Source organism: Phalangium opilio, unplaced genomic scaffold (assembly GCF_054372755.1).
Source record: "Phalangium opilio isolate 3A_F unplaced genomic scaffold, DU_Popi_V2 ptg000352l_1, whole genome shotgun sequence".
In the NCBI taxonomy this organism is placed as follows: Eukaryota; Metazoa; Arthropoda; class Arachnida; order Opiliones; family Phalangiidae; genus Phalangium; species Phalangium opilio.
The window spans coordinates 4,813,310-4,874,257 of record NW_028324228.1 but is presented as its reverse complement, the minus strand read 5'-3'; the positions used below and the strand labels follow the sequence as shown (position 1 = coordinate 4,874,257).

The 60,948-nt window shown below is 38.9% G+C and overlaps 3 protein-coding genes, 2 long non-coding RNA genes and 2 other non-coding genes across 12 annotated transcripts; 5 read left to right on the top strand and 2 right to left on the bottom strand.

Moving 5' to 3' along the window:
* Positions 1–3,393: 3,393 nt before the first annotated feature.
* Positions 3,394–11,908, top strand: LOC149607102 (uncharacterized). Its single transcript, XR_016377066.1, has 2 exons — positions 3,394–8,989; positions 9,054–11,908. It is a non-coding gene; the product is annotated as an uncharacterized LOC149607102 (long non-coding RNA).
* Positions 11,909–16,589: 4,681 nt separating this feature from the next.
* On the top strand, positions 16,590–22,680 carry LOC149607099 (uncharacterized). 6 transcript variants are annotated; one of them, XM_089860461.1, is made up of 9 exons: positions 16,590–18,731; positions 19,768–20,701; positions 20,775–20,939; positions 21,008–21,166; positions 21,306–21,517; positions 21,581–21,923; positions 21,982–22,196; positions 22,276–22,333; positions 22,427–22,680. In XM_089860461.1, exons 2-5 carry the CDS (start codon positions 20,576–20,578, stop codon positions 21,360–21,362), a joined length of 507 nt encoding a protein of 168 aa, XP_089716587.1. In that variant the 5' UTR covers positions 16,590–18,731; positions 19,768–20,575; the 3' UTR covers positions 21,363–21,517; positions 21,581–21,923; positions 21,982–22,196; positions 22,276–22,333; positions 22,427–22,680. The 6 variants fall into 6 exon arrangements, with proteins under 6 accessions (XP_089716587.1, XP_089716585.1, XP_089716586.1 ...); XM_089860459.1 differs by having other exon boundaries at positions 22,276–22,680; XM_089860460.1 differs by having other exon boundaries at positions 21,982–22,333.
* Positions 18,961–19,261, bottom strand: LOC149607101 (signal recognition particle RNA). The gene has a single exon (XR_016377199.1).
* On the top strand, positions 19,620–19,907 carry LOC149607100 (signal recognition particle RNA). Its single transcript, XR_016377209.1, has one exon.
* A 6,000-nt stretch (positions 22,681–28,680) lies between the features above and the next one.
* Positions 28,681–29,174, top strand: LOC149607098 (uncharacterized). The gene is made up of 3 exons (XR_016377063.1): positions 28,681–28,802; positions 28,908–28,993; positions 29,058–29,174. It is a non-coding gene; the product is annotated as an uncharacterized LOC149607098 (long non-coding RNA).
* A 7,898-nt stretch (positions 29,175–37,072) lies between these two features.
* On the top strand, positions 37,073–39,350 carry LOC149607097 (uncharacterized). The gene is made up of 4 exons (XM_089860434.1): positions 37,073–37,300; positions 37,388–37,552; positions 37,621–38,540; positions 38,600–39,350. The coding sequence occupies exons 1-3, from the start codon at positions 37,295–37,297 to the stop codon at positions 37,909–37,911; spliced, it is 462 nt and encodes a 153-aa protein (XP_089716560.1). The 5' UTR covers positions 37,073–37,294; the 3' UTR covers positions 37,912–38,540; positions 38,600–39,350.
* A 20,455-nt stretch (positions 39,351–59,805) lies between these two features.
* LOC149607096 (uncharacterized) lies at positions 59,806–60,834 on the bottom strand. The gene has a single exon (XM_089860502.1). It carries the CDS (start codon positions 60,796–60,798, stop codon positions 59,806–59,808), a length of 993 nt encoding a protein of 330 aa, XP_089716628.1. The 5' UTR covers positions 60,799–60,834.
* Positions 60,835–60,948: the final 114 nt, after the last annotated feature.

Below are 60,948 nucleotides of genomic sequence, written 5' to 3'. Positions count from 1 at the left end.
CCATGCCTCATCTCTGGAAAATGTCTGGTTCTTGATTTAATTACTTAATTAAATTATCACAAAGGGGGAGATAAACTTGATTATCTCGGCCCCCTAACATACGATTTTCATGAAAATATTCCTAAATATTCTACTCAATAACACGAATCGAATGAGCCATGCCTCATCTCTGGAAAATGTCTGATTCTTGATTTAATTACTTAATTAAATTACCACAAAGGGGGAGAAAAACCCGATTATCTCGGCCCCCTAACATGGAATCCTATTGAAAATTTCAACAAATATTCCCTTTATTACAAAGAATCAAATGAGCCCGGTCTCGATGTTGGAAAATGTCTGGTTCTTGATTTAATTTTTCAATTAAATTACCACAAAGGGGGAGAAAAACTTGATTATCTCGGCCCCCTAACATACAATTTTCATGAAAATATTCCTAAATATTCTACTCAATAACACAAATCGAATGAGCCATGCCTCATCTCTGGAAAATGTCTGGTTCTTGATTTAATTACTTAATTAAATTATCACAAAGGGGGAGATAAACTTGATTATCTCGGCCCCCTAACATACGATTTTCATGAAAATATTCCTAAATATTCTACTCAATAACACGAATCGAATGAGCCATGCCTCATCTCTGGAAAATGTCGAGATAATCAAGTTTTTCTCCCCCTTTGTGGTAATTTAATTGAAAAATTAAATCAAGAACCAGACATTTTCCAACATCGAGACCGGGCTCATTTGATTCTTTGTAATAAAGGGAATATTTGTTGAAATTTTCAATAGGATTCCATGTTAGGGGGCCGAGATAATCGGGTTTCTCTCCCCCTTTGTGATAATTTAATTAAGTAATTAAATCAAGAACCAGACATTTTCCAGAGATGAGGCATGGCTCATTCGATTCGTGTTATTGAGTAGAATATTTAGGAATATTTTCATGAAAATTGTATGTTAGGGGGCCGAGATAATCGGGTTTTTCTCCCCCTTTGTGATAATTTAATTAAGTAATTAAATCCTGAACCAGACATTTTCCAACAACGAGACTGGGCTCATTTGATTCTTTGTAATAAAGGGAATATTTGGTGAAATTTGCAATAGAATTCCATGTTAGGGGGCCGAGATAATCGGGTTTTTACCCCCTTTGTGATAATTTAATTAAGTAATTAAATCCTGAACCAGACATTTTCCAGAGATGAGGCATGGCTCATTCGATTCGTGTTATTGAGTAGAATATTTAAGAATATTTTCATGAAAATTGTATGTTAGGGGGCCGAGATAATCAAGTTTTTCTCCCCCTTTGTGGTAATTTAATTGAAAAATTAAATCAAGAACCAGACATTTTCCAACATCGAGACCGGGCTCATTTGATTCTTTGTAATAAAGGGAATATTTGGTGAAATTTTCAATAGGATTCCATGTTAGGGGGCCGAGATAATCGGGTTTTTCTCCCCCTTTGTGATAATTTAATTAAGTAATTAAATCAAGAACCAGACATTTTCCAACAACGAGACCAAGCTCATTTGATTCTTTGTAATAAAGGGAATATTTGGTGAAATTTGCAATAGAATTCCATGTTAGGGGGCCGAGATAATCGGGTTTTTACCCCCTTTGTGATAATTTAATTAAGTAATTAAATCATGAACCAGACATTTTCCAGAGATGAGGCATGGCTCATTCGATTCGTGTTATTGAGTAGAATATTTAAGAATATTTTCATGAAAATTGTATGTTAGGGGGCCGAGATAATCGGGTTTTTCTCCCCCTTTGTGATAATTTAATTAAGTAATTAAATCCTGAACCAGACGTTTTCCAGAGATGAGGCAGAGCTCATTCGATTCGTGTTATTGAGTAGAATATTTAAGAATATTTTCATGAAAATTGTATGTTAGGGGGCCGAGATAATCAAGTTTTTCTCCCCCTTTGTGGTAATTTAATTGAAAAATTAAATCTAGAACCAGACATTTTCCAACATCGAGACCGGGCTCATTTGATTCTTTGTAATAAAGGGAATATTTGTTGAAATTTTCAATAGGATTCCATGTTAGGGGGCCGAGATAATCGGGTTTCTCTCCCCCTTTGTGATAATTTAATTAAGTAATTAAATCAAGAACCAGACATTTTCCAACAACGAGACCAAGCTCATTTGATTCTTTGTAATAAATGGAATATTTGGTGAAATTTGCAATAGAATTCCATGTTAGGGGGCCGAGATAATCGGGTTTTTACCCCTTTGTGATAATTTAATTAAGTAATTAAATCAAGAACCAGACATTTTCCAACAACGAGACCGGGCTCATTTGATTCTTTGTAATAAAGGGAATATTTGTTGAAATTTTCAATAGGATTCCATGTTAGGGGGCCGAGATAATCGGGTTTTTCTCCCCCTTTATGATAATTTAATTAAGTAATTAAATCCTGAACCAGACATTTTCCAGAGATGAGGCATGGCTCATTCGATTCGTGTTATTGAGTAGAATATTTAGGAATATTTTCATGAAAATTGTATGTTAGGGGGCCGAGATAAACAAGTTTTTCTCCCCCTTTGTCATAATTTAAATGAGAAATTAAATCGTGAACCAGGCATTTTCCAGAGATGAGGCATGGCTCATTTGTTTCATTATGTTGAGTAGAATATTGAGGGTTACTTTCAAAAAAATTGCATGTTAGGGGGCCGAGGTAATCAGGTTTTTCTCCTTTTGTAGGGATGATATTGGAGAATTTTTTTTTTTAGTTTCATAGGTCTGAAGCATTTTTTCCGTCGTGAGTACGGCAGTATTTTCGACTAAGATTTTTTTTATTCTGTTGATTCTGCTGATTCTGTTGGGATTCTGTTCTGCTAAATTGACGGCGGTTGGTTATGGCCCAGTTTATTTATTCCAGGCAAGGGCATCTCTGAGTGCTGACCAATTGTCCAGTTTAAAAAAATCCTTACTTCCCACCCTGGTTTTGGCATCGTGGTTCGTGAACATTATCACGCAACTATCACATACCATAGCCCACTCGATCCGCGCTCCCGGACGCTGCGCTGCTCGCGCTTTAGCGCAGGCAGCTTGCGTCGTGACGCGCGTGATCGAGTGGGCTATGCACTTACGTAACGTCGTTACGTAATCGAATGATTATCTTCTGCTTCATAATCAGGGCCGGAAATAAGAAAAAAATCTTATAGGACATGTGTCCAGTGACCCCCCATTTGACTGGAAAATTTATTGGACATTGTACACTGGAGTGTGCAAAAATAGTGTCGCATCTTCATAGTCAAGCTATCAAAACTTCGGAAAATTTATTGGTCAAAATGTCCAGTGACCCTCTTAGATTTTTAAAAAGTTATGGGACATTTTAAAATTTTATTGGACAATGTCCAGTGTCCTGTGCTTATTTCCGGCCCTGTTCATAATTGAGAGAACTCGACTCGAGCAGGGCCGGAAATAAGAAAAAACTTCTTATAGGATATTTGTTTAGTCTCACCCCCTTTGGCTGGAAAATTTATAGGACATTGTATACTGGAGTGTGCAAAAATGGTGTCGCATCTTCATGGTCAAGCTATCAAAACTTCGGAAAATTTATTGGTAAAAATGTCCAGTGACCCCTTAGTTTTATAAAAAAAATATGGGACATTTTTCAAATTTTATTGGACAGTGTCCAGTGTCCTGTGCTTACTTCTGGCCCTGGATTAGAGCTTGAAGGAGAGAGGGGTGGACTTGAAACCTCCATTCCTATTGTTGCCTTTGAAATAAAGCGGTTGAACAGGGCAAATGACCAGTTTAAAAACTAGCTGCTCCATTTTAAAATATAAATCGGAGAGGGGTTAGTGGTCCCATGGAAAATTCAAGGATTATTTTTAAAAATTCCGAGTCATTGAGAGTCAAATTGTTAGTCTTTTTGACTCTGTGGTCTGTGTGGCCTTGGAGAAAAAATGGTAGCATAAACTGTAAATTAGCAAAGATCGGGTTGCGGAACTAATTCCAGTAGACCGGTTATTGGCTCACATTGATGCGAATGTTTGTAGTCAACCGCGAATGGGAGGACACCACCTTTCCAGTAACCGGTTGTGCTTTATACGTATTACGGGAAATGGCCAAGAGCAAGGTCATACCACTTCGGTGGTGGCGACTACTCGGCGCTCGGAACATTATATTTTTCGTTGCCCACCTGGACCACACGGCTCCAGCTTAGTCTACGAACATGTCGTCTATTCTTTTTGGTCCTTATTTTATTTGTTGTTGTTTGGTTCTGATACTCTGAACATCCGACCCCGAATAAAACCTGCGGTTGCCAAAACACGAGTTTTTCGGCTTCTTAAAACTGGTGACGGCTATATGCTCGAAGCGCCGGACATGCCAGTCACGATTCCCCTCATTCAGGCTCATTCGTTACAAGAGGGGGGATGAAACGGGGAGCCCGTTACGGAAAACCACGGCAAGGCGGCGCTCCACAGCAGACACGTGAACCCGTAGCGGACTCGGATTGGTCACTTATCAGAGATCCGAACTTATATTTTTAAATGGAGCCCGGGAATCAGAGAAGTTGGTTGGAAGCAGTTGTCATTTACCGGGAGCAGAAGCAGTTATAACCCAGGATTTAATAAAGTTATTGTACTAACAACTAACAGGATTAATGCTTCGAATAATAAGTTAGTGTATTTGCTTTTAATAACGCAATCGGGTTATGAAGTAGTCGCGATAACAGCCTCACCATCTCGAGAACGAGTAAACGACCCTTAAATTCCTTTAAGGTGCTGCTCGACGCGTTAATTATTAATTATTTATAGTTTTTTACATTACCCTCGAGATATATCCCTCCCTCCCCCGGATGCCATGCCAAAAGTCTACAGTTAAAAAAAAATAAGAAAACCCTATCTGATGATGAACGAAATCTGCCACTAATCCCCGGGGCGGTGTCTGAGTTTGCCGCCCCTGAAAATCTCACGTTTAAATTAGTATAGCATCGGGTGTGTAGCAATGCTGGAACTAACTAAAAGTCTATATTAAAGCAAAAATTTAAAGCTCTGATAAATTTTGCCGAAAAAGGGTTGTGGGTATTAATTATTATAAAAAAGTTACAAAAAGCACACTTATCGGGTAAAATGATTATAATAATCTTACGTAAAGTAGAATTTTTTTTAAACCCATTCAAATCGATTTTAAATAAAGTACATCTTTTAGAGCCACGAAATATCAGAATTTCTTTAAGTTTTATTTTTAATTATGATAATCCGTAAAATTTTAACGTTTAAGATGAGATGCTTGGATGTTTTTGATAAAAATTGAGCTCTTGGGAATGCTAACAATCAAATTAATTAATAACGCTTATTTCAATCAAATACTTAAAATACAGCAGAATAAGCTTATTATAGTTACGAAATATTTATAAAAAAGCAAATGTAAAATCAAATTTGAATTTCATATCACAGTTTTAGGGACCATTTCAGTATAAATTTATATATAACAGGATTCAATCGAAGAAGAGGTCTCATAAACGTGCTCTTATTGTTAAATAAATAATCGTGAAAGCTCCATTTAGTAAACAAATTAGAAAGTGAAATGTTAATAAAAATTGTACGTAAAATGATTTTTGAATTTCATACCACAGCTTTAGGAACTAATTCAGTGTATACAAGTATAATTATACTAAAAAATATACTGCAGTCTAAAACCTTTGCAAAACAAACAAGTAAAACAATTGTCAAACCTTAATTCAGTCTTCATAAAAGTATATTTCATATGGGTCAATATACGACTGATTGACAACGGGTCCCACCATGGGTCGGCTGATCTTCGTGAAATTTTAGTAGGACTGTTGACGAGCTCGAGCCAGCTCGGGCTCGTGACGAGCGAGCCGAGCCGCCACTTTTGCGGCTCGATTAATTAACGAGCGAGCTTTTTTATGGTCGAGCCGAGCCGAGCCGACAGGTATCGAGCCACTACAACTAGCGAGCCGGCTCGCGAGCTTAGTCACTGATATAGTGCTTTCTTTTTAGCCTTTATTCTCTCCACCAATAGTGTTCCGTTGAATTTTTACATGAAATAATGCATGGGAAAAATCTCTCGTCTCTAACCTTGAGCATATTTTACCGAGCGGGTGTTACTGAACCACTACATTCCTAAACATGGGATGGTATTTATAGTCGTTCTCAAGTTTGACGTTGGTAGTAGCAATTTTTTTAAACATGTATATATTAATCGAGCCGCCGTTTTTTTGACACGAGCCGAGCCGAGCTTTTAAAAGCTCGCTCAGCTCGGCTCGTGAACAGTCCTAAATTTTTGGCACACTAAATTGTGGCCAAATAATGATCAATTGTAGATTTTGAGCGATAAATATCAAGTGGACAAGTGGTTCAGAAATTATTGCAATTTTAAAATACCCCCGTTTTCCGAGTCTGCGAAAATCCATTTTCGTACCATTAAACATAAAATCGAACCTTACTTTAATTTTTTTGAGAAAATTTCATAAATTTTATCAGTTATAGTGTATTTGAAGCGTGTAATTCGAATATGGTTTCAGCTGTATTCTATCTTTAACCGTTATCTTTAAATTACGAGTCATTTGGGAAAATTTCAATTTGGGGGGGGGGGGTCACTTTCGGGAGTCTATAACCCCCGAGGAACAACTTGGATTTTTTGATTGATAACATATTGGATTAGATGCTTAAATAAGCTTTTATGTATATATATATATAAATTGACCCTGCTATTTACTTTCTAAGACACTAAATTCACGTTTTTACATTTTCACCAAAAACTGACGTTTTGAGAAAAAAAAAACTAAATTAAATAGTTTTATGCCAACTCCCAAGAGGTTAAAATTTTTACTTGGGACAGATACCTTTTTTAAATAGGGTTTGAGCATAATACAAATAAATTATGGCCTATATTTTTATAAGCCTCTAGAAAGACATTTTTCACATGAGCAGTTTAAATGCATAAAATTCAGCTTATTGGTACAAAACATTCTTTCGACGGCCGTGATACATCGCAGTTAATTTTATCACAATTGATACATCTAAGAAAGTCTTCTTCGATGACTTGTTGTACCCGGGCCACATACCACTCTTTGTCAAACACCATCACATGGACTTTTTCAACGCGATATTGCAAAAAGTGACACTCCGCAGTTTAGCGAAAATCTAGTTGATGGAAACATAGATTGACCAGGTTCTTACAGTTTTTTAACCACATCGTAGTATACAATGTGGCTCTTAATCTGACCCGAGCCGTAGTAGTAGTTGTGGCCGAAGTTTTCGCTTTCGTTATCTTTATTTTTAACCATATCGTAGTATACGATAAGCTCTTAGTTTGACCCGAGCCGTCGTAAAAGTAGTAGTAGTAGTAGTGGCCGGGGTTGTCGCTTCGTTATCGTCAGATTTTAGCTTAAAAGGAACTTTATATTACCACAACCCACCCATAGGGGTAACTGGGCTCGGTTAGAGATTTAATTTTAAATAAAATGTTTTCAAGTCAGACCCGGGAATCGAACCCGGGTCGCTGGCGTAGAAGACAAACATTCTACCACTCAACCATAGAGACTTGATAGAAACTCTATGTGGGGTGGGGTACCTCTTAATCTGTGGGGTCGGATACTTTTGAATTTTTATCTGTGGGGTCGGATACTTATGAATTTGTATGTTTGGGGTTTTTATATTCATTTTCTTTTTATGTATGTGCTAATTAAATAGATAACGATTTTCCCCGTTTCCTACCGCGCTCCTCATGTGTTTCGTTCTCGGTCGGTAGCTATCGTCATCTATGTTATGTTTGACTGGAACGTTTTGGCGGTGAATTCAAATGTGGGTTTAGATAGAGCTAACATAGTGTTAAATGAGCGTTATGCGTTTGATCATTTTAGCATTGCTAAAGGTAATTGGAGGGGGTAATCACTAAAATGCGTAATCACTATAACTAAACTTTCTCTTTCAAAAGTTTCTGGGCATAAGTCCTTGTTAGAAATTTATAAGATGCGATAAGTGTGCATCGGCATAAGTCTATGTTGTAAACTCATCGAGGGGATTATCACTAAAAACTATCTGTTCTTCGATACGCCGGAATATTAGAATTACAGCATAAGTAAATTTATACGGTTATAATTTAATCACTGTTTAGAGTAGGGAATCGAGGGGCTATTCACTCTGATTTTATGAACGGTAAATCATTTAAGCATTGAAAAAGATAGCGCTATTCACTCATTAGGGTAAGGTATAGAGGGGTTATCCACTCATTAGGGTAGGGTATAGAGGGGCTATTCACTCGTACGATATGGCTACTATTACGAGCCCTTGGGCCGTCTTGTTTAGCTTAAAAGGAGCGCTACATTACCACAACCCTCCCATAAGGGTAACTGATCTCGGTTAGAGATTTACTTTTAATTAAACATTTTTCACATCCCAGTCGGGAATCGGACCCGGGTCACTCACGCATTTAGAAGACACTCTACCACCGAGCCATAGAGACTTTTTAGAACCACAGAGTTTTTATCGTTTAGTTTTATCTCTAAAGTGTCGGGAATGAGGTGGGGTGGGGTACCTCTTAATCTGTGGGTCAGATACTTTTGGATTTATATCTGTGGGGTCGGATACTTATATGTTTTGGGTTTTTATATTTATTTTCTTTTTAATATTCTTTTTATTTATGTGCTAATTAAATAGATAACGATGTGGCTACTATAAAGGCCCAGCCCTTGGGCCATCTTGTTTTTCTACTGTAATGAGGCTCCGTCTCTAAAGCAATTTAATAGTTGCAACTCTCGAAAAGTGGTTATTAATTCCGATAATTTTACGAAGCGGTGGACAGTGGCGGCTTCGTGATGCATTTAATTAGACACAATGCGGAAACTATATGGCTCGATGGCATACAATCAAGAAACTACTTTGAATTTTGCAATCGATCAAAAAAGTATAATAATAAAAGATGATGTTAAAACACATAGTTTCATTGGCAGAAACATTCTCTAAAGCTCAACTGTGGTTTGAACTGGAAGTCATCACAAGTTCATTCCAGTATAAGTCTCCAAACTCTGTATGTATCGTATCTCTGCTCATCAATTTACTTCGACAATTACAGTTTACCAACCAGAGGATCAAGTAGATTAAAATTCCGATAATCTTGCTTTTGAAGATATTGCCATCACAGACTATGTAGCGGTGGTATATGACAAAAAGTGGTATCTAGCCCTGGTACAACAAGCCATCGAAAAAGAGCTTGACTTTCTTAGATGTATGAAATGTGATAAAACTAACTGCGAAGCATCATGGCAGTCGAAGGAATGTTTTGTACCAATAAATTGAATTTCAAGCATTTTATCTGATCCTGTGCAAAAAAATCTCGTGCTATAGTCTTATAAAAATATACAATTCCTAAAATTTGTTTCTATTATGCTCAAACCCTATTTGTAAAAACGTATCTGACTATCTGTCATAAGTAAAATTTTAACCACTTGGAATAAAACTGATTGATTTCAGTTTTTTTTCAAAACCTCACTTTTGGTAAAAATGTAAAAACGTGAATTTAGTGTCTTAGGAAGTAAAAAGCAGTGTAAATTTATATATCAAAAGAAAGGTCATTTAAGCATCTATTCCAATATGTTATCAATTAAAACATAGAAGTTGTTCCTCGGGGACCCCCGAAAGTGACCAGCCAAAATTAAAATTTTCCCAAATGACTCGTAATTAAATGATAACGGTTAAAGATAGAATAAATCTGAAACCATATTCTGATTCTACTTTTCAAATACTCTATAAATGATAATTGTTATGAAACTATCTCAAAAAATGAAAATGAGGTTCGATTTACGAAAATGGATTTCCCCAGACAATTATTTTCAAATTGCAATAATTTCTCAACCAATAGATATTTATCGCTCAAAATCTATATACAATATTTCTTTATGTGGCCACAATTTGGTGTGCCTAAAATTTCATGATGATCGGCCGACCCATGGTGGGACCCGTTGTCTATCAGTCGAACATTGACCCATATACTGTATAAAACCTGCCGAAAATGAAATTTCAATAATCATATAATATAAGATTTCAATAATCATGAAAATTATTTGTGTAAAATAAGATTTCAGTATTTGTGTAAAATAAGATTTCAGTATTTGTGTAAAATATGATTTCAATATTCCTGTAATTGCTTAGAGGTGATATAATACTTTTGCCGATAATATTATTATTTTAATAAATTTAGTCGTACTCGGGGACATAACCGCAAACAGACTTCGCGTGGTTATCATTCGTAAAGTTCGGTTCGGTTAGATTTTGAATAATGAAGGATTGGTTTGCGATCATCGTTTTTCGAAATCAGGAGGTATTTTGGGGGCTTCAAAATCTGTTTCTTATTTATTTTTTTGTTCTAACAAAATTCCAGAACCTTTGTGGTTTAATAATAAATACCGCAGTAGTACATACACTGGGTTGAATTTATTTGGTTTTTGTATTCTGAAAATTAAATTCCGACATTGTCAAGAAATTTACACCGTCACTAGGAAGTGGGGAGGGAATAGTAGGCCACAGCCAAAAAAGTTTCCAGTTGGATCCGAGGGATTCTTTTAAATTTTGTTTCCATCCCAGGTCATACTTTGTAACTTTACTAACTTTACATTCATAGGACGTTTGATTTTTTAACACTTGAACCATATGAACGTAGAGCAAGACCGCGGAAAACACACCACCAAGGGTGCTTACTACTGATAAAAAGGACCAGACCATTGTTTTGGCATCCAAGTGGCCGAGGATCCAAAATATAAAAGGGCACAAGTACATGAAGGCCGCTTTAACCTCGAAATTGCCAATAAGTATCAATATCAACCGTGCGTTCAACATGGCAGCGTAGAGGCAACCGAAAGACATATGTATCAGAGCAGCGATAAAGAACCTCGTGTTGTTATATCCGATACAACATCCGGCGAAAACGCAGTGATGATCACGTTTCAGGATGCATGTTTGGCAAACGGGGCAATGGAACGAACGCGGCGGGGAGTTAGCTTCGCACGAACTGCAAAATCTCCAACCTGGTTTGAGTTTTGAGGGTAAAATAATTTTGACTGCGGAAGAATTATTTTGCATGATCATAAACAAGTTGCCGAGGATGCTGAAAACCACGTAGAGTCCACACATTGATTGAACGTGCCACCACCCAGAGTAATTGCAACCCAGTTTCGGCAAAACGACAAACATTTCAAAGATGTAGACTGAGATGATGCAAAATATTAAGAATAAGAAGGCGACACGGTCTTGAAAATTTCGTGGGAGTAGTTTAAACGTAAACATGATTGCTCTGAAAAGAAACAAAAAACCTTAACCGTTTACGAAAATGGGAATTGAAAACCCGATGAAAGATTTAATTTAAACAAAGAACAGTAATCAAATTAATAACTAATTATTACAAAAATGTCACTCGGAGTTGATCTAATTTCCTATTTGATGTGCAGTTTATGGTCAACGTTTAAATTAATATCCGAATTTGATGTGCCTGCTAGATAACTTATTTAACATTTTCAAGTTATAAATGTAAGGAAAACATGTATTTCCTAGAATAGCGTTTTGAGCTATTTTCAGCAATGTCAAAATCTTTTTATTTATTCTAAAGGGGAGGAAAATGGTTCTTTCTGTCATTAATAGCCTCGTATACTTACTGCATTTGGGTTGCATCTTGAAAAATGACCTTTAAATACGACCTAATAAAACAGAAAACAGCCTTGTTTTTGACATTATCATTAACCATGTACCCAGGTACGCGCGCCGAAACGCGAGACGACAGAATACCTTCTATCTTTGATTTTTCCCCCGACTACACTTTCTCGAATAGGGAGTTTTTAAAAAGGCTCATTGAAATAAGTAAAGGAAAATTAACCATCAGTAGACAACGCTTGAAAATTGTGTTTTGGGGAGGTTAACTGAATAAAGGGTTTACTATTCACCAGGGTTGTTGATTTTTTTGATTTTTTCAAAAAAATCAAAAAAAAAATCGATTTTTTTTTATTTAAATCGGATTTTTTTGATTTTAATTGATTTACTTGATTTTTTTTTCTATTTTTATTGAACTACTAGATAGTAAATTACCAACATGAAAACTTTTGAGTCAAAATTAACCAAAAGCAAAATAATCATGACATTTAAGCAGCTTTTGGATATTTTCTACACAGTTAATCTTATTGTTACTATTCAAATGCTTGTATAAAAAGACTAGCTTGACCGCTATTTCATTTCCTAGCCTTTCCAGCAAGACAAAATGGAGTTCTGGGAAAAACTTAAACTGAAATATACCAAAACCATGATTGTTTTTAATTATAGGTCTTTTCTAGTCAAGTTTCTTAAACTACTTCTTGGAATCTTAGAAAATTTTTTTTAAATAAAATATATTCTTGATTTTAATCAAATGATTTTTTTTTAAAAATCGCTTGATTTAAATCAAACTGATTTATATCAAACAACCCTGCTATTCACCAGAAGCAAATTCGCTTATGTTAATAATTAGAATTCATTTTTATGGTAGGGCATCACGATTGTCACATCGCGAGCTGTTTTTATCGAATCTCGCGTTAAATTTCATTCGTCATGGAGCGGGCCACGAGAATTTTGGTAACAAGAAGGTAGGGCGTTACGTGATTGGTCCGAGGTCCTTATTTCAAAATCATTCGGAGATATTTCCTAGATGTTTCACTACGCAGAATGGTCTTATAATTAGCAGAAGAATCGATAAAAATCACTTGATTTTCCACTTCACCCTCCCTTTAAGATAAGCCCTTATTTTACAAAAAAAAACGACGTTGCAGATAAGAATCATGCTGGCAGTCCAGTGGCGTCTCTAGGCCTTTTTGGGGGCCATAGCCTCCCAAATTTCAAAGTTAGCCCCCTTAAAAAAATCCCTAAACCCTACCAAAAACTTGCTCTTAGCCCCCTAAAATTCTGTAGAAATATAGTGTATAAAAATTATAATGATAAGTCCGTTAGGTTTCATCTTTGTAGAGTTGAATTTCAATATCAAACAGAAGTGGCGCCTAGAAGCAAACTAAAACTAAACTTAAGACGAGTGAAATTCTTTTATCCACAATAGATTAATTTCGGTTGAGAGAGGGAGTGAACTGTGTATCCCCTACGTTAGGGGCAACTTTGTACTAGAGAATACTATTTGCCCCCGGAAGGGAAGGGGAGGGGGGATATCACTAAGGTAAGAGATAGAGGGTTATGACGTTGCCGTATATGGGAAAGAAATTACTCTATTGTCACGAGTAGGAATTGACAAGGCGATAGTTTAATAGAACGGTAATGGTTTATTCAAGTGAGTTTAATAAATACAGAAATAATAATGTATAGTAAATTAAATAACGCGTAGAAAGTACGGAGATCGTGAGCGCGGGTAGATCGGAGATACGGGCCGAGTAAGGCTACTCTTTTCCGGGGAGGTTCTAGCTTTCTAGGGCAAGCTTTTTCAGCTTAATGCTTCCCAGTCGGCTAGGTCTTAGTAGGCTTGGCTTTTTCAGCCTAAATGTTTCCCACTAAGAGTCCCTTCGAAAAGACCCCTTTCTCGAGGCGAGCCGGTCCTTTTATACCCTGGCCCCGCTCTGGGCGAGTCGCGCTCTGGCTGTTGGTTTTTCTCTCTCTGTCTGTCTTCTCTTCGATACCCGTCCCGCTTTATGCGAGTCGCGCTCTGGCTGTTGGTTTTTCTCTGGCTGTCTGTCTTTCTCTTTGATACCCGTCCGCGGGGTTGGGGCTGACAGCTCCCTGTTAGAAAAAGAGCCGACTCGGCGACCGACTTCGTCGGGGAGAAAGGTGGCATGGTCGCGGTCGATGAAGTCCGTGATGAAATCAGGATCCGAAATATCACTTACGTTGTTGGGAGTCGGGGTACGCGGCGTGACGAGGGCGTCCGACGGTGAGAGGCGGTGAATTGCGTGGTCGAAGAAGTCCGGATCCGGGGCATCGCCTACGATGTATGGAGCTGGAGTGTAAGGCTTGGTAAGATCATCCGCTGGTGTTTGGCGCTGGAGTCGACGGTCGGCCCGGCGTTGTTTTTTCTCCATGCGTCGAATAACACGAGGGTTAAGAGGGGCGATAGTCTCCAGGTGTTGGACATGTTGTTGAAAACGGGCACGACGTAATTTAGCCGAGGGTTTCATTCTAAAAAAATTGGTCTCGAGGGTCGGGAAGTAGAGCACTGAAGTTAGATCTCGTCTTTAAAGAGATAAGAAACGAAATGATGTTGTTTATCGGTTTCTAAACTCCAGGGGAATATCTATCGGGGCTAGTACGAGCGCGGGTTGACCGTCGAAGGCCCCCCGGGGGGTCTGCAGCTGCAGGGGAGGGTTGAATAGAGGTATTAGCGTGACTTTCGCTCACAGTAGAACGAGTTTCTGGAGCATCATCGGGAAAATATGGCCAGATGGTCGGTTTTTCCTGGAACTGGACACGTCGTTCGGCCTTGAGAAAATCTTTCCGATGGGTGAAGGGTTTTAACCTTTCGACGGAGACTATATCGCTTCTACCCCCCGCAGAGGAGCGAATTTCAAAGTTATTCTCAGCTGTTTGGCGAATAATTTGGAAGGGGCCCGCGTATTGATGGAGAAGCTTCTCTGATAAACCCGGTACCCGGCGAGGTGTTTTAAGGTAGACGAGGTCGCCCTCCTGGTAGGTTGCTTCCCGGCGTCGAAGGTCAAAGCGGGCTTTATCTTTACTCTGGGCTATGGCGTGGCGTTCGGCTGCTAATGAACGAGCGCGTTCTGCATACAAAATGTTCTCGAAGCCGAACTGGGTTTTGACCGTTGACGACGGAAGCTGTAGCGCAGCATCCACGCGCAAGTCAGCTTCGTAGCCATGGAGCAAAAAGAAGGGAGAGTATCCGGTGGTAGCGTGAAGAGAGGTGTTGTACGCGAATACGAGGAAGGGCAAAAACCGATCCCAATCTTTATGATTGTTATTCACGTACTGGGACATCATATCCGCCAGGGTTTTATTAAATCTTTCCACGAGCCCATTCGTTCGAGGATGATACGCGGTGGTGCGTTTGTGATGAACGGTGTAGAGTTTGTTTATTTCATCCATGAGATGGTTTACGTTCTCAGTTCCCCTATCTGTGAGTAACTCTTTGGGAGCACCGTACTTTAGCATGACGTCTTGCGTCTAAGAGTCCCTTCGAAAAGACCCCTTTCTCGAGGCGAGCCGGTCCTTTTATACCCTGGCCCCGCTCTGGGCGAGTCGCGCTCTGGCTGTTGGTTTTTCTCTCTCTGTCTGTCTTCTCTTCGATACCCGTCCCGCTTTATGCGAGTCGCGCTCTGGCTGTTGGTTTTTCTCTGGCTGTCTGTCTTTCTCTTTGATACCCGTCCGCGGGGTTGGGGCTGACACTATTGTCTCTTAGTCAATAACTCGGTTCCGTACTCTTTAACAATAAAAGTTTGTATAATTTGAAAATACGAATAATTTCACATTGACACAAATTTTCGGATAGCTATAAAGGTTCGAATGAACCAATTATGCAAAATTTTGTTATTAATTTCCTTTAACAACTTTCAAATAGTTTGCCCAGATTAAGCCCCCCCCCCCAATTTCAAACCCTAGCCACGCTACTGTGGCAGTCATGCTAGTCGATAGCAACATCCTGCGTATCTCGATCGGTAAAAAGCTTTAATAGCGCAAAAATATTATTCGGAGTTGTATAGGAACTGAACCAACTTCTGTTACATGCAATCGATTTTTACATCAAGTTTCTATGGAGCCCAATTCACCCTTATCAAAAATACTTTACTATTTCCAGGGTTGGATTAGGGGACGTTAGGTATCCACCCCTGCTATTTAGTTATTGAAACCCTACTTTCTAAGATATACAAACATAATTACCAGATTACATCACAATGCTGATTGAATATGATAGTTATTATCAAGCCGGGTTTGAACAAAAATATATATTTCTCGTTGCTTTTGCACACTCATTTTCATTACGATTTGTAAGAGTCATTCCAGAAAAGCCGTTATCCAGAGAAAACATTATCGATTCGACACTACACTCCGTTTTATCCTACGTGTATTCGTATCGATTACCGGAAATGTGGCTCTAACACCATCTAGGGGTGACTACGTATTTAATATTATACTTTTGCCATAGTAAACAGTTGCTGAAAAGCGAGGAAACACCATGTTTCAAACTGCGATGGAGGTTTCGAAAACTGTTCACAAAGAAGTAGCACATATAAAATATTAATAATAAAAAAATAAAAACAATAAATTAGCGATTCTATCTGCGTAAAATATTTTATCGATCTCACTGAGATTTGAAAGTAATTTCATAGTTCGCTTATTTTGTAATCCACTTGATGTCTTTAGTGGTTGGTTTCGAAATATTGTATCAATACTTTTTATGGGGTCGCTATAGGAAAATGCAAGTAGAATGAAGTAATGAGAACAAGGCACAATAACAAACTGAAATAAAATACAACTGCAATAGTGTATAACGCCTTATTTAACAAGTCACAATTTTTTTTTTAATTTTACTTCCTTCTGTCTGAAAAAATGCTAATTCCTAAAACCCAGTGAAATTAATCGTCATAGCATGAACTTGTTACTGAGACTTAGTTTTTTCAATGGCTGCATTCTCCACTGTTTCCAAACTAACCAAAACCATCCCGACGCTTTGAGATACTTTAATTGCATATGGCGGTTTCTCAGTCCTGATCAAGAGTAATTAAATAGAATTAGATAGAATTATAAAACGTCTAAAGAAAAGTTCTTACTGGCATGATAGCCGTATTTATCCTAACATATAAAATATGTGTCACCATTTAACCACGCTAAATTAACTACATTCTTACACAGGCAAATCCGAACTAAACGCTTATACAGGCAACAAAATCCTTCCTGATTTTCCAAAAAAAATATTCCAATACTCGCGGTAGCGGAGTAGAAATTCCAGAACCTTAAGTGCGTAGTTAAGTATTGAACGAAGATGATGCTCGTTTCACTATCAGGTAGTAAAAACGCGCGAACAGTAAATACATTATCTTTGAAAAACGTTAGCGACTAACTTGCGATGTTTGTGCTGTTACTTTTATTTCCCAACTTAGAGTAATATTTTTGCTGAAGAACTTATTATGTTTACTCTAACTACTGAATTAGCAACGGTTAGCGAAGAGAGATTTTAGCGAAAGGCGTAGAGTCTTAAGCTTGAAAAGGTGCCCCGTGTTTTGGGTTCCTACTTCCGGTTGGTTAAAAATGTTTTAATAAACATTATTTTTTTTATTTCCTCTTTTCTCAAATACAATAAATATAGTAATTTTAACGTAATACAGTATACTTTGAGAAGATAACACACTACAACCAAGGGCCGGATTAAAGGGGGGGGCTGAAGAATATCCGCACCGGTAGGGTAACGAAATCCTTTGTTTAGTTCTTTTAGGGGAGAGCTGGTGTTAAGTTATAGTAACCGGACTGAAACAGTTACTATAACTGTTGGGATGATTAATAGCGGCCTTATATTAAGGAATTGCGAATAGATTTAAAACGTAACAAACTGTTTAATTAAATAGACAAATACAAGTTTCAAGGGGTTGGTTGGACTTGGAAATTTCTGCTACGGCAGAGAGAGGTCTATTTGGTGTACCTTTCGAGTCGCTGGTACGCGTTATCTGAATTTTTATTTGTTGGTTGTTTTCTCTTTTTGAAGCTCGCTCCTTGGGCTGGTGAAAGAGGCAATACATGACAAATAAATACAAAATACATAACAAATAAATACAAAAACACAAAATTATTTACAATCGCGTAATCAATTTTTTACACTCCTCCCGGTAATATATGACATAATGGAAGAGGTCAAATATTACCAAGAGTTTACGCGCTTCTACTAATCGTTAATTTATAAATTGCACAGGTGCTATATGGTGCGCCTGATGCAATTTCCGTTTGTGGTTTTGACGAGACATGATCTTATTTTACCGTCCCGCCCTATTATCACTTCTTTTATTAAACCAAGGTTCCACATATGCCTTGGCACTTTGTCTTCGTTGATTAATACCACGTCTCCGATTTTAAATACGGATTGATTTTTCGCGGTTTTCGCGTGGTGGGCGGAACACAGTTCCATTAGGTAATCCATCGTTTCCAGATTTTTTCAATTAAATGCTCGCGATACTTTAATCTTTTGGTTATCTCAAGGCGTGTTTTTGGAATTGTTTGGTTTTTACAAGTTATTGGAGGTAATGACAATTATCTACGCCCCGTTAGAAATTCGGATGGCGAGAGTGGTGTGGGCTCATTTATATCGTTGTAAGAATAGGTAATGGGTCGTGAATTGATTAAAGCCTCGGTTTCGGTTAGAATCGTTTCTAATTCGTGGTAGGTTAGGTAAGCTCTGCTTATGCATTTCTTCTTTCTTGAGACAGGTTTTGGTGGACCGGACTAGCCGTTCCCACCAGCCCCCGTACCAAGTGGCACGTTCAATAATAAATTTCCACTGAATAGTGTGACAAGTTACACAAGGAATACTGGAGAATATGCCTGAATGCAAAAAATTGTTTTAAAGCACAGTCCCACGATTAATCTTAAAATTTTGGCCTCAAATTACAATTTCTAATCTGCTTAGTAAACGCCTCAACGCAAATATTCGATGTGTCTACCAAGCACTAAACTCTTGACGCAGGAAGTCCAAATAAATGTCTCAAGTGATGTTCTCATCGAAGAAGAAGGGTCCGATAACTCAGTTTCCAAGAATGTCCACCCAAACATTTACATTCCATGATTTCCATCGCATTTGATGGTAATGATGTCGTAACCAGTGATAATTTTCTTGGGCGGATTCTACACGAGTCCGTGAGTCACAGGAATCCCAGCCTCATACCATCTATCGATTCTAGCTTCCAAAGGGCTGGATTACAGGAGAACGCCACAACTCTCAGCTGCAAACTCATCTCGAATAAAATAATTCAAATTTTGCAAGGATAACAACATTAAAGTTAAAATCACTATCTGAAGTGTAAAAACTGACATAAGAATCGTGTACGGTCGTATTGGTTGCGTTGTGACTCGAAAATCGCTCTCTGACGCTATCCCGTCACTGCCGAATGCGGGAACTTTCGCCTACTGCGTTACCGCCCTGAGCCGTTTTGTCCCTCCTTAGAACAACCTGGTGGTCCATGAACTACCTGAATACGATCCATTTTGACACCCAGCTTAACGCGGACGTCCAATCTACACGAGTCCTTGAGTCACAGGAATCCCAACCTCATACCATCCATCGATTCTAGTTTCCAAAGGGCTGGATTACAGGAGAACGCCACAACTCCCAGCTGAAAAGTTACCTCGAATAAAACAATTCAAACTTTGCAAGGATAACAACATTGAAGTTAAAATGACTATCTGAAGTGTAAAGACCGACATAAGAATCGTGTATTGTCGTATTGGTTGCGTTGTGACTCGAAGCTCGCTCTCAGACGTTATCCCGTCACTTCCGAATGCGGGAACTTTTGCCTGCTGCGTTACCGCCCTGAGCCGTTTTGTCCCTCCTTAGAACAACCTGGTGGTCACAACGCAACCAATACGACTGTACGCGATTCTTATGTCAGTTTTTACACTTCAGATAGTGATTATAACTTCAATGTTGTTATCCTTGCAAAGTTTGAATTGTTTTATTCGAGGTAACTTTGCAGCTGGGAGTTGTGGCGTTCTCCTGTAATCCAGGCCTTTGGAAGCTAGAATCGATGGATGGTATGAGGTTGGGATTCATTTGACTCAAGGACTCGTGTAGATCGGACGCCCGCGTTAAGCTAGGTGTGAATATGGTCGTCTTCAAGTAGCTCATGGACCACCAGGTTGTTCTAAGGAGGGACAAAACGGCTCAAGGCGGTAACGCAGCAGGCAAAAGTTCCCGCATTCGGCAGTGACGGGGTAACGACTGAGAGCGAGTCACAACGCAACCAACCGTACACGATTCTTATGTCAGTTTTTCACTTTAAAAAAAGGAAGAATTATGAAGCTAGATTCCTACTCGACGGAAAACACGACGGAAACCCGACAGAAAGGGGTTCGACTGAAAAATCTTTACGCCGAGCCCGACGGAATTTCCGTTCGGTCGGGCGTAAGTTGTGTTCTATTTTTTCGGTCATGTTCGGCGCTACGCCGGAGTCTCAGCCAATGAAATTATCCCACTGACAACGTCAAAAATTTCAAGAGCGCACGCACACGCGAGATCGATTGATAGCCGCCATTTTTTTGTGGTTGACCAAGGCTTATCGGAAACATACCACCAATAAAGAAAAATTAAACTTACGAAAGTAAAAAGAGATAAGATGTTAATAAGGAAGACTTTACTGAGGAGGTTGGAAAATATCCCTTATTTTACGATCTTAGCGACAAGGGGACAAAGATACCAATTCAGATTGTGAAATAGATGTTGTAGAAACAACTCAAATCTGTCACGTGACCCAAAAATATTTACCGCCAAACTGAAAATTCAGTCGTAGTGTGAACCATCTACCACCGGACGCCGGCCTAAGTTAAAATTTCTACCGTTGGCTGTGTGATTTCCGCCGGGTTTTTTCGGTCGAGTGGGAATCTAGCTTTATTGTAATCGTACCAAACCCTCAGACACCAACCAATATCTCTATGAACATTTACAAGATTATGTTAAGGTCATATTTTAGTTCATTTTTTCGATTAATTTTCAGGGTCAAGTGGCACGTTGCTTCCCCTCGTCTTTTCTATACTCAAACTACACACGATATTTTCAAAGTAAGTGATTAAAACGCATTGATTTATTACCAAATTACGAAGCATAAATATTTAATCCTTACGATTACTTTAGAGAGTTCATATCTTCACGTTTGACACGCTACGCTCATTTTTCGATAAAAGACTGGAATATTTCACTCCGTCTCCTCCCTATGGAACGAGCGACACGATTATCCTATCGGCGCCCCCGATGAGAATCACGTCCACTTCCTTTTCCTTCTTAAATATGGACACTCCAGTGAATTTCGCTCAATTAATATTCCATACACCACCCAATTCATTGAATTCCATTCTTGGTTTTATTAGGTGGTGATTATAATTGTGTCCACTGTGGTCACTCTCTCAACTTTGCTCATCGTTCACTCCATCGTAACCAATAAATACAAATCGGTGCCCACGAAGAAAGTTATCAAGAAACTGGCCCGAGAAACCCTTGGGAGAACGCGTCGCTCTTCTGCCTCGAACGTAAGCGATTAAGCGTACCCCTAACAGTTGATAACAATTCACCCTCGCGCGAGCCAGTTTCGCATGAGGGTTTCAATTACCAAAGATTGTCTTCAAAGCAAAAGATTTCTGGCGACTGTATAATTTTGTTCCCCCACAGCGATTCCCTCCATTTTGCCCCACATTACTTGTCGTCTGCTGGCTTCGTCGTGGATGATCGGAGTGACTTTCATTCTGTTTTACTTGGGTTGTTTCTTGAGGACGGAGTTCACAACGGAAAGCTACAATCGCATCGACACCCTCTCGGACTTGGTCAAATCGGGAATTGCACCTACAATGATGCCGGAAACATACGATCACCTGCAAGCTTTGGTGAATATCCATCTGTATGTTAAGTTTACCAATTCTTCTGACGTCATTGTTGCGTATCTATAGGCAGCCCACGACACGGCTGTTAAGAAATGGCTAAGCGCATTCGATAAAATGAAAATATTGGAAGAAACTGGAATTACTTTGCATGAAGATTTAGAACCCGTTAATTCAGGGAAAAAATGATGATAGTAACGGTCGAAATGTTGTTTGCCGTGCTACCATATTTAAGGATGAACCAGAACCTAGACACTTTCAAAGATCAACTTAAACATTTTGTAGGGGTCATCAAGAGCAAAGGCGGTCTTTACTTTTCGGAAGAAGACGTCGCGTTCGACTACGTACACACCATTTTCAACACCTCTTGGGTGAGAAGCAATCCCCAACTGCACGAGTCCGTCCAACTGAGGTTGGTATCAATTGTATGGTAAAATTATGAACGGGTTTTGAGTAATGTTCTATTGCAGCATGGCACCTATTTTCGAAACGAAAGTTTTCAAATTCCTGGACTTTGAGATCGATTACACGATTGAACAGCTCAAGTGGGAGAAACCGTTGAAAACCGTGACTGCTTTTGACCTGAGCAGCGTCTGCGTTCCTTTCTACTTTCTCTTCATGTTCTTGTCGGGAACAGTAGCCGTCGTCATAACCGAAATTATCTTCTATTATTTAACATGAACACGTAAAATTAAATGCGTCACCACACCAAATCTAAATTTCTCACTAATACACAAACTTTGAATTTATTTCGAAATGTATAGTTCACGAACGAAATCACTGCGTGTTGCGATCTGCTTAGTACTTTTGAACTTCTTGGCGGTAATTATCCACTTATGACACGAATGCGATTAAATAATTAACTCACTCTCGTGTGAATTTAAATAAAATTAAACTTGGAAAAAATGGTTTTAGTTTCATCAAGAAACTTGCCGATAGAATAGCTTTTCGTCATCTTTATGACGGTTTTAACTAGAGTCGAAAAAATACAGATGCGGGCGTAGTTTCCAATTGAAACTTGAAAATATACCGAAAATGAAATTGGATTTATTGTAAAAATTGGCGATAAAATGAATATTTTTTTAAATATAAAATAGTATTTTCTCCGAAAGTTGAAAGGCTTAATTGTAATTACGGCGTGAAAACGTTCAATAAAACCTGACCCATAATATGTCGCCTTAATATGAAGTAAATTAAAGAGCAAGTCTCATATAAACTGCACTTTTAAATCCAATTTACTGACGTAGGGGTTATTTTTCTCATTAAAGTTTAAAGGGGAGGTTTGCATTTCCCTCCCGCGGATTTCCGAGCCCTCTTCTAGCTACGAGGGGAGTGAATAGAAAGTATCCCCCTATGGCCACCTAGAACCAGGCTTCTCCCACAGAAAACTGAAACAAAGTTGGACGTGCAGATTCAGCGCCACAAAAGTGCAGCGTCGAAATTTGAAACGAATAGGCAGACTGGCTAGCATACCCTCCGGTGGCTCCCTTTAAACTACAACAAATTTCATTAAAATAGGTTAACATCTCACCAAAATTCTAATTTTTGAAATAATTTAAATAAATCACCCAAAAATCGATTGTGATATTCGAAATGGGCGGGGAATTATTTTCTTTCCCCTTCCGCATTATAATTACGTAAGAGTTTGGTTCACGCGCCAACTCACGCGAGGTGCGCGCTTCAATTCCTCAGAAATCTTGGCGCCACAAGATGTATTCGAAGAAAACTAACTTCACAACATCGGGAACATTTTGCTAATACGTATGATTATTATTATTATTGTTGATGAGGCGGGGCTCACGCCCTAGCACCGATGCCAAAGGCATATTGTGCAACCTCAAAATCAGGCCTTGAATAAGCCCGTAGCCGCAGCGTAGCGAAGAATTCGCTCCACCGTAAAAGAGGAGACCCGCGAGGGCTCCACAGTGTGTGAATCAAAATGTTCTAGTCTAAGCGAGGCGAAGAAGTCGCACTCGCAAAGTACGTGAGCGGATGTTTCTTCCTTCTCCTGGCACGACCTGCAGAGGGGGTCGTCAGCAAGACCCATCAGATGGAGGTGCCTATTTAGCCGACAGTGTCCGGTCAGAAGACCGGTGGCCAGCCTAATATCCCATCTGCTGAGCGAAATTAGGTCTCTAGCACGAGACCTGCAGGGACCATTGACTAACTGTTTTGTCTGTCTCTGGCCATCCATGTCATGCCAGAGCTGGTTATGATACAAACACGCTTCCGTTTTATTGATAGCAAATTTTCTCCTCAAAGTTTTGTAAGAAAGGCTTAAATGTATATTAACTAAAGCCAAAAACCTATTCATTTACCACAAACTCTATTACGAGAATAACTACCTTGTTGAATACCCGACCAAACGTAATATTTCAGAATTCAGTCTTAGATAGGGTAAAAAGTCCCCTACAAAACCTATTCCCTTCCACGCTTTAAAATTTAAAAGTACAACTCTTCTAGTCTGGATTTTATTTTAATTAAAAATATTGATTAGAAAAAACGCATTATTCATCATTTTCATTTCAGTTACCCTGGCAACAGAAACATTAGCGAGAGTGTTTGGTTAACAAGATTAGCTATTAAAACGATATTTTAGACTCATTATTGCAAACTTTGTACGGTACGAAACTTGACATACTTAGACGTAAAACGGTACTCGAAGGAGCGTAGTAAATTGTCTTGAAATTCAATAAAATTATTATAATCGGTAATTTTACTATCGATGAAAACAAAAATTAATTTGAAGCGAGATATTTTTGCAGCTGCAATAATTATTTATTAAACCTTTTTGTCTATTAAAAATGTATGGAAAAGGCGTCAGTTCAAAACGTATTTCGCAATCGATGGCATTTTTAAAACCTTGGAGATATCGAATTTTCTTCTCAAAGTTTTGTACGAATTACTCAAAGGTAGGGTGAAAGGTAAAAATGAAGTGTTTTTTGCTAATTATAAGGCCGATCTGCATAGGAAATATCTTCGAATGATTTTAAAATTCAAATTAGTCTGAGACTTCATTATAGATAATTGGAAATTAGCACCATCGACCAATCGCGTAACGCCCCTCCCTGCCTTCTTGTAAACAAAATTAAACTAGCGCCATGATTGTCACAACGCTCGCAAATTTTATAAAATAACGCTTCAAATCTCATTCGACATGGAGAGTGCCAAGTGAATTTTGTTAACGGAGGTGCTAATTTCAAATAGTCCATGAGTTTTGAAAATAATTTGAATTTTAAAATCATTCGGAGCTGGTATTTCCTCGACATTTCACTGCGCAGATTGATCTTATAATTAGTAGAAAAATCGATAAAAATCGATTCATTTTTTCCTTTTCGCCCTCCCTTTAAACCAACTTAATTTTCCACGAACTGTATTGCGAGAACAATTGCCTCGTGTTAAAACGACCTCGTTATGCAGAGTAATGGTATTTTAACGGTATGTAACGCGAGTCTGTTTCCATTCTGGACTTTATATATAAAATTTAAATTGTATTATACAGGGTGTTTCGGAGACGTCTGGCACAAATTAACAGGCGTGTTCTTCGTGTCAAAAGAAGTCAAAAATGTTCTATGAACTTTTGGGTGAAAGCCCCCGTTTCAGAGTTATGTACTCTCCAAAGTTGGCCTTAAAACAATGGAATTTTGCCGGTATGTGGAACTGGTATTATGCCTTTGGACAAATTGTTTTCTAATTTACCATAAGCTTATGTACGAAGAAATTAACAGCTAGTGGAGTGGTTTAAAGGGCCGCTAACATTATTCGTTCTCGTATTAGTAACGTTATTACAAAAATAGTAATCCCAAACAAATTTACTGCACCTTAAACGCCAGTTACTTGTTTAATTAGACTTTTTGTTTTATGTTCCTTCGGTTACAAAACATCAGCATTTACAAAAATTGTTCAAAATGACCTCTTTCAACGTTTAAGCAAACTTGCGCGCGTCTTTTAAACGACTCGCGAACACGTTCGAAGATTCCTGGCGTGTTGCGGTTGTTATCACACCCTTCAATTATTCTTTGTCTTAAGTCCTGGACATCTAGAACTTCACTACGGTACAGAAAGCTACTTTTCTTGGAAAGTCACCTTCGTTTAAAGCATGTACTTTTTGTAAATGGTATGGGTGGAACTGCTGTCCACGAAGGATTTTCCAAACGAGTACATGATTTACACCTAATTGGCGGCCAATGATCCTGGTGCTGGTTGTAGGATCTTCCTCAAAAATGGTTAGTACATTGTCTTCAATGTCCTCGGGTACAATCTGCGGGCGAACTTCAGGGCCTGACGGTTGTAGCTTACCGGTTTCTCTCAAACGTCTGTCAACAGCCGTAAACGTTTGCCGATTCGGAACTTGTCGTTCAGGAAAGTGCTCCTGGTACAAGCGCCGAGCTTCAACCCCATTACCTTGAGCCAATCCGTACATCAGATGCATATCTGATTACTTTGCATTCGTGAAGTAGACCATTATTTGTTTTAGAGTAGCTACCAAATTCGCATTTAAAAAGTAAAGCACATTAAATTCGATTTTCCTTTACTCAAGCTTAAGTAGTGAAATTAAAAAACAAATTACGCTGCGTTGGTTAAAACAATCAGAATGCTTTTTAAGAATCACTTTTCCACCCATACCATTTACAACAAGTTGGGAAAACCAAAATATTACCTCTCCGAGTCAAGAGGTCTACTACTAGAAACTTATTTACCTAGTAATGGAATTATTTCTCTTTTTTGAAGTAAAAATTTACGAAATATTGAAGCAGTATTCCAAGCATAGCGAATAATACAGTAAAGCAGACGACATTTTACATCCAATAAAGCTGTTTACCGTATATTCTGATAGCTACATTCACAACTGGTTTGCAGTGTAAACACTATCGTCTCGTCTCACCTCAACAATATTCTTAGTTTGCCAACATGAATGTTAACGTTAAATAACACCAAAGCTAAATTGTAGCTAGACGCACTAATAGTCAATGCGCACTATAAAGAGAATAAAAAGTCTGTAGCTACTACCCGTTTACCATTAGCCCTTTTACTATTCTAATTGCCACCATGATCTTTTCTTCTATTATAATATCTTAACCTGATTATTTAATAGTGTATTTAACTTTCGGCTCACTCTGATCCGTTGATGCCTCTTCATTTCAGACACGAAAATAAAGCCCAAAGTTTACTTCACCTTAGGCATCAATTATTTACTCTTTGTTTCACTAAGCCTATTACGGATGATACTTAATATACCCGCCGGAGTCTAGGTCTTAGTTTTCTTCATGAAATCACTAAACCAAGGATTATTCTATATACAGATGTAGTATAGCTTAAGTAATATATAAACAGCCATTTCAAATAACAATATTAAAAAAAATCTTTGGAATATCAAAATGAAACAGAGCTTTAAAGCTACAAAAGTACTAAATGCATCATAATTACGAAAAATACTTCCACATATTCACTTTATATTATGGAAAAAGGGAATATTAAGGTTCTGTATGATTTCTTAACACATCAACACAAGGCTAACTGCTAACGCGACGCACTAGTGTAACAATGGACGGACACACACAGACAAAAACATAGACTGCTTTTGAACTCTTTCCGTATTAATTTTGAGTTGAGAAACAAGATTATCTTTAATATTTAAATAAATATAATTATTTTTAATTATTTTAATCTTCAATAATTAACATTAATAATAGTTAAATCGTTTAAAATAAAGTTATACCTATTATCATCTCAAACTTTGCTAATATTGACGTTTAAAGTGAAGGGTACCCCTCTTGCCCGCTTTCTTCAAATTTTGGGGTATATATACGATTCGTTTCCATTATAATAGTAAGGAAAAAGCGCAATTGCGAAAATCTTTGGTGGGGATCCCACCTTAGGGAGGCTAGACGTTTCTCGTAACCCTAGCTGATCGCCGCGTATATCCTAAAACCAAACGATGATAATGGAGTAGAAGCCAATGAGACAGATTGGTGTCTATGTGGAATAGACGGAAGACCAGTAGATGGTGGTGTTTAGAAGCCAGAATGTACAGACTGGTGTCCAAGTGGGATGGACAAAGACCAGAAGATGGTGGTGATTAGAAGACAGTATGTACAGACTGGTGTCCATGTGGGATGGACGAAGATCAAAAGATGGTGGTGATTAGAAGCCAGTAAGTAGAGACTGGTGTCCGTGTGGGATGGACAAAGACCAGAAGATGATGGTGTGAGAACTCAAGCAGAGGAGCCATTTCCGTGACTGTGAAAGCAGTTCGGAAATGGCGAACACGTTTGCTCCGATTTGGAAACTGCGAACGCGGTCACGTGGGTGTAACAACAGACAGACAGACACACAGACAGACAGACACGATCGTTACAGAACCTCTCCGTGACATACGTCACTCGGAGAGGTAAAAAGTACAAGCTTTAAACGAAGGTGACTTTCCAAGAAGAGTAGCTTTCTGCCAGTGATTTTTGGCTGAAGTAATAGACTTGGACTTTCCACTTATTTTGCTGGTCTCTGACGAAGCCAATTTTTCGCGTGGCGGTGTAATTAATTTGCACAACCAGCACGAGTGGAGCCAAAGAAACCCAGACGCGACACGCGTAAGGGCACATCAGATGCAGTTTAGTTTGAACGTGTGGTGCGGAATTGTAGGCGATTGGTTAATTGGACCCTTTTTTATGCAACCAAGGTTAAATGGGGAGGCATACTTGAGCTTTTTGCAGGACAATTTACCAGATCTTCTAGACAAAGAATGTGGTTCATGCACGATGGGGCACCGCCACACTTTAGCCTTCACTTGCTGTACGTAGTGAAGTTCGAGATTTCCAGGACTTAAGACAAAGAATAATTGATGGGTGTGATAACATCCTCAACACGCTAGGAATCTTCGAACGTGTTCGCGAGTCGTTTAAAATAATGTTAGCGGCCCTTTAAACCACTTTACTAGCTGTTAATTTCTTCGTACATAAGCTTATGGTAAATTAGAAAACAATTTGTCCAAAGGCATAATACCAGTTCCACATATAGGCAAAATTCCATTGTTTTGAAGCCAACTTTGGAGAGTACATAACTCTGAAACGGCGGGTTTCACCCAAAAGTTCAAAGAACATTTTTGACTTCTTTTGACCCGAAGAACACGCCTGTTAATTTGTGCCAGACTTCTCCGAAACACCCTGTATAATTTATTATTCAACATTCTCATTTCAGTTACCGTGGCAACTGAAACATTAGCAAACAAAATAAACCTAGCAGTTAAAATTATACTTCAGTTTCGTTACGCAAACTCTGTCCTTTACGAGACTAGGTATATCTTACAAACCTGGACATCGGTACTCAAAGGAGATTACTAAATTGTCTTAAAATTATATTAAATTGTTGGACTGTTGTACTTTGTGTCTTCACCTTTCAGATTTAATACGTTATGACTTAAGTGGACCCCAAAATGGCGCTGAACAAAATGGAATTTCACGGAAATAATCGATATTTGAAATACGGGTATATAATTTGCATTTTCAAATCGGAAATTTTATTGATCCCTGATTTTAAAAAAATCTATCAGGAAACATTTACAGTCTTTGAAGATTTCGGATTGTAGATGCTAGAATATACCTGGGCTCCAAAATGGCGCTGAAAGAAATGGAATTTCTAGGAAATAATCGATATTTCAAATACAGGTATAGAATCGCACTTTCAAAATATGTTATTTATCCTTGATAAATTAATCAATAGGTTCGCCAATGAGACTGAAATTACCTACACGACAACTAAAGTGAGTTTATAATCACTCGTTCGCGTTATTGAAGCGAGGAATTAAGAGTGATTTTCTTGATGAGAATTGTATTTCAATTTCTTATCAGAAAAAATGGGACATAGAAAGCAAAGCAACCCAGTTCGAAATGATGGCGGATTATTTAAAACGATCCCTGAACATGAAGTAAATTCCATACTTTGTACTTTATTAAACGACTATTAATTGGGGGCGAGCGAGAAAGATTCGGTATGGTCCCATTTCTCCCAATTCTGTGTTTCCCAAAATACATTTTTATCCCAAACTTTCCGATTCCCAGTTCTCCCAATCTTATATTTCCCAATCGGAATTTTTATCCCGAACTATTCAATTCTCATTTCTCCCAATCGAATAGTTTCGTCTAAGATTTTATGCTGCAAATGGTTGCTTTCAAAACGTTAGGTTAGGTTAGGTCATTATCCTATTAATTAGCTGCCACCTTTTCCAAAACATTCTCCTACTAATTAGCTGCTACCTTTTCCAAAATATTCTCCTAATAGTTAGCTGCCACCTTTTCCAAAACAATGGTTCCAATAATTCTTCGCCACCTTTTCCAAAATATTCTCCTATTAATTAGTTGCCACCTTTTCCAAAATATTCTCCTATTAATTAGTTGCCACCTTTTCCAAAATATTCTCCTAATCATTAGTTGCCACCTTTTCCAAAATATTCTCCTATTAATTAGTTGCCACCTTTTCCAAAATATTCTCCTATTAATTAGTTGCCACCTTTTCTAAAATATTCTCCTATTAATTAGTTGCCACCTTTTCCAAAATATTCTCCTATTAATTAGTTGCCACCTTTTCCAAAATATTCTCCTATTAATTAGTTGCCACCTTTTCCAAAATATTCTCCTATTAATTAGTTGCCACCTTTTCCAAAATATTCTCCTATTAATTAGTTGCCACCTTTTCCAAAATATTCTCCAATTAATTAGTTGCCACCTTTTCCAAAATATTCTCCTATTAATTAGTTGCCACCTTTTCCAAAATATTCTCCTATTAATTAGTTGCCACCTTTTCCAAAATATTCTCCTATTAATTAGTTGCCACCTTTTCCAAAGTATTCTCCTATTAATTAGTTGCCGCCTTTTCCTAAATATTCTCCAATTAATTAGTTGCCGCCTTTTCCTAAATATTCTCCTATTAATTAGCTGCCGCCTTTTCCTAAATATTCTCCTATTAATTAGCTGCCACCTTTTCCAAAACATTCAACAACGCCTGAATTTAATATTTTTCGGTTCGTTTGATGTACCTTAATGCTTTTGGGGGGTTGCACATAAGTCAATTTGGCTTAGCAACCCTATCCCTCCAATAAATAAATAAATTCTCCTACTAATTAGCTGCCACCTTTTCCAAAATATTTTCCTAATAGTTAGCTGTCACCTTTTCCAAAACAATGGTTCCTTTAATTCGTTGCCACCTTTTCCAAAATATTCTCCTATTAATTAGTTGCCACCTTTTTCTAAATATTCTCATATTAATTAGCTGCCACCTTTTTCTAAATATTCTCCTATTAATTAGCTGCCACCTTTTCCAAAATATTCTCCTAATAGTTAGCTGCCACCTTTTCCTAAACATTCTCCTACTGAATATGTAAAACATATCATTGTTAATTTATCAAAACTGTCTTTGTACACAAAGTCGCGAAAAAGTAAGAGATAAGTGTAGAAAATTAATTGTTTGAAGTAACAGATATTCAAATTTTCATTTTTGAAGACGTGATTATAAAACATCAATTATTTGAAAAAATTTCTTATCTTAGTTTTTTTCACCAAAATTCCTTAAGTAAAATATTTTATCCTTAAACATGTGCATCATTTTAAAAATAGAAAACGTATGCATTTTATTTTCTTTTTAAAATTTAGAGTTAGTTTGAGTATTCGGGCCTATAAGGAGAATAAAATGGGCAGAAAATTGTTGATAGCAGACAAAATAAAACAAGCATGAAAACTTAACAAAACGTGTTCGTTTATTTTAAAGATTTCGAGGTTTCAAAAATTGACGTGTTGTATATCTCTCAAAGCTACAGATCCTTTTGACTCTAATAACTACATCACAGTCAAAGGGCGAATGTAATTTTCGGTTCGCAATATTTTCAATTTTGAAATATAAAAATAAATACTAGCTCTATTTTTCAGATATCCGAGTATTTGAACTTCCTCGAAGCAAATGTTTCTCGAAAATAAACAGTAGTATCAAGGTAGTTTCTCTGAAAATTTTGTGAAAAAAACTAAGATAAGAAATTTTTTCAAATAATTGATGTTTTATAATCACGTCTTCAAAAATGAAAATTTGAATATCTGTTACTTCAAACAATTAATTTTCTACACTTATCTCTTACTTTTTCGCGACTTTGTGTACAAAGACAGTTTTGATAAATATCTGTCACTTCAGTCTTAATATGAATTAAAACTGTTTAGAAACTAGTATTTTAAAACGTATACTGAAAAGCCATCATTTTAAATGGCGGCCAGATATTTAAAAACCTTTCTTTATAGAATGTCTGCGTGTAAAGTAATAAAAAATGTCCCGACGAGCTGATGGGCGACGCCGAGTGCCTTCGCTCCTAGGATGCTACAAAAATATTAGTCGACTCAGTAAAATGTACCCATACTTGATGGAAGTTCTTACTACACTCAAGCGATGCCGCGGGTAACAGCTAGTCTCCCATAATTTCCTGTAAATAAATTGTAAATTTCCTATTTTCCTATAACTATTACAAGGTTATTTGTGGTAACCCTGAGTGCACAAACATATTTCGTAGATAACATAGACTTATGAAAACACATGTCATATAATTGTGTACAAACAGATCCCGTAGACTTGTGCACAAACAGATCCGTTAGAATTGTGCACAAACAGATCCCTTAGAATTGTGCACAAACAGATACCTTAGAATTGAACACAAACTGATGTCATAGACTTGCGCACAAAATGATGTCATAGACTTGCGCACAAACAGATGTCATAAACTTGTGCAAAAAGAGATGTTATATACCTGTACACAAAAAGATTCCATGGACCTCTGCACAAAAACATTCCATACCCCTATGCTCAAAAATATGCTCAAGAATATCTCGTACACCAGTGCACAAAAATACTGCATATCCATTTGCACAAAAATATCCCGTATCCATTTGCAGAAAAATGTTCTTTAGACCTGTGCACAAACAAATGCAGTGGCCTTTGCAAAGACAGATTCCTTAGACCTCTGCACAAACCGATTCAGTAGGCTTGTGCACAAAAATATTCCGTAGACCTGTGCACAAAAATATTCCGTAGACCTGTGCACAAAAATATTCCGTAGACCTGTGCACAAAAATATTCCGTAGACCTGTGCACAAAAATATTCCGTAGACCTGTGCACAAACAGATACCGTAGACATGTGCACAAACAGATACCGTAGACATGTGCACAAACAGATACCGTAGACATGTGCACAAACAGATTCCGGATACTTGGACACAAACGGAAGTCACAGGGTTGTGCACAAACAGATGTCATAGACTTGCACAAAAAATACATCATAGACTTGCGCAATAAGAGATGTCAAGGATATGTGCACATCAGATTCCACGGACTAGTGCACAAACAGAAGTCTTAGACTTGTTTACAAACAGAAGTCATAGACCTGTTTCCATAAAGATTCCATACCCATTTGCACAAAACAATTTCATACCCATTTGCACGAAACGATTCCATACCCATATGCACAAAACGATTCCATAGACCTGTGCACAAAAATATTCCATAGACCTGGGCCCAAAGAGATTCCATCAAACTGTGCACAAAAGATTCCCTAGACCTGTGCTCAAAAAATTATGCCGTAGGCCTGTGCACAAACAGATGCCGTAGACCTGTAAGGAAACAGATTCCGTAAACCTGTGCACAAACAGATGCCGTAGGCCTGTGTACAAACAGATTCCGGAGATCTGTGCACAGATTCCGTAGCCATGTGCACAAACAAATTGCGTAGACTTGTGGAAGTCACAGGCTTGTGCACAACAGATGTCATAGACATGTTCAAACCAGATTCCATAGTTTTGTGCACAAACAGAAGTCATAGACATGTGCACAAAAACATTCTATAGACTTGTGCACATCAAGTTTCCATAGACCTGTGCACAAAAGATTTCATGAAGATGTGCACAAAATATTTCATGGAACTGTGCACAAAACATTATATATGCTTGTGCACATAAAGATTCCATAGACCTGCGCGCTAAAGATTCCATAGACCTGTGTACATAAAGATTTCATACCCATAGCACAAAACTATTCCATAACCATTTGCACAGAAATATTTCCTAGACCTGCGCACAAAACATTTCATAAAACTGTGCTGTGCACAAAAAGATTCCATTGACCTATGCACAAAATATTCTATTGGCTTTTGTATAAACATATGACATAGACCTGTGCACAAAAACATGCCTTGGACCTGTTCAGAAACATTCCATACCCCTATATGCTCAAAAATATTCCACACCCATTTGCACAAACATTTTCCGTAGACCCGTGCACAAACAGATGCCGTAGACTAGCGCATAAACAGATTCCATAGATTTGCGCACAAATATATTACGTAGACTCGTGCACAAATAGATTCCACAGACTTGTACACAACAGAAGTCACACGGTTTTGCACAATCCGATGTTATAGACTTGTGCACAAACAGATGTCATATGCTTGTGTAAAAAACTGATTTCATAGACTTCCTCAAAATGAGATGTCATCGACATTTGCACAAGATATTCCGTAGACTTGTGCACATAAAGATTCTTCAGACTTGTGCACAAACATATTTTGTAGACCTGTACACACAGATACCATGGACTTGTGCAAAAATAGATGTCAAATATTTGTGCAAAAACACATACCTGAGACTTTTGCACAAACTGATGCCATAGACTTGTGCACAATCATATGTCCTAGACCGGTGTACAAAACATTCTATAGATTTGTGCACAAACATGAGTCATATACCTGTACACAAAAATATTCCACGGACTTCTGCACAAAAACATTCCATATACCTGTACACAAAAAAATCCATGGACCTCTGCACAAAAACATTCCATATCCCTATGCTCAAAAATGTTCCTTACCCATTTGCACAAAAATATCACGTTCACCTGTGCACAAAACTATCACGTACACCTGTGCACAAAAATATTCGGTATCCATTTTCACAAAAATATTCCGTACACCTGTGCACAAAAATATTCCAAATCCATTTTCACCATAATATTCCATACACCTATACACAAAAATATTCCGTACACCTGTGCACAAAAATATTCCGTACTATTGTGCATAAAAATATTCCGTACACCAATGCATAAAAATATTTCGTACACTTGTGCACAAATAGAATCACAGGCTTGTGCACAAAGAAATGTCGGAGACTCGCGCAAAAAGAGATGTTATAGACATGTGCACATCAGATTCCATAGAGTTATGCACAAACATTTTCAATGCCCCTATGCTCAAACAGATTTCAAACCCTTATGCTCAAAAAGATTACATACCCATTTGCACAAAAATGATACGTAGACCCGTGCTCAAAAATATTCCGTAGACCTTTGCTCAGACAGAAGTCACTCGCGTGTGCACAAACAGATGTCATAGACTTGTGCACAAAGAGATGTTATAGACTTGTGCACAAAGAGATGTTATAGACTTGTTCACAAGCAGGTGTTATAGAATTGATCACAAGCAGGTGTTATAGAATTGATCACAAACAGGTGTTATAGACTTGTTCACAAACAGATGATTTAGACTTGTGCACAAACAGATGCTTTAGACTTGTGCACAAACAGATGTTTTAGTCTTGTGCACAAACAGATGTTTTAGTCTTGTGTACAAACAGATGTTTTAGTCTTGTGTACAAACAGATGTTTTAGACTTGTGCACAAACAGATGTTTTAGGCTTGTGTACAAACAGATGTTTTAGACTTGAGCATAAACAAATGTTATTGACTTGCGCAAAAAGAGATGTCATAGAAATGAGCAAATCAGATGTCATAGAAATGAGCAAATCAGATTCCATAGACCTGTGCACAAACAGAGGTCGTAGACCTGTGAACAAACAGAAGTCATAGACCTGTGCACAAACAGAAGTTGTAGACCTGTGCAAATAAAGATTTTTCACTTGGACAAATAAAGATTCTTCAGACTTTTGTGTGCACATAATGATTCTTCAGACTTGTGTGCACATAAAGATTCTTCAGACTTATGTGCACATAAAGATTCTTCAGACTTGTGTGCACATAAAGATTCTTCAGACTTGTGTGCACATATTGATTCTTCAGACTTGTGTGCAACTAAAGATTCTTCAGACTGTGTGCACATAATGATTCTTCAGACTTGTGTGCACATAAAGATTCTTCAGACTTGTGTGCACATAAAGATTGTTCAGACTAGTGTGCACATAAAGATTCTTCAAACTTGTGCAAATAAAGATTCTTCAAACTTGTGCACATAAATATACCATAGACCCATGAACAAAAAATTCCATAGACCTGTGCACAGAAGATTCTATACTCCTATACTCAAAAGGATTCCATGCAGATTTGCACAAAAACATTCCGTAGACCTGTGTAAAACAATATTCCATAGGCCTGTGTAAAACAATATTCCAGAGGCCTGTGTAAAACAATATTCCATAGGCCTGTGTAAAACAATATTCCAGAGGCCTGTGTAAAACAATATTCCATAGGCCTGTGCACGAAATGATTGCATAGGCCTCTGCACAAAGAGATTTTATACTCCTTTGCACAAAAATATTCTGTAGGTCTGCGCTTAAACAGATTCCGTAGACTTGTACACAAACAGATGTTATAGTTTAGACTCTTGTAAAAATTTAATTACCTATAATTGGTAATTATCTTTAATTGCTTATTTTGTTTAATAATCTTTAATTGCTTATTTTGTTTAATTAAGTTTAGTCCGTACTTCGCAACTAAATTAGTTGGACGCGCAATAGTTATAATGACAATTAAGTTAGCTAATTGCCCTACCAATTTGATTATCCGCAGTAAAACGACGTAAGTCCTAGAATGACTTTCTTTATTACTTAACCCAAGCAAAAAAGTCTTAAGTTCCACAGTTTAAAGGTAAACCACGTAATTCGGAGCAGGTACTTAAAACTATTAAAAACAATACTTAAACTTTGTTTTTCGTAATGAAACAAAAATTGGCGCCCACTTTAAAAATGGGGCTTTCATTTAAGACCGTTTTCAAATCTATCAAACGTATAGTTATTTTTGTAAGGGTAGTTACAAAATGGGTAAGTTTGGAAAATTTCCCATGTTATTTCTATGGAGATTCTCTAGTTTTTCGCCAAAATCTGTGATTAATTTTATGGAAATGAAAACCACCCTTAGCAACTTTATGCTTTATAAAATAAACTATTAGGTGGATCATCTTGAAATTTTTACCACATACTAAGGGCCCGGATTTTAGTTCAGTAGAAAAATTTCGAAACAATAAACTTAAAACGAAAAAAGTTAAAACCAATCCAAAAACCTTCCTTATACATTAAAGCCGTCATCAGGCCTTATCTAAGGGAGCTACCGCTCCCTTAGAATAAAACAAAAAAATTCTCTTTGAACTTATTAACATATGTTTTATGCTGATTTGGGACAAAAGAAATTGGGGGAAAAGACATAGTGTTGGGTCAAATGGGATTGGGAGAAATGGGAATTGGGAGAAACGGTTTGGGTTAAATGGGAGTAAATCAAAGATTCGCCTTAAGGCGCTCGTTTGACTTTGACATAATGGTTCTGAGAAAACTGAAAAACTCGAAGGGTGAACCCGTTAAGTTGAGATTATAGACAAAAATATATGAAGAATTCTTTAATTGTAATCTCAACTATCTCACAGAAACGAATATAATTCAGTTTATGAACACTCGTGAGGTTATGTTAAGGTCATTATTAAATTAATTTTGCCGATTCAATTATACAGGGTCAAGTGGGAAAAAGTTGCCATTTATGCAAATATGAGAGTAAGTAATTTTACGCCTAATATTAAAACGTTATGATTAAATATCGAAAAACTTAGTATAAATATTGAATCCTTATGATGGTTTTAGGAAAGTCATATCTTCACGTTCGACACGCCCCGCTCCTTTTTCGACAAACGAATCAAATATTTCACTCGGTCTTCTCCCTATGGAACGAGCGAAACGACTATCCTTTCGGGTGCTCCAAAGAGAGTCTTGTCCATTTCCTGGTCCTTCTTAAACATGGACACTCCAGTAGATTTCCGGCAATAAACATTCCATTCACCACACAATTCATTAATTTCCATTCTCGGTTCAATTAGGTGGTGATACTAATTGTGTTCACTTTGGTCCTTCTGTCACTTTTGCTCGTCCTTCATTCCGTCGTAACTAACAAATACAAATCGGTGCCCACCAAGAAAGTTGTCAAGAAAATGGCCCGAGAAATCCTGGAAAATGTCTGGGAAAACGCGTCGTTGTTATGCCTCGAATGTAAGCGATTAAGCGCACCCCTAACAGTTGAAAACAATTCACCCTCGCGCGAGGAAGTTTCGCATGAGGGTTTCAATTACCAAAGATTATGTCTTCAAAGCAAAAGATTGCTGGCGCTTTAATCAGAAATAAAGACTGGATAATTTTGTTCCCCCACAGCGATTACCTCCGTTTCGCCCCACTTTACTTGTCGTCTGCTGGCTGCGTCGTGGCTGATCGGAGTGACTTTCATTCTGTTCTACTTGGGTTGCTTCTTGCGGACGGAGTTCACGATAGAAAGTTACAATTACATCGACACTCTCTCGGATTTGATCAAATCGGGAATTCCAACAGGAATGACAGTGGAAACATACAAACGCCTCCGATTTTTGGTGAATATTCTTCTGTATGTTAAATTTCTCAATTCTTCTGACGTCATTGTTCCGTATCTACAGGCAGCCCAGGACCCCTCTGTTATGGAATGGCTAGGCGAACTAGATCGGAATAAATGTAACACCGATTTTCTAGATACCTCTAGAAAAGCTTTCATTCCCATTGTTTCCGGGCAGAAAGCTGCAATCACAAAGGTTGAATTTTTGAATTCTGGCTTCGAGCTCTTTATGAGATTCAAAAAAGGTAGAAAAATGTTATCCGCGTTGAAAGCGGGACTTTACTTTTCGGAAGAAGATGTCGAGTTCGACTACCTACACACCATGTTCAACACCTCTTGGGTGAGAAGCAGCCCGCAATTGCACGAGTCCCTCCAACTGAGGTTGGTAATGAATTTTATCATAAAATTATGAACGGCTTTTGACGAATGTTCTATTGCAGTATGGCGCCCTTATTCGAAACGCAAGTTTTCAAATATCTGGACTTTGAGCTCGATTACACGATTAAGCAGCTCAAGTGGGAGAAACCGCCGGAAAGCGTGACTGACTTGGACCTTAAGAGCGTCTGCGTTCCTTTCTACTTTCTCCTCATGTTGTTGTCGGGAACAGTAGCCGTCGTCATAACCGAAATTATCTTCTATTATTTAACATGAACTCGTAAAATGTAATACGTCACCACATCAGAGACCAGATCTAACACAAACTTTGAATTTACTTCGAAATGTATAGTTCACCAACGAAATCACCGCGTGTTGCGATCTACTCTTGAACTTATTGAGGGTAATTATGCACTTATGACACGAATACGATTAAATTTTTACTCACTCTCGTGTGAATTTAAAAAAAAAATTAATTAAACTTTTAAAATATATGGATCTATGGTTTTGTTTCATCAAAAAATTAGCTAATAGGATAGTTTGTCGTCATTTTTTGAAAATTTTAACTATTATTGAAAAAGTACAGTTGTGGTTTCCGTTTGAAAGTTGAAAAGAATTGCGAAAATTAAAATTTTATTTCTTGTAAATAAGCGATAAAATATATTTTTTTTTTCAAATCTAAAATGTTATCAACGATTAAAAAAATATAAATAGGTAGATGCTTAATTACGATTAAACACTTTCGAACGAGTAAAGTTAGTTAAAAATATTGTATTTTCAAAGATTAAATTGTAATAACGGCTTAAAAGCATTTGATAAAGCCCTGATCAATAATAATTAAATAAAAAAGGACTCACCACTATACTACCGAGGATGAATGAAACTTGGTTATCTCAGTTTTTACCTCTCCGTGTGACGTAGTCCAGGAGAGGTTCTGTAACGGCCGTGTCTGTCTGTGTGTCTGTCTGTCTGTGTGTGTGTGTGTCTGTCTGTCCGTTGTTACACCCACGTGACCGCGTTCGCAGTTTGCGTATCGGAGCAAACGTGTTCGCCATTTCCGAACTGCTTTCACAGTCACGGAAATGGCTCCTCTACTTGAGTTCTCACACCACCAATCTTCTGGTCTTTGTCCATACCACACGGACACTAGTCTGTTCTTACTGGCTGCTAATCACCACCATCTTCTGGTCTTCGTCCATTCCACGTGGACACCAGTCTGTACATACTGGCTTCTAATCACCACCATCTTCTGTTCTTTGCCAATCCCACATTGACACCCGTCTGCACTTACACTGCCTTCTAACACCACCATCCACTGGTCTTCCGTCTATTCCACATAGACACCAATCTGTATCATTGGCTTCTACTCCATTATCATCGTTTGGTTTTAGGATATACGCGGCGATCAGCTAGGGTTACGAGAAACGTCTAGCCTCCCTAAGGTAGGATCGCTACCAAAGGTTTTCGCATTTGCGGTTTTTCCTTACTATTATAATGGAAACGAATCGTATATATACCCCAAAATTTGAAGAAAGCGGGAAGAGGGGTACCCTTCACTTTAAACGTCAATATTAGCAAAGTTTGAGAAGATAATAAGTATAACTTTATTTTAAACGATTTAACTATTATTAATGTTAATTATTGAAGATTAAAATAATTAAAAATAATTATATTTATTTAAATATTAAAGATAAACCTCTCGTGCAAAGAGAGAGATTATCATTGCCTCCTATATCTACCAAGGCCCGTGCATGCGATATATTTCCTTCATTGCCTCCTATATCTATCAAGGCCCGTGCATTGTGATATATTTCATTCATTGCATAAACATAAGCGAGATTGTTTTGGGAAAAAAATACTGCTTCCACTAATGCGTTTATACTCCTTGTTACTGTTGTATAGAGTAATCATGATAAAAGCTTAAAAAATTACGAGAGGACAGACCTTTTTTATCCTCATTCAAAAATATTTTTTGGTGCTAAGACTGCTTTAAAAAATCCAAACGGTTAGGCATTGGTAAAAAAGACAAATGATATTTTTCAAATCTTATGAGATAACGCCCACCTAGTTGAAAATTGCCGTTTTTTATCCGCTAGAGCCATTCCTTATGAGAATTTCGATGCTAGTAGGTTGTCAATTAAACTACCGGTATATTATTGTTGTTGGAAATTGGATATTAAGTCAAATTAAGTGGTTGTAAAGAGCCAGCAGGTTTTTGCCACTTCTTTTTGTGAGTATTTGATTTTTATATGTAAAATGGAGGAAGATAATGTTGAGAGTAAGGATGAAATGCGGAAGCGCAAAGCGCGGGAAAGGATGAGGGCAAAAGGTCGACGTTTTCATTGGATACTTAAGGTTATATAATCTTCTCGACACGGAGAGGTAATATTTTGGTTTTCCCGACTTGTTAAAATTTAGAGTTAGTTTGAGTATTCGGGCCTATAAGGAGAATAAAATGGACAGAAAATCGTTGATAGCAGACAAAATAAAACAAGCATGAAAACTTAACAAAACGTGTTCGTTAATTTTAAAGTTTTCGAAGTTTCAAAAATTGACGTGATGTATATCTCTCAAAAGATCACGATCAAGCTACAGATCCTTTTGACTCTAATAACTACATCACAGTCAAAGTGCGAATGTAATTTTCAGTTCGCAATATTTTCAATTTTAAAGTATAAAAATAAATTCTTCTAGCCCTATTTTTCAGATATCCGAGTATTTGAACTTCCACGGGCTGAATGGTCTTTCGGGATCGATTTGTTGCCATCATTTTAAATGGCGGCCAGATATTAAAAAACCCTTCTTTATGGAATGTCTGCATGTAAATAATAAAAAATGTCCCGACGAGCTGATGGGCGACGCCGAGTGCCTTCGCTCCTAGGATGCTACAAAAATATTAGTCGAATCAGTAAAATGTACCCATACTTGTGTTAACTATCGCCTCTTACCACATGTACCCTTATTTGTATCTCGCGCCACCTCAAGGTTTCCCCTAGATATGTATAGACGGCGCCACCCCTTTTACTTTTTCGTAAAACCTAAGGAGCATTGTAACGTACTTTTGCTCCCTACTCTTTTTATCCAGCGTTGGTCGGGTATAGTCATGCCCTACCAACTCCGACAATGTATGTAAGCTGTATTACTTTTCACTCATTAAAACCTCTTGTTAATTAAACCCAAGTCTCGTAACTCAATCATATATCAACGTCAACAATTCAGAAGTGGGATATACTCAAAACTACGCCCTGATATAATGTTTTGAGTGAGTTACCAACGTTATGAGAGACTTGGAACGCTAAGCCTAAATTAACCCTAACGACCGCGTTGTCCATTGAACGTTCCCAAATGGTCAATGTTATTTCATGCTCAAACGAATACGAAATGAAATACGTTCCTAACGCTTATCTTTAAAAACAAAATCGAAAAGAAGACTGCAATTAACGAAATTAACGATGAAAAGAAGCAGATGCGTTGTAGCCGATGACTTAGAGGCGAATTACCAGAAGTACTAACGAGCTTGGAAGCACACAAAGGAAAGATTAATAAACCCCAACGTCCAGGGATATTTTATTACGAATCTAACGTTCCTTTACACGACGCAACCACGAAAGCTACAAGTACGGCATTGGAAAACGAGAATCAAGTTAAGGTTACCACCAACGAAGGAAAGATTACCGAAACCCAACGTTCCTGGGAATTCAAAGAATCTAACGTTCCTGTAAACAAAACAAACGCAAAGGCCAACGAAGAAGGAAAGATTACCGAAACCCAACGTTCCTGGGAATTCAAAGAATCTAACGTTCCTGTAAACAAAACAAACGCAAAGGCCAACGAAGAAGGAAAGATTACCGAAACCCAACGTTCCTGGGAATTCAACGAATCTAACGTTCCTGCAAACGAAACAAGCACAAAGGCCAACGGAGAAGGAAAGATTACGATAGTCCAACGTTCCCGGATAATCGAAAACGAATCTAACGTTCCTTTACACGAAGCACCCGCTGACACTACGATCGCAAGAGAACACCGTCCGAACTCCTTCAACGATTGCGAAGATTCCGACAACGACCCCTCTTACTACGGAAGCTTAACGGGATCTAACGAAGACAGAACTCGTCACACCAACTACGATATTTTAACCGACAACAGAACCTCCTCACGAATACTCGAGGCCTTGCATCTATACGAACAACAAGATACTACGATGGCCGAAGGAGAAGCACCAGTAGGTTTTATTTCAATGGATGATTTTGCCACATCACTACAGAGAGTAGTGGATTCTGCGGTGCAACGAGCGATCAGTGCAATGTCTGACGCGCACCTCGAACAACAGAACCAACTAATGGAAGCTCAGCAAAGACAATTGGAAACGATTATAACGAACAGGCAAGTACAGCCTCATCATGTCCAAGATGGGAGTAGACTGATCGCCGAGTTCGATCCAGTCGGTTCTCCTCATCAAACTGTCGACTCATGGATTAGGAAAGTCAACGATACAGGTACTGCCTACAACTGGAGTGACAACGTAAAGATTCATCACGCAATCCCCAAGCTTAAAGGAACAGCCAAAGTATGGTACGAGGGATTAGCCACGGTAAACTACACGTGGAATGAATGGACAGATCTTTTAAGGGAATGGTTCCCAACGGTTAAAGGTAGTCAAAGCCTCCACCGAGAAATGGAGCGACGAACAAAGCAGCCAAACGAAACTATTGAGGCATATTACCACGATAAGGTAGCCAAGGCACGACTTAGTGGGTTGCAGGACGATGCTATGATAGACTACCTCATAACAGGTCTTGACGATGAGAGACTTATTACGCCACTCAGTAACCGAGATTACGATACGCCACAGGAGTTGCTGAAATGCATCAAGACCATGGATGAAAGGTTAACACTTTTGCAAACCAGCACCAGGGGCAAGTCTGAACGATTCGAGCGAGATCGACGAGAACTCAGGTCACGTAATCACCTTCCGTCAAACTCGAATTACTCCCAATCAAACTCGACTCTTAAATCAACGAATGGTGACAACACTCACCAGGAATTCAAGAGAAAGGCAAGATATAACGAAAAAGGAGAACCTATATGTTTCAATTGCTCAGAATATGGACATATTGGTAAAGACTTACGAAACCCCAACGTAAGCTACGTTGCACAAAATGTCATCGATCTGGCCACGACGCCAAGGATTGTAACAGAAATGATTCTAAGACGGTAACCCACGTAGAGACTAAAACCGGCAACGAAGCCAACGAAAAATATTTCCACGACGCTCTCCTCAACGGAAAAGAAATATGTTCTTATCTTGACCTTGGAAGCAAATGCGTCGCGCTCAGAGTAAGTGATGCTCAACGCCTTGGAATCGAATACGAGTTACCAAAGAATGGATCAGTTATCGAGGGCTACGGATCCGCAGTTACGAAGATACTAGGAGTATGCGAGGCAACTTTAAAAATTGATCAAGCTACTGCACACGTAGAAATCCAAGTAGTCCCCGACGAAGCGCAGGCTATACCACTGTTGGTAGGACAGCCGTTTTCAGAGCAACCACACGTAGTAATCGTCCGCCGCAATAATACAATACGCATTTTTGAAGAAACGGAAACAATGACGGAAGAAGACGACTGTCTACGGAACTTCCACATACCAGACTTACCGAAACCGAGTCTGAAACTTTGGACAAAAGAAGCTACGGTAATAGCTCCAAAACACATAGGATTTGTCGATGTACACATTGGCGAACAGAGCATGCCAGAGACAGATTTATTCATCGAACTGCAGATGCGTCAGAATCCAAGTTACGAACATTGTATTCCACGAAGTATTACACGATTAAACGCGAAAGGACAAACAACGATCCCGATCATGAACATTTCGGACAAAGAACTCACCTTTATGAGCGGGCAGAGTATCGCTCGCGCAGATGTTTGCACGGAAAGCCAAACAAAAACGAATCCAGAGATCATGCACATGGAGGCACGCATCCTAAGCTCCGTTGCAGAAGAAGAGGTAAACATTGGCCCAACGGTGACCAATGACGAGAAGAAACTATTGATGGACCTCTTAAACGAGTACCGAGACATCCTCTCTAACGGGATAAACCATATTGGACGCACCGATCGAGCAACAATGAAAATAGAACTAGATAGCCCGAAACCGATTACGTTCCGCCCTTATCGACTATCCCACGTCGAAAGAGAAAAAGTAGCTGAAACGATTCAAGAACTACTGGAGGCAGGAATTATCTCCGAATCCGATTCCCCATATGCCAGCCCTATTCTAATCGTAAAGAAAAAGAATGGCGAAGAAAGACTATGTATCGATTACAGAGCCTTGAACCGGATAACGACACGTGACGCCTATCCACTTCTACGTATCGAAGACCAGATGGTGCGTTTACAAGGGCATAAACTATTTTCAAGTTTGGATTTAGCCTCCGGCTATTACCAGATTCCTCTCGAAGCAGCGTCAAAGGCGAAAACGGCCTTCGTGACCCCAGATGGTCACTACGAATTTGAAGTAATGCCGTTTGGCCTCACCAATGGACCCGCTGTGTTTCAACGGATGATAAACACAATACTAGGACGTCTCCGTTACACGATAGCTATGGCTTACATGGATGATGTACTTGTACCAGCGACTACGGTAACAGATAGCATCAGTCGATTAAGAAAAGTATTCGACGTGCTGCGCAATGCAAAACTAACGCTTAACCTCAAGAAATGCTACTTCCTTATGGACAAGATTGACTATTTAGGATCCGAAATCAGTAACGAGGGGGTCAAGCCAGGTTCTCGCAAAATCGAATGCGTAAAGGACTTTCCAACTCCGAAAAACGTACACGAAATTAGAAGATTCTTAGGATTGGCCGGCTACTTCCGGAAATTCATTGAGAATTTCGCTCTAATCGCCGCACCTTTACACCAACGTCTGAAGAAAGATGCTTCCTGGATCTGGGAAGCTGAACAAAAGAAAGCGTTCGATACTTCAAAAGAAAGATTAACGGAAAGGCCCATATTGGCCTTATATGATCCTAAAGCCGAAACGGAATTGCACACAGACGCCAGCCAAGTCGGGCTAGGGGCAGTGCTACTGCAGAAGGGACAGGATAACAAATTGCACCCTGTTTATTACGCAAGTCGAGGAACCACCCCAGATGAAGCGCGCTATCACTCTTACGAATTAGAAACGTTAGCCATCTGTTGGGCAACTGACAAGTTCCGGGTGTATCTTCTGGGAAGACAATTCACCATATAGTACAGGAAAAATAGGTTTTAACCCTGAACAAATTGAAACAAAGCTGAAAATTTCAGATCTTATAGATTTTTGGGCGCTCTTTAACGTGGTGTGGTCTCCCACACTCTCCCATTGGAGGAATTTCCGCCATATTGGAAAATGGCGGACAAAATCGAGAAAACGTTTAATAGCTCCGGTTCTACTTAACCGATGAACACGTAATTAGGCTTCAATTGTAGATCGCATTCAAACACATAATTCACCTCTTAAGATATTTTGTCCTACAACTAACCGGAAGTTCCCAATCTGAACCTGAAGATTAGCCTCATATAAAAAATGGGGATTTATAGCATTTATGGTTTCTATTTTCAGAATAAGTTTCAAAAATTAAACATATAGTTCCTATTACTGACAAATTTTGTTTTTACCTCTCCGAGTGACGTATGTCACGGAGAGGTTCTAATTTCGACGTGTCTGTGTGTCTGTCTGTCTGTCCGTTGTTACACCCACGTGACCGCGTTCGCAGTTTGCAAATCGGAGCAAACGTGTATTCAATTTCCAGACCGCATATACAGTCCCGGAAATTGTATTCCACTTACAGGCTATTACTCCATTGCCTGTCTAACAACTCTGTTCATTTGTCCACCCCACATGGACACCAGTCTGAACTTACTGGCTTCTAAACACCACCATCTTCTAGTCTTTCGCCCATTCCACATGGACACCAGTCTGTACTTACTGGCTTCTAACCACCACCACCTTCTCGTCTTTGTCCATTCCACCTGGCTTCTAACACCACCATCTTCTGGTCTTTGTTTTTGTCCATCCCACATGGACACCAGTTTGTACACCTGGCTTCTAACACCAGCATCTACTGGTCTTTGTTTTTGGCCATCCCACATGGACACCAGTCTGTACACCTGGCTTCTAACACCACCATCTTCTGGTATTTGTTTTTGTCCATCCCACATGGACACCAGTCTGTACACCTGGCTTCTAACACCACCATCTTCTGGTCTTTGTTTTTGTCCATCCCACATCGACACCAATCTGTACACCTGGCTTCTAACACCACCATCTTCTGGTCTTTGTTTTTGTCCATCCCACATGGACACCAGTCTGTACACCTGGCTTCTAACATCACCATCATGCTTAAGGTTAAGACATACGCGGCGATCGGCTAGGGTTACGAGAAACGTCTAGCCTTCCATTGGAGGGGTCTTCCTCCAAGGTTCACGCAATTGCGGTTGTTCTTGCTTTTAACTGTAGTTCGACACCCTTATATACTACCTATTTTAGTAAGGCGAAGCAACCGGCGTATTCTTAATTTCAAACGCCAATATTAGTCAAGTCTCTCAAGAATGTTTAATTGTTCTTTATCAAAACGATGTAACGCTCAATAAGGCGAACAACTAACGAAGAAAATATTAAATATTAATTATATTTATTTTAATATTTAAGATAATCTCTTTTCTCAATTCAAAATTAATACGGAAAGAGTTAAAAAGTAGTCTATTTATTTTGTCTGTGTGTGTCTGTCCGTTGTCACACTAGTGCGCCGAGTTAGCAGTTCGCGTTGTTTTGATGTGTTAAGAAATCCTACAGAACCTTAATATTCACTTTTTCCATAATATAAAGTGAATATGTGGAAATCTTTTTCGTAATTACGATGCATTTAGTACTTTTGTAGCTTTAAAGCTCTGTTTCATTTTGATATTCCAAGGATGTTTTTTAATATTATTATTTGAAATGGCTGTTTATATATTACTTAGCTATACTAATCTGTATATAGAACAATCCTTGGTTTAGTTACTTCAAGAAGAAAGCTAAGGCCTGGTTTCTATCGGGTAAATCAAGTTTGATCCGCAATAGGCTTAGTGAACCAAAGAGTAAATAATTGAGACCTGAGGTGGAGTAAACTTTGGGTTTTGATTATCGTGTCTGTAATGAAGGGACATTAACGGTTCAGAGTGATACGAAAGTTAAATACACGTTTAAATAATCAGATTTCGATTTTATAATAGAAGAAAGCATCATGGTAGCAATTAGATCAGTGAAAGGGCTAATCGTTATCGGGTTAGTGGTATGCATCAGAGAATAAAATTTAACATAGAACTTATATTATTTGTAAATAATGATTTGAAACCTAGGATTAGCGGATGATTATATATTTTGACAATGTAGAGAAAACTATTCAATGACTTAAACCTCGTTCGACAAAACAAAGCGAAAAAATGTTGCTCTAGTATTTCGATATTGAGTCGTATACTAGTCTTTTCCCCAACTCGGAGAGGTAATATTTTGGTTTTCCCAACTTGTTTTATCTGACAAGAGTTATAATGTATAGTACGGGAGAGGGTAAATCAGCCTTTTACCATCATAAAACTTAATGTTTTAATATATACCATTGTTCGCCCACACTTGTCAATACGGCTAAAGTTGAGTTAAAGCGTGTGAAACAAAGTTGACATAACCAAGTGTATACTTTAAATGAAGATTATGGAATTGAGCTTTTGAATTAGCTTCTCTTCCACCAACAAGTGCGGCAGCAAAGCAACATTCAAATAGAGTTTATCACCAAGTTCAAACGTGGCTTGGAAGCAGCCTAAATGCTAGAGAATGGGGTTGAGGACAGGTAGGATCTGAACTCAAACCAATCGTTACCACTCTACAACCTGCTCCAGCTGAGCTTCTGCATATGATCCCTCGTAAATGCAAGGAAGTCTGTGATTTGAAATGTGAATGCGGTAAAACTGGTCCAGTCTGTTCTTCAATTTGTAGACAATGCAATGGAGTATCTTGTTCAAATGAACATAGAGATTTTGAGGCTCAACCTCAAGGAGAGGACTATGATTAAACTTAAGCTTAACCAATATTGATAAATATACTAATATACAAGTTGGTAAACCAAAATAAACCTCTCCGATACGAGACGCAATTAATAATATCAGAAGTATATAATACTTCTCTTCGAGAGAAGTGTACCACAAAGCTGGGTAAGTGTAACATCACTCTTCCCAACATCGGAACATTTACAGCAAGGTTACTAAAACGAATCACATACGCGATAAATAGTTCCCTCATCATTACTCTATTAGCGTTTAATTATTTGGCAAGACGCACTTGTGCATTTTTGTCCCACGTCAAGACGAGGTTTGTGGGGTGATTGCTGGGGATTTAGTGCAAAACAATTATAGAATTCACCTTACGGTGCGATGCCCATTTGTAGTTTGATCAGTGGGAAAGCAAACTAAAAGGGTGAGCCTGGGAAGAATGACGTTACATAACTAAAGCATTAAGAAGACACAGAGTGTCATCCTTCTTCTATTATCCCCTTCTGATAATATTAAGAAAATAATTAAGAAAATATAATTGATATTAATTACTTTAGTCGTCAGTAGTTTAACGTAATTCTACTGAAGTCGTTTTAAGAAACTTAATTCCTAAAATAATTTTAAACATAGCTATTGTTGACTTTTGAATTCTAGCGTATGCCTCTTTAACAATTTTTGGAAATTTAGGGTATATATGGCGATTGATTCACAATAAATGATAAGAAATCCGCAATTGCATGAACCTTTGGTTGAAGCCCTGCAACTGGGAGGCTGGAGGTTTCTCGTAACCCTAGCCGATCGCCACGCACTTCTTGATCCTAACGTTGGGAGTAGAAGCAAAACGTTTGCTCCGAATTGCCAACTGCGGACGCGGTGACCGACACACAGACAGACAGACACCCCCCGCACACACGTCCAGTATAATACCATTCCGTGACGTCATCGTCACTTAAAGATGTAAAAATATAGTGGGAATAATATATTTTGGTTTAAAACCCTCTTTGCCTTTATTTCGCTTGAAACCGTTTCGAAATACTCAAATATTAGATTTGCCTTACCTTTCCGGCTGGATTGTGAACTTCCGGTTAGTTGTAGGACATCATATCTTAGGATGAATTATGTGTGCAATTGAAGCCTAATAAACTTGTTAATCGGGTTAGTAGAACCAGAGTTATTAAACTTTATCTCGATTTTGGAAATGTATTCTGAATATAGAAACCATAAAATGCTTTAAATTCCCATTTTTATATGAGGCTAATCTTCAGAGTCAGATTGTGAACTTCCGGTTAGTTGTAGGACAAAATATCTTAAGAGGTGAATTATGTGTTTGAATGCGATCTACAATTGAAGCCTAATTACGTGTTCATCGGTTAAGTAGAACCGGAGTTATTAAACGTTTTCTCGATTTTGTCCGCCATTTTCCAATATGGCGGAAATTCCTCCAATGGGAGAGTGTGGGAGACCACACCACGTTAAAGAGCGCCCAAAAATCTATAAAATCTGAAATTTTCAGCTTTGTTTCAATTTGTTCAGGGTTCCCTCTATTTTTGGGCTAAAATGACTGTACTAATAGTAACCGACTGTAACGCAGTCCGGTATACGTTCGCAAGGAAAAACATAGTACCACGAATAGGTCGATGGTGCTTGAAGCTCGAAGATCTCAACTACACGATCATCCACCGACCAGGTACCTCTATGTCTCACGTTGACGCTCTTAGTCGCGCCCCGTTTGGCGAACCCGAAGACGTTGAAATAGCAAATGGACTCCAGATTGCTCACATGGCCCTCACGACCGACGATTGGCTCGTGACAGCTCAGAAGCTAGATCCTAAAATCACAGCTCTTATGGAGCAAGTGAGGAAAACGAAGGGACTGACCAAGGACGACGTCCAAACGAAGAGAGATTTCACGGTAAAAGATGGGAGACTTTTTCGACAAACGGATTCCGAAAACCCAGAACGCAACCGTCTCTTATGGGTCGTACCAAACCAGGCCCGATGGCAGATCGTAAAACGTAATCATGACGATATAGGCCATTTTGGAGTAGATAAGACTTACGGTAGATTACAAGAAAGATTTTGGTTCCCGAGAATGAAGCGCTATACTCGACGATATATCTCCGCTTGCCTCGAATGCCTATTTCATAAAACGCCAGGAGGCAAGAAGCCAGGTTACCTCTACTCGATTGACAAGATTGGTAAACCAATGGACACTATTCACGTTGACCACTTAGGTCCATTCGTAACGAGTACCAAGGGAAACGTTCATTTAATCGTAATCGTGGACGCTTTCACCAAATTCATGATTCTGCGACCAGTTCGCAACACCGGAGCCGGACCAGCACGAAAAATTCTTGACGAGATAATAGGAATTTTTGACGCTCCACGACGAATCATAACTGATCAAGGTTCGTGCTATACGAGCAAACTCTTCGAAAACTTTTGCAAAGAAGCCAAAATCAGTCATGTAAAGAACGCTACCGCTACCCCCCGAGGCAACGGCCAGGTAGAACGATACAATAGAACAATCACACCAGCAATTGCAAGTCTATGCCAACGAGGAAGTTCACGACCCCGCCAGAAACCAAAGTAACTGAAAGACTATGATCTCAACTAATGTTAACTATGATCTCAATTTAACTTACGCTATTAGTCAGGAGTCTAATTTTAACGGATGGCCGAATGTTAACTATCGCCTCTTACCACATGTACCCTTATTTGTATCTCGCGCCACCTCAAGGTTTCCCCTAGATATGTATAGATGGCGCCACCCCTTTTACTTTTTCGTAAAACCTAAGGAGCATTGTAACGTACCTTTGCTCCCTACTCTTTTTATCCAGCGTTGGTCGGGTATAGTCATGCCCTACCAACTCCGACAATGTATGTAAGCTGTATTACTTTTCACTCATTAAAACCTCTTGTTAATTAAACCCAAGTCTCGAAACTCAATCATATATCAACGTCAACACTTGATGGAAGTTCTTACTACACTCAAGCGATGCCGCGGGTAACAGCTAGTCTCCTATAATTTCCTGTAAATCAATTGTAAATTTCCTATTTTCCTATAACTATTACAAGGCTTTGTTGTGGTCACCCTGTCTGTGCACAAACATATTTCGTAGAGCTGTATACATACAGATACCATAGACATGTGAAAACACATGTCATGTAATTGTGTACAAACAGATCCCGTAGACTTGTGCACAAAAAGATCCCGTAGACTTGTGCACAAACAGATCCCTTAGACCTGCGCGCTAAAGATTCCATAGACCTTGATACATGAAGATTTCATACCCATAGACAAATTCGGAAATTCCATACTCATAAACCAACTACTAGGGGCAAGTGCCAGCAGGATAAAAATTTAATGATAAATTATCCCAGCAGATGACGCTACCAACTAATAATAAAAATAATCTAATAAGTAATTAAAGTACAAAAACAAATATTGAGCCCCGCAACGGTCAAATATCAAATATATAAAAAAATAATCAAAAACTTCATTAAAATATGATATATGGCTATGAATAGATGGCGCTGCCTGTTATCAAAAGTTGTTTCCATCCATTTTGTCGTCTGCTACACCTGGTTTATGGCTGGAGCCTTGTGCTTGTTATTTAAATCAATTATTTAAGTCAACTTTTACGGTCCTCACTCTCCTCAGTTATGAATTTAAACGCGGCTGTTAATGGCGGTCTGATATTTCCAATCTCGGGATATCAAAAAAATATTGCGGATGTCCCCCTAATTACGAAACACGAAATTAAAGACTTTTACAAATCTAAGTCAAAAACGTATCAACACTATAATAGAAGTTACAAATTTCTAATAGAAGAGTATGTATTGTCAGATACGCTAATGAGCAAATCAGAATAGTAAGTAAAATTCCGCGTTGAGCGGTTAAAGGAACCGCGTCTTTAAAAAGCCAGATGTTGACAGACAGATGATTGTTTCGGGCCTCGGTCTCATTTTTAGTTCAATTTCTAATTGGTCAATTAAATTTCCCCCATCTTTTAATTTATTTCAGTATTTAAATTAAATTTAATAAATTGGAAATTTAATTAATTTCATAGTCAGCTTTTTTGAATTTATGTGAAATATAACCTTTAAAATTGTCAACTCGTAAGCCTTGGCACCCAATTTGAATTTTAATGGTCTTTAAGTTAAATACGGTTATCGCGCTATCTAGTTAGTCTGTGTCTAACGCTTTAAAACTTTCTGTGATGTTTTTTCAATAACTAAAAACCGCTATTCACTACAAACATTAGAAGATACTGTTAAGCCTCGGCTTGTTAGTGAATTTCGAAACTTTACATCAAGGAACTTTTTGCTCGGGCATATGTAGTGTTAAGCTTTTTTAAATGGACTCTAATATTGAAAATCGAAGTTTCAACAACAATTCTCTCTACTAACGATTTCAAAACGCAATAATGAAAGGAAAAAAATGGGTTCAAAGGATTCAGTGGATCCCGGTGACACTTGTCCTCTAAGATTTCTTGATTTCACCCCTATCGATCATACAAGATCTTGTCCGAAATACACATCAATCCTTCAACGTTCTGAGAGCAACGTTGTTAGTCAGGATGACTTGGATGCCCTTCAATTAGAACTGGAAACCCTCTTGGTATCTGCCACAAAAAGAGGCCGCGAACTTGAGCAGGAAATGAACGTACTTGTATCAAGGCAAGAGAAGAATGTAAAACCAACAGGAGAGATCGGAACGACCCTGTCTACGTCGCTACCCATATCTGTTAACGCTATTACCGATCAGATAGCCAGTCAGCCTTCTCAAAACTCCGACGATGCCTCTGACGACTCCTTATCTGCCTCACCTCCTTTAAGTCTACCCTCAAGTTCTGCAAATGGTGACCCCTTTCTCACACACTCATTAAGCCAGCCTTCTACTAAATCTGAGCTCTCTAGTCTGAAGCCTCGTTCTCAGCTAAAACGTAAAGTTACTACTGCCAAACGCAGAGTCGCTGCCCCCAAGTGCTCTCGCCGTACCCTTAGTGTGCCTTCGAGTTCCTCTTGTCCTATTTGTATCCAGGCTGTTGAAGAGGATCATCTTGCTCTCCTCTGCGAGCTTTGCGGTTTCTGGTGTCATATCTCCTGCGTCAACGTTAATGAGGCTCTTTATACGGAACATATCAACACAGGCTCCGATAGCTTCGTGTTTTTCTGCACAGGATGCCGTTCCATGGGGGTTCCTATGATGGCCGCCCTCACAAAACTTTCAACTAACGTTGACTCTCTCACAGCTAAAGTCTCCGCCATCTCATCTAGTTCGTCCATGCCATCCAATGATCTCGCTCAGCTTCGTGAACAACTTGCGTCAAGCACTAACGAACTTAGTTCCCTTCAGTCAAGTTTCACGGCCCACTCAGACACCGTCAAAGCACTCTCCTCCGAACTTGCCGCTCTTTCAACCCAGAAATTGGATCTTGCTAACTTTCAGGACATGCTCTTGGATCACGATGCTACGCTATTTTCGCGGTCCTCGCTTAATGACTTAAAATCGGAAGTTTTACTGATTAAAGAAACCCTAGCCTCTCATACAGCCTCAATTTCTAAGCTCCAAGAAAAAGCTCTTGACAACCCTGTTAATCTTGATCAATCTACGCACCCGCTCCAGCTCAACGCAGCGCAGGTTAACACCCATGTCACACAACTCCGAGATAAACAAATTGCGCTTCATGAACGGAAATTTAATGCGTTACTATTCAATGTTCATGACGATGATGATCTGGACCGCGATATTCAATTTATTTATCGCCTAGCCCAGTCAATGGACTTCTCTTACACTGACTGTCGTAGGCTTCAAATATCGCGTCTCGGTCGATTCGACCTTGAAGCTAATCATCCCAGGCCTCTAAAAGTCAAATTTACCAGCGTGAGTCATCGCCGTCTCTTCGTCCGTATCGCTGGGGAATATTGTCTTGACCCTACCGACTCCTTCAATATACGTGTTGTTCCAGACCGTTCGGAGGAGCAACGCTCGGACCTACGGCGTAAACTTGCGGCCCGTCGATCACAGCAAACCTTTGTTAACTCTGCCGCCAACCCGCCTCGCCCTACAAGTCCCTCTCCCTCTCCCCCCTTAGTTACTACAGAAGTCGAATATTCCGCTGTACAACCCTGTGCCACTACCAATGAAACAATCCCCAAAATGGCGGCTGTCGATCTTACCCCAAACACTGTTTCAAATCCCACTGCCGGTCCTATCCCCCCTTTCCTTCACCAGCGCCCTTCTCTTCTTCCTTTTCCAAGTCAACCGTTCAACCCGCTCCCGCCTTATTGTCCTCCAGTTAATCCACTCCCTCGTTTTTCCCCTCCTTCAGTTATTCCAAACAACCCCTTTTTGCTCCCTACCCCACACATCCCTCCTACTTGCATGACTCCTTACTATCAGTTAGATAATCCCTCTATACCTCCTCGTCCACTCCCAAAAAACCTTCTAAATCCTCCCTCCTCCATTGTCCCCACTCCTCCTCCAACCCTAGTACAGAAACCTCCATGTCCTTCTTCAACCTCGTCCTCTCTGACAGTAATTTACTTCAATGCCCAATCCCTCACCGGTAAATTACATGAACTTCGACTACTCGCGCCAACCTGGAACGCGGACTGTATTTGTGTTGTGGAAACTTGGGCCAATCCCAAAATTGATGATGCTATGCTAACCATTAGTGACTATGCGCTATGCCGTAAGGACAGACTTGGTCGTTCAGGAGGCGGTATTATAATTTATGTTAAACACAACCTAATTTTTCACGAAGAAACATTACCCAATCAATTCCCTGAGTCTATCTGGCTAAAAATTAACCCGGTTAATACTCCCTCTTGGGTCACTCTCGGTTGCTTCTATCGACCGCCAAATTCCTCGCGTGAGGTCAGCACCCTTATCTTTGCAAATATCTCTCTGCAAACTAAAAAATCTCAGGAAACTCTCATTGTGGGTGACTTCAATTTCCCCCATGTTAACTGGAACTCTTTAACATTGAAAAAAAATGCACCTTCGGACACTCAGCTTTTGCTAGACACCCTACTTTAAAACCTCCTTACCCAACATATTCGTCAACCGACTCGCTATTGCCAGCGTCTTGCTCGTGGAAGTAAGCCAACAATTCTCGACCTTGTGATCACTCCTCAAATTATCACCCCTGAAATCTCCCAATTTGCAACTATAGGTGGCAGTGACCACTATTCTCTTAAAATACTTTATCCGCTCGCTGTAAAGGCCACTAACCCCCGTCACTTTAACTATGACTATGACTTCGTTAGGGCTGATTACGTAAAGTTGAACTCCCACATTGCCCGTACTGACTGGTCTAGCTTACGCAATCTCCCTGTAGAAGAATCTTGGATCCTTTTTAAAACAAAATTATTTGAATTAATTCATCAGTGCGTCCCCTTGTTTAAGCCCCGTAACGATTCCCGTCTACGTCTTCCCCGCGATATCAAAAACGAACTCCGAAAAAAAAAGTTCTTTATGGAGAAAACTTCGCCGTCTTTCATGTGCACCTACTTCAACCACGTATATAACTACCCTAACTCTTTATAAGTCGCAAGCGAAACTGGTTAAGTCATTAATATCAAAAGAGCGGTCGAAACTTGCTCGACGCAAACTCGGGTCCCTAAAAACCAACCCCCGGGCATTTTTTCGCTTTGTTCGTAAATCTATTCGCACTACCAATTCGCGTGTCAACATCAAAGTCAACTGTGGCAATCTAACCACCTCGGACTTTTCTGTGGCCAACTGTTTTAACCATACCTTTGCGTCAAATTTCAACCATGAGGTTCTCGACATTACAGATATCCCCGACGGCGTATCTATCCCTATGGAAGACTATATCCCGTCGCTTACGGATGTTAGAACCATGCTCAAGTCTCTAGATGTAAAATCAGCCTCCGGGCCAGATGAAATCCCTACCAGGCTCCTTAAGTGCTGCGCGTCCACTATATTTCGCCCTTTACATACTATCTTTACACTATCTCTACAAAGCGGCTCCCTACCGTCCGACTGGCGTATTGGGCATATAACCCCCATTTACAAAAAACAAGGCTCAAAATCAGTAGCGTCAAATTACAGGCCTATTAGCCTTACGTCCACAGTATGCAAGGTTCTGGAGAAATGCATCAGGCAAGCCATGGTTTCGCACCTACAACGCCACCTTACAGAGGCCCAACACGGTTTCTTATCACACAAGTCCACGGTGACAAACTTACTTTCATGCCTTAATAACTGGATTGAATCTCTCGATAACGGCAAACGTGTCGATATAATTTACCTAGACGTCTCAAAGGCATTCGATACAGTTCCTCATAATCGCCTTTTGGCCAAACTAAAAATGTATGGGATTAATAATAACCTATTGGTCTGGCTATCGGCCTTTCTCTCGGATCGTATTCAGCGGGTACGTGTCGAACATACCTTAAGTGACCCCCTACCAGTTCGAAGTGGAGTTCCCCAGGGCAGTGTCCTTGGCCCTTTACTATTTTCAGTTTATATCAACGACATCCCTCAGGCCTTAAAATCACATTGCAGTCTCTACGCAGATGACCTAAAGTTGTATCGATCTATTTCCTCTTTTAACGATGTGCAACACTTACAATCAGACTTACTTAACCTTGACTTGTGGTCGCGCCTTAATGGTCTCAAATTCAATGAACTTAAAACTGTTCTACTTAGTGTCACTAATGGTCCGGTAAGAATGAGTGACCCATCCCCCTACTTCCTCTCAGGCGTTAACATTAAACGGGTAGTGGAGCATCGCGACCTCGGGGTAATTATCACGCCCAACCTAAATTTCCATAACCACGTTACCTCATTATGCAAACGAGCCAATTCCTTAATTGCGGTGATCCGCGCTAAACTTCCGGGGTTAAACTTGAGCAGCTACACCTTCCTATACAACACTTTCATCCGCCCCATACTGGAGTCCGCCTCATGTATATGGAACCCGTACCTCATCCAGGATGTCACTCTCCTTGACAATGTTCAAGCGAGAGCGTCCAAACTCCCGTTTCAACTTCGCGATTTACAACGGTCTGACCGCCTATCGGCTTTAAAGTGGCCCAATTTACAAACTCGCAGATTATACCTCGACCTTGTGGTCTTATACAAAATATTGCAACAACCAGACCAATCTTATTTCGCCTCAATGAAATCAACCATCACTCGTGGGAATACCCTGAAACTACATCTCCCCCACTCAAAACGTAACTCTGTCAAATTCTCATTCTTTCGTCGTGTCATCACTCCCTGGAACAAGCTGCCCCAAGAGATCGCTTCCGCTCCATCGCTGGCGATCTTTAAACGGAAGCTCCGACTCCACCTGATCTAACTACAAAAAACTGGCTATAGCCTTGTCCAGAGCAAAAAAAAAAAAATACTTGTTTGAACTTTTGTTCATCGTAGTAATTAAAAAAAGCTTTTTAGGGACCACGACAGAGTATTTGTAAAGGTCTCTTGTTTCAAAAGTCAAAAAAAGAATGAAAATCCTTACACAATTTGTGCTGCGCTTAAAATATCTAGCCCTGTAATTTTAGATGTTTATTGTGGATGCCCAGCTGGAGTTTTGGGAACTTGCAATCATGGTATAGCGCTATTGAGACTACTTGCGCAGTTGCGTAGTAAAAATATAGATAATCCGCCCAAAGATTTGTCATGCACTGACAAGCCCCAACAGTGGAATCGCCCTAGGGGTAAAAAAATATCACCGTTGTCTGTGATAGACATAAATTTTCAAGCTCCCAGAGAAGATGGACACAATAAACCACTTCTTTCAAAAATGTACAATGCTACATCAACTAGTCTTGATCAAAATGAAGTGTCATCGGCTTCTAGAGAGTTGATTAGTAATCTTAATGCTGGTGGGGTTGATGATGGCTGGGCGAGAATTTTACCTCAACCAGAAGAATTTGTTTGGGTAAAAACCAGGATGGGATATGCTCCGGAAGGTTCTCCTTTAAGCTTACAGCTATCGCTTATTGAAGATGGATTCGAAGTAATTCACAATCTCGACAGCTTTCAAAGCCCGATGTTAGTTGCTTTTGAACATGTTCCAAGAGATAGATTTGAAATCCCCACGCATTCAAATTCTATTGGTTGTACTCCTTGGAATTTCAAGAATTCGTCCAAAAAGTTTACTTCTACAGAGTCAGTTTTATTGAAGGTATAGAACTTTTTTAATTTTTCTTTTCTTTTTAGTTAAATTTTTCCATTTCATTTTTTAGCGTAACCAAGTTACTATTCAGGGAGCTAAGGAGCTTGAAATAAAAACAAGAGATCAATCTGATTCCCAAGAATGGAAGGAGGCACGATCTAGCAGATTGAATTATTCAAATTTTGGATCTATTTGCAAAAGGAAAAACCAAGTTTGGACCAAAGTTGGCGTCAAAAATATTATAAAACCAAAAGATATTGGGCATCTCAACGCAATAAAATATGGAAAACGATGCGAAATTGTGGCCAAAAAAAAGTATCAAGAAACAATGCATAGATTGGGACACGATGTCACGGTCCACTCTTCGGGGTATATTGTAAACCCTGGTAAACCATGGCTGGGAACGTCTCCCGATGGTCTTGTTGAATACCCTGCAGAAGTGGAGCCTTACGGGCTCATTGAAATTAAATGCCCCTGGTCAATTAGGGATAAAAACCCCACTGAAGTTTTAAGTGGCGATTTTAGGATTAAAACGATTAATGGAAAACTTGTGTTGAAAGAAAATGACGATCATTTTCATCAGATTATGGGGCAGATGGCGTTATCGGGATTACCATGGTGCGACTACGTAACATATTTTCCTACAGGATTGATAATTGTAAGAGTACGTTTCGACCAAGAAAAATGGAAAAAGATGGAATCGATCTTGAAGAATTTTTATTTTGCTCACGCGCTGCCAACCTTATCAAAGGAATAAGTATTTAAGTGATAAAAATGGGTTAAATGCCTAGCTAAAGTTCCTAAATATCTGTGATATTTTAGTTCCTAAATATCTGTGATATTTTAGTTCCCTAGAAAAAAACAAAAAAAAAAAAAATAGGAAAACTATTCAAAATAAAATTGATTGTTGAAACATACACCATTAAATTTCGATACTTATACATACATTTTTAAAATTTTTACAGCTAGTATTCTCTTAATTATATAAATCCATATTTTCAAGATCATTATCATCTGAATTAAAATCGTTCCCGTATGGTTAGTCATTTACAACGGACATATTTTCTGGTTCGAAAATTTCTTCACAATCATCCGGCTCATCGTCAGTAGTACGGCTTGCATTACCCGGCTCCAAAATTTCTTCGTCAAATTCCTCCAGCTCATCATCAATAGTAGCGCTTGAATTACCCGGCTCCAAAATTTCTTCATAAAATTCATCATTTTCCAAGGAGCTGTTGTTTAAATTTTGTTCATTTTCTATATTGACAATGAGAGGGCTTTGGAAGTTAGATATAATCGCTATAATAGTCCACAGCTGATTAATGACAGGCGCAAGAGTTAATGGAATTGGACGATCAAAGATGTGGAACCCTCTAATCCTAGCAATTCGCCGCTCAACATGGATGCGAAGGGCTGCAATCTTTTGGGACTTTTCGAGTTCCTCCTTCGAAAACTGGCCTTTTTCACCAAGGAATGGTGGTATATTTAATTTAATGCCTTTTGGGTCTAGCAACTTTTGAATCAAAAAACCTTTATCCGCCATCACACTATCATTTTGGTTGAAGTTCAGTTTTAAAAAACCACTTCGCCGGGTTATTTCTTGGTCGGAGATGCTGCCTGTGAACAAATGAGAGACGAAGGTGACGTAGCCATTAGGACTTATTCCAAGAAGTCCTTTGTAAGTTGTGGTGGATTTGTAGTTTGAATACGAAGCAGACTGCAATACCAAAGACTTTGAGGCTTGGCATTTAAGTTCTGTAGCATCAATTATGACGCGAGTGCTAGGATAATCTCTTTTGAAACTTTCTGGCATAGTTGCGTCAACTTGTTCTCTTGTAGGCCATAGATTTATTTGTCCTAAGCGAAAGTACATGAAATTTATCCAAGTAACGCAATAATTGGACGCTGTGCTTGGTGAAATACCGAAGCGGTCTGCTAAATCTTTTAAAAAAAGGCCGAGTCGCAGACGCATCAAAACTAGAAGAAACTGATCTTTCACATTCAATTTCTTGTTTCGACCTACAGGTGACATTTTTGGTTTAACCCTCCCACCATTCCAAAAGTTGATGTTTTCTGCATTGGGACCTGGATTAAGCCGATTATATAAGGCCATAAGTTTATCATAACAAGGCAGGCCAGTGTAAAATAATATATCCTTGTTGTTATCCTTTATTCTGTCTAT

What these genes read in the sequence shown, in the direction of transcription:
- LOC149607099 (XM_089860463.1), top strand. Translation starts at nt 20,576, where the DNA reads ATGAACATTTACAAGATTATGTTAAGGTCATATTTTAGTTCATTTTTT. An exon ending in CTACACACGATATTTTCAAA is followed by an intron (nt 20,702 to 20,774) that starts GTAAGTGATTAA and finishes CGATTACTTTAG; the next exon opens with AGAGTTCATATCTTCACGTT. An exon ending in TCTTAAATATGGACACTCCA is followed by an intron (nt 20,940 to 21,007) that starts GTGAATTTCGCT and finishes TGGTTTTATTAG; the next exon opens with GTGGTGATTATAATTGTGTC.
- LOC149607097 (XM_089860434.1), top strand. An exon ending in TCTTAAACATGGACACTCCA is followed by an intron (nt 37,553 to 37,620) that starts GTAGATTTCCGG and finishes CGGTTCAATTAG; the next exon opens with GTGGTGATACTAATTGTGTT.
- LOC149607096 (XM_089860502.1), bottom strand. Translation starts at nt 60,798, where the DNA reads ATGTCACCTGTAGGTCGAAACAAGAAATTGAATGTGAAAGATCAGTTT.